The sequence below is a fragment of the Carassius gibelio genome, chromosome A15, assembly GCF_023724105.1.
Source record: "Carassius gibelio isolate Cgi1373 ecotype wild population from Czech Republic chromosome A15, carGib1.2-hapl.c, whole genome shotgun sequence".
Lineage (NCBI taxonomy): Eukaryota > Metazoa > Chordata > Actinopteri > Cypriniformes > Cyprinidae > Carassius > Carassius gibelio.
The window spans coordinates 6,698,781-6,759,728 of NC_068385.1; the positions used below are offsets into that span (position 1 = coordinate 6,698,781).

General features: G+C 36.4%; 2 protein-coding genes across 5 annotated transcripts in view; both read left to right on the forward strand.

Annotated features, from left to right (window-relative positions):
• The window catches only part of LOC128029021 (protocadherin Fat 3-like), a 144,305-nt gene extending 135,133 nt beyond the window's left edge, over positions 1–9,172 (forward strand). For 2 of the 4 annotated variants that reach the window (XM_052616463.1, XM_052616466.1), the window contains exons 27-30: positions 1,013–1,123; positions 1,686–1,745; positions 4,239–4,274; positions 6,187–9,172. In XM_052616463.1, the coding sequence (XP_052472423.1) occupies positions 1,013–1,123; positions 1,686–1,745; positions 4,239–4,274; positions 6,187–6,695 (716 nt within the window). In that variant the 3' untranslated portion in view covers positions 6,696–9,172. The remainder of the gene's footprint in view (positions 1–1,012; positions 1,124–1,685; positions 1,746–4,238; positions 4,275–6,186) is intronic. The other 2 variants (XM_052616464.1, XM_052616465.1) reach the window with 2 other exon arrangements.
• Positions 9,173–28,133: 18,961 nt separating this feature from the next.
• LOC128028580 (melatonin receptor type 1B-A-like) lies at positions 28,134–41,213 on the forward strand. Its single transcript, XM_052615844.1, has 2 exons — positions 28,134–29,227; positions 38,307–41,213. The coding sequence occupies exons 1-2, from the start codon at positions 29,029–29,031 to the stop codon at positions 39,173–39,175; spliced, it is 1,068 nt and encodes a 355-aa protein (XP_052471804.1). The 5' UTR covers positions 28,134–29,028; the 3' UTR covers positions 39,176–41,213.
• The last annotated feature ends 19,735 nt before the right edge of the window (positions 41,214–60,948 follow it).

Below are 60,948 nucleotides of genomic sequence, written 5' to 3' on the forward strand. Positions count from 1 at the left end.
CTTTTATCTTCGATCAAAGCCATTATTAAAGTCGGGGTTGGTGATTTGGTAAAAAAAAAATTAGTTATTCTGGTTCAAAGTCTCTTGTCATCCTGATAGAAATCACTAAGTTAAGAGGTCTAAATATAGTTTATAGCATTTATATAAATGTAAAGGTGTAGGGCAATAAAATGTTTGTCCAATCAGAATGTCCTGCATGCATGTCCTGCGTATGAATTTGCATATCTCTGTGCACCCGGTTTAATTTATTCCTGTGATGCAATGCTGAATTTTTTAGCAGCCATCACTCCAGTTTTCTCTGATTTTTCTTCAGGATTTATTAAAATAGAATCCTTTGGTAAAAAAAAAAATCATGTATGTCCTTGCACTTTTCATCAGTTGTGTCTTAGATAAAATTATTAATTTAAAAAAAAAAGTTTTTTTTACTGAACTCAACCCTTTGCATTGACTCTCATTGTAGCAGCCTGGGATCTTAAACGTGACTTTATTTACACAATGACCAATAATCTGATTGTAACTGGCGTTTTTATACATCTGTTGCTGTTTTTGTGTGCATGCATCAGGCGATCTGAGACCGGCCCACCAAAAACATTTCCCTTAAGACTCAATATACTGTAAATCCTCACATCAATACATACTGAGAGGAGAGCAGTTATGAAAGTATGAATATGGGTCCATTTACTGGAGAAGCTGAAGGAAAAAGCAATTTTTACTCTGGTATTAAACTCTCCTTCATCTGAATCCTCCAAGGCTTTTTACCAGCTATAATTTCTTCATTTTTCACTTTCTTGTGGTTTGTGGTGTCCTCTGTTCAAACCCTCTTAGGTCTTAAACATCTCCACCTGCGAGAAGGTTACATGCAGCTGTTCTGTGACAACATTAGAGGAAAGATCAAAGGAAAAATTAAAAGGCAAACATCAGAGAGAGCGCTTCTCAGATACAGAATGGTGTGGAGATTGTGTTTACTGTAAGTTCGGCTGTGATTGGTTGACGTCCTGATCTTTGTGTTTAGGTAAAGTGGATTTGCTGGAAGAAGTCACATGTTTCTCTGGCAGTAACAAGGGCAGCAACTCCGAGGTCCAGTCGCTGAGCTCCTTTCAGTCTGATTCCTGTGATGATAACGGTAAGCCCAGTGTGTGTGTGTGTGTGTGTGTGTGTGTGTGTGTTTACTGTTGCTCCTGCTCATCATGAAAGGATAAAACAACCTGCATCTTTCCTCAGGATTCTTCATTCACTCATCCTCATCGGCAATTACAAAATTCCGTCGGTTTGTCTCTACTAATCATTCAGCAAATTATTCTTTAATTGATATATTTACATTTTTAAATGTGACTTTAATTTACTCTCATCTAGTTATTTTGTGAAAAGACTTGAATGCTGCGTGTGTGTGTGTGTGTGTGTGTGTGTATGTGTGTGTGTGTGTGGGTGTGTTGATCACATCATTACCATCTCTTCTCGGATTGGCTGGAATGATGTCACGCTTGCCTTTCATTGGTCACAGCTAAATTCATCAACAGCCAATCAGGCCACAGAAGCTTCTGCAGTGGACCACCAGTGTTACGGATATTGTGGAGTTGATTTCTCTGTTTGATTGGTCTGCGGCTCAGTTTGGTTCTTGTGCGTGCGTGTGTGTGTGAGCGTGTGTGAACGTTTCTGACTGGTCTTCATTGCTTTCTCTTTCCAAGCTTCCATAGTGACGGTAATTCGGCTGGTCAATGATGCAGTCGACACGATTGAGAATGAAGGTACTCTTTCCCACCGCTGGACTCTGAAGCATCTTCCTTAAAAGAGCTTGAAGACTCATGCACAAACCTTTTAACACACAGCTGAAAAACAGCTCTTTCTTTCTTTCTCTCTCTCTTTTTTTCTTATGTTTACACACATACACATTTACTTAGAAGTGTACATATGGACCATAGACTTTAATTAGTCTCTCAATTAAATAATTAATCAAATTGTATGCAAATTATATATTTGAAGTTTTCATTATTTATTGCATATCAACATTTCATACAAAAAGCCCTCAAGTAAAGGTACTTAAAATTAAATTTTATGTCCATTTCACTTTTCACTAATATGTATTTATATATATATGGAATAAAAATTTAAGATTACATTTTTTTTTTTAATTTTTAATACAAAGATTATTATGATTGCAAACCCTGTCCCTTAAAATAAGACTTTTTGTACTTTTAGTCTGCAGTCATTATAATTGTATTTTTTATTGCTATATTGTTTTTTTCCATCGAGTGCATTCTCAAAGGATTTTGTCAGATTTAGCTTTGTTCTTCTCATTTTTTCACCAAACTATAGTTAAGTACACTACAAAGTAACTTTACATTATTAAAAACTAAGTGCGTGCGTGCGTGCGTGCGACAGCATTACTCGTGAGAAGAAACATCACCCCAGTCAGAAAGATGATCCAGCAAACACACACGAGTCCCTTCTCAAATAATTCAGCTGACAAACACACACCCCAGATCATGTTTTACCCAGAACGGAAAGAGCACAAATCTTGCAAACACGTTTGAAGCTGTTAAAAAAAAGCTTTTCAAGTGTATCTTCAAAGCTAGACATGCTAAAGTAATGTAGGCTGATGAGCTTGTCTGAGCTTTTCCACTTTGATTTAGAGATTGTAAATATCACAAACTTCTGAATCTTGAAACTAGCTCATGCTGAGACGTCTCAAAACTAGTTCATATTTACATATCATTCTTTCATGTTGTCAGACTGCTCTTGCATATTCATTAAGGTTTTTCTTTTATTATTGGTGGACACAAAGATCTGTTAGCATTAGCATTCTCATACTGCTCATTTCCTGAGGAGTAATTTGCAGTATTATTTAGTATATACTGTTATAGTATTGATTAATATTTTTTATTCTTTATTTACTTAATTTATTGATTGGTTTTAATTGTAGTTTTTGTAATTGTATGTGCTTTTATTTTTATTATTATTATTATTACATTTGTATATTCAGTTTTTATAATTTTAGTACTTTAAAAGGGTTTTTTTTATTATTTGACATGTAATATTTATTGTATATTTATTTTATATCATTTTATGAGTTTTTACATTTTCTTATAGTTTTAGTTCACAGTAACAACACTGCTTTAAAGTGGACAAAAATACTAATGGCACCTTTAAAACCAGTTTACAATGACATATTATACACTGATGAAACTATTTTTAGCATAAACTATTTTTATGCATAAGCTTATGCAGTAATTTTCATAATTTCCCTAATAAACTAGTTACTGCAGTTATTGCTACTTAAAAAAAGAAGATTTTATTTAATAGTAACAATAAACCGCATAAGCAGCATTTTTATATATTTCTGTGTAGCTTTATATTTATTTTAGTTTAGGTAATTCAAGCTAATGAGAAACTTTTTAATTTTTAGTTTTAGTAGTTTTGTGTGTTGTGCTTTTGTTGTTATTTGTTTTATTATTTCCTCATAGCTTTAATTTATATTTATTTTATTTTTTAGTAATTTAAGCAAAAATAAATCATGTTTATTTTTTAGTTTAAGTAATTTGATGTGTTTTTGTCATTGTAGGTTGCAATTTTTTTGTATTTCTATGTAGCTATAAATTTAGCTATCATTTATATTTTAGATTTAGTAAATTTTAGCAATTCAAGCTAAAAAGAAATCGTTTAAATTTTAGCTTTAGTAATTTTTTAGTTTGGTGTTTTTGCGGTTATTTTATTTATTATTCTTTATTATATTGCTTTATTATTTGTGTAATTTATATTTATAAAATCTTTAGTAATTTAAACTGAAATATTTTTTTATGTGTGCTTTTGTCATTGTAGTTTGCTATTTCCATTTAACTTTAATTTATATTTTAGATTTAGTAATTTTAGTCAGTTCAAACCGCAACTAATTTTAAGCTTAAGTTTTAGTAATTTTGTTATGTGCTTTTGTAATTGTTAGTTACTTTAATATTTCTGTATAGCTTTAATGACTTATTCATTAAAAAAAGGAAGCATGTTACATTTTTGTAAGGGATGCATCAGTATATCACAAAGCACATAGAAAATACAAATGCTAGTGTTTTTTCACTGAGATAAATGTCAAGTTTGATTTCAAAAACATATCTACATGCATGATTGAGTGCATTTGAATATGGCATCTGTACACAAACACGCGGTTAGGATGGGTTTACTGCTGACCCACAAATCTTTCTCTTTCTCTTTCTCTTTCCCTGTCTTCCTGCTTCTTTTCTGCCTGCCAGTGTCCGTTATGGATCAAGGTCAAAACTTCAACAGAGGTGATTCACGTTCTCTCTCCTGCTTTGTTCAGCTAATTCTCCCAGAGTTCTTGCCCTCCTTCCTATTCAGACTCTGTTCTCTGTCTATTCCTCCCTCTCTCGCTCTCCCTTTCCGTATTGCTGACAAACTGAGCTGTTGCATTCTGGGAAATGTCACATCATCCAGCAGCTAGATGCTCTTCGTCGACACACACACACACACACACACATCAGAGTACCTGCAGTCCTCCGTCACCCTTTTCCTCTCTTTCTCGTCTGTCTCTTCCCCCGCAGTGCTTCCATTGCTGACTTTGTGTTATTCTTTTGTTTGATATTGATGTTTTCTGATAGCGGGGTTTAGGCCGTGTGTGTACAGTGTGTGTGTTTGTGTGTGTGTGCGTCCCTGCGCTTCTGTGTTTTCATGCATCGCTGCATGCAATCCTCACTCTCATTTATTTTGCTTTGTGTTTATTTGCTGAATGCGTTTCGCTTCTGTCAACAATGCGTCACTGACCTCTGAACCTTGACCTCTTGTCCTGGCTGTGTCTTCGGTCACCTCACAGGCATGTCCACTCACTACAGCAAGACCTGCATGTGGAGATGTTCACTGTAATGTTTATGCCCAAAATACCCAAATGGATCACGAATGAGCAACCAAGACTCGTTTGAAAAACGTGCCTGTGGCGACTTTTCTGAAAATTAAATTAGTTGCTTCCTGCAGTTTCCAAAACATTTTTAAAGTGAAATATCCAGGGAGTGACACTAAAATCATGTTCACTTTCATCCAAAACACATGTGACATGGTAAACACATGAATATGGTAATGTTTTATTATGTTGGTTGTTGGATGAAATGCTTGGTTATATTAGAATCAAGTTACTTTTATAGTTTTTATAAATATTTAGAAATTATTTTCAGTAATTAAATTTTATATTTAAATTTTATTAAGTTTTATTCATTTTGCTTTGTGTTTATTTTGTATTCATTGATTAAGTTTTATTTCAGTTTTAGTTATATTAGCATAGAATTTCATTTCAAACTAAATGATATATAAATATATATATATATTTGCCAAGGCAAAATTTGTAATCTTCATTTAGTTTCAAATGTATAAAGTATATAAAAAAATCCTTATTAGTGGCATAAACATAACCAATAGTGTTTACAAAACCAAACATGAGATAAAAATGCATTTACATCACAACAGTGCCATTTTAGCTTACTTTACTCAGAAGCACAATGATTTACCAGGTGTGCTACTGAGCAAGTTTACTACATCAGAAATACCATACCATATGTAGCTATTTATGTTATGCATGAAACATGAAAATAAATTGCACTGGAAAACAGTGGTGTGGAATTTACTTTGAAACCATTTTCACTCCGAAATATCTAGTCAATTTCACAAATAATTTAAAAGAAACTGCAATTAACATTGGATAAAACATAAAAAATGTAAGTAGAAAGACTAAAAAAACAAATATAATACAATATATATATATATATAGTAGCTTGCACATTGTGGCTGCATTGGATCGAAATATAATATAAGCTAGAAAAATTCAAGTTTGCATAATCACAAAAAAAATCATAATGTAATCATAATTTTTGTGTTAATTTAAAAAGTTGTTGGTGTTTTACCAGCACTAGTGCTCATTTCTGCTGGAAACAGTATAAGTACATATAATTTATTTTTTGGAGTTTCGGAAAGCTTTAATTAGAGGCACGTTTTTCCCATGAGCTTAGGTTGCGAAAGGGACGCACTACAGTCTCAACAAATGCACCATTTGGGACAGGGCTGATGTCTAACCTGTTAAACCTCCCTTCAGAATGACCAGGCATGCATCCCTACATGATTGCGTACCTACTGAAGGATCCCCTTAGTTGTTTGCCCACTCGATGTTTACTAACTTCCTGTTTCCTGTTTCTCCAGCATACCACTGGGACACTTCCGATTGGCTGCCGAGTACACGCCTGCCTGACATCCAGGAAGTCCCCACCTATGAGACAGGCGAAGTGGGCGTGGCCTTAGAATCCGACTATTACCTTGGTGGATTCGATATTGACAGTGACTACTCACCGCCTCAGGAGGAGGAGTTTATGTCCCATGACCAGCTGCCCCCGCCCCTTCCCACAGAGGAATATGACACCTCACCCGCTAATCAACCCGTGTCCAGAGAGAGCACTCTGAGCGGGGACCGCAAGCCCCGCCCACACTTCCACCCCAGCCAATACCTGCCTCCCCATCAGCTGCCACTCGGCTGTACGGGGGAGGAGTTTAGCACTTTTACAGGCAGGGAGGAGCGCCTGTCCGTCAACGCCTCCTCTGCCTCTGATGTTTCCTCCGTGCCCTGCGGGTTCGAAGACTCTGAGACAGGAGGAAGTTTGGATAGTTTGGAAGACGCGCATATACACCCACATACACTGCAAACTGAGGTCTGATATGCCACCTGGAACTAAAGACGCAGTTAGTGATGTTAAAAGGATGTGTTGTCCCACGTAAAAAAGACACTAAACTCTTGCGTCTGTAAGATGCAGCAGATTCAGTCTGAGCATTGCTGATGCCGCAGACAGACTCTTAGCGCTGCCCTGCATGAGCAGCTGAAATATAAAAGCACAGGAAGTGTCTGGAAGTGATGTCATGGGTGGAGCCCATACAATTAAAGCAACAAGAAGCGTCATAGCGAACGGAGACCAATGATCTGTAGACGTGTTTTCAGAAATCACCTGGTGCATTTCATTGTTCCTTCCAGTTCCTGGTTTGATGGCGCTCCGCTTTGAGTGTTTGAAATCTGGATCTGTTCTAAAACCTAGTGAGCTGCCTACCTAGACGGTATCATGCTGCCTTCTAAGATACAAATTGTAAGTGTAATTGTATTTTTATTTGGAATTTCACTAAATAAAATCCTTTCCAATTACATTTTTTTAAATGATTAATGCAAAAACAAAACTTGTAATTACATAAAGTACAATAAACAAAATCCTAATAGTAATAGCCAACCAAAATTAAACTTGGAAATGAATGAAAATATTTATTATTAAAACATTTTTAATACAAAACCATAGTTTTGTTCAAATACACAAATTTTTCATGCAAAAACAAAACTTATAATTACATACAATAAAGAATGAAAATAAATAATATACTAAAAGTAATACCAAACCTATATTAAAATTTGGTAATTAATAAAAAATACAGGGTAAAAGAGGTAGCATCGCATATATACATCCTTGAATTCATTGTAAAAAAAATGATTCTATAAATAGATTTCATTCAATTCTGGAAAATATCAATACAAGTTGTTAAATATAATTTACAAATTACTAAATAACGCAATATTTGTGTGTTTTGACATTTGTATTTGTGGTTAGCATCAAACTCTACTGTCAAGAGTCAACTGTGCCTCAAGACTCACATGAAGAAAATAATACAACTAAACAAAGCTTTAGCGGGTTTGCTGGTCTTAGCTGGTTTAAACTGGTTTAACTGTTCTCCCAGCAAGCATATGTTTTGCTAATGTTTCCAAAATGTCCAAACCCCCTCTATAACCATCAAAAAGATCCAGCTTGGCCACCTTGGCTAGTTTCAGCAGGGGTGCGCTTTGCATCAAACTGGGCAGCTGAGGTGATTTCTTTGTAGATTGTTCCAAATCACTCACTTCAGTTTGGATGCCACCTTAGAAGGCAGCTCATTAGGTTTTGGAACAGATCTGGTCTGTGTGCACAGGTGGATATGAATATGAAACTGTTTTCTATAAACAGTCAAAAAAGCACATGAGTTTGCTGTATCTTCCCAAAATTTAGTTTTAGTGTTTATATATATGTTTAAATGCATTGATTTTTTTTTTGCACTAAAACAATAATGTTCAGATCTACAATGGCCCTGTCTAAAATAATCCTGTCATGTCACATTTAAGGCCTTGGATTGGCAGTCGAGTTATCTTCTGTGTGAAGCATTAGTCGGATCCTGAATAGCACTATGTTTCAAGCCAATCATTTTAGATGAGTGTTTTAAAGGAACGTAACTTCTGTAACTTATGTCTCCCCTTTTTTGTCTCGTGAAAAAATCACGATTACATATCAGAAAGCCATAAGCAGAAGATCGTCTATTACGCTTGTGTGTTCACAGGTACTTACAATGCAAGAATGACACATGCCTGTAGCATGCAGTCCAAAAACCTCCTTCGGTTCTGAACCGACCCAAACCAGAGAAAGGAGCGGAGCGAGAGAGCGAAGCAATAACGGCGAGTCAGAAAGAGGGAAACGCTGAGAAGTCCTGAAACAGAATACTGAATACAAGAAATGTAAAGAAAGTGAAAAATCAATAAAACATAAATCAAAATGAGAACAAGGGAGAAGGAAAGAGAGAGAGGCGTGGGACTGTGGACCAACTTCAGCTCGGAAAGGCGTTTCGGCCTGAAGGGAGCAGGATTGAGATGTTTGGCAGAGTTTGCACTGTCATTTTGAATGCCATTGGGCAGATTGTTTTTTGTAAAAGCTGTAATTTTGACGTCAGTTGTTGTACAGTGTATATAAGTCGTTCAGATGCAGATTTTGTAGATATTGAACTGCAATCATGGAAGGGTTTGTGCATCCTGTGAGCATTTGGAGAGGGTGAAATGGACAAACACAAACTCATGTACTTTTCCTGACATTTTTAACCGATGTGCGCATCTTTTTTTGCAACTGTTTTTCACCACTTTTTACTTTTTCACAATATCAGTTTCTCCACCCATCTTTTTAAATTGTGTTTTTATTTCTATTTCACAGTGTTTATATTATAGAAAAGGGAATTACTCTGCTCCTGATGGATTCCTGCAGGGGTTTTATTTTTATTAATGATTTAATTTCGCCTTTGATTCATATTGTTCTTTTGACTGTGTAAAACAGTATTAAAACATGCTTGTTATACGTGTAAACATGCTTTCTTCACTCCTGTTCAGTGGTGTCAAAAGTACTGGCATTCATTACTCAAGTAGAAGTATAGATACTAGGGTTTAAAAAGACTTTTGTAGAAGTTGAAGTATCAACTCAAGCTTTTTACTCAAGTAAAAGTGTAAAAGTACTGGTTTAAAAAACTACTTAAAGTATCAAAGTAAAAGTAATGTAAGGGGGAAAAAAATGCCATTAAGAACAAAAGCTTAGGCCGCACCACAGGGGCCTATTGTACACTACCCCACCGCCTCAAAAAACATTTTTCTAAAGGCCATAGGCCATAATGACTATAATGTTCATGTTGAAAAATTTGGGATGCACTAGGCTTCCTGTTTCAGCCGCATATATGAAAATAAAAAAATGGTGCGCACATCCCAAACATCCAATTAGGACGCAGGTGCAAGACAACTAAATGATATAGACAAATAAAGAAGTGAAGTCTGAACACTGAAAACTACTGCTCCAGAGGAATTTAATCAATCAACGTTTCGACCTTCAGGTCTTCATCAGCCGCATATATGCCCATTTAAAATGAACGCACTTTAGTACAATGCAAATACATTAAAGGACTAGAGATATGATGACTAGTTGCCAATAAGTATTGTTATAGTGCAAAAAGTCAAACTTCAGAGGCTTGTCATCAATAACTTGTGATTAATCAAAAACTAAAACTGAAAAAGAAATCATAATCCTGATACTTTCTTGATTGATAGCTTCTTGTATTTGGTACATACGGCTGCTATGTCCAGTGTTCGGGGGGGAACGAGTTACAAAGTTGGTATAGCCTACTTATCACAACATTGTCAATCACATCGTCAATCGAAAACGCTAATTTATTAAAACGTCTCGCAACCGAACTACCTACAGTAGCTTAAATTTGTGGAGGACGAAGAAAAAGCACTCATTTGGTAAATGAGCCAGTTAGAAATAATAAGTTTTAAGTAGGGTCCAGTGCCTTTTCAATACTTTTAAAACGGTACCGGCTCCTAAACGGTGCATGAACCGATACTTAAAAAAAAAGAACCAAAAAAAAACTATGGATAACTTTAAAGAACATTACAAATATTTAAAATAAATCCATAGCTTGTTGTGCAAGTTGTGCTTCCCTTAATCTAAGGCTAATAAATGTATTTCACAATCTGGGTCATTATTTAATACAAAACCACACATAATGTTTCTACTGTATCTCTGTCAATCACTCTGATATTTAGTTAAGATGAGTGCTGTCTGTCACTGTCTTAAATCAGTTCTGTGAAATACTGTATGGTCATTCTTTATGAAGTAGCAACAATGTCGTTTTTAAAATACAGTACTGTGCAAAAGTCTTATGGAAAAATTAGTATTTTCTCCCCAAAAAGGGTTTTAAGCCAGTTATTTATATCTTTTGCTGTAGTGTGTCAGTAGGAAATATCAGTTTGCCATTAATTTTAATAATAATCTAGTGCGATTTTGAATGCACAAGCAGTTTGACAACGGCAAAATGAATGTTTGGAAATGTAAACTGATATTTCATACTGACACACTACAGCAAAATATATAAATAACTGTCCGAACACCATTCTTTTAAGTGAAAATACTAACGTGTCTAAGACTTTTGCACAGTAGTGTATGTATAAAGTACGTATGATTAAATTAAGTATATTTAAATAAGTGTAATTAAAGTATGTGTTCGTTCATATGTGTTATGGGCTAGATTTTCGCTGGAGGAAACGGCTGTGGTGTGATGAGCGAAAACTTTACAGATGAGAAACCGACTGCTACCTCGTGACTTTTTGTAAACTGTATTTATGACAAAGAACTGCACAGATATGGATATTCTAACAATCTACCAATAAACACATACCTTGTGTCCTCTGTTTGTTTAAGTGCGCATGCGCTGCTCCGTTCGCGGTCTGCGCCTCTGCGGATTGAAGAGCGCGCTGAAAGACGGGAGGAGACCGGTCTGACGCTGGTTTCATGTGAAATTTAAGCGGACTGACTCTGAGGCGATCGGATACCGGTTCCATACCCAACCCTACTTTTAAGAAATATATTTTTTTGACAAACGTACCCAAAACTGTCTATGTCCTGGCTGGACTGTGATGTGATGTGTGTCACGTGCAAGTGCGATGGATCGCGTACAGACCAATAGGGTGTGGGAATGGTATACGTTTATACTTCTCATCCAACCACAATCAAATTCACTCCATCCGGATGGCGCGATTTATCTGGATAGGTTTTTTTTTGAATGATGACAAGCCGGAATGAAAACAAGCCGAAATGAAACAGCAGTAACGAAGTTATTTTTAAAATGTAAGGAGTAGAAAGTACAGATACTTGCCTGAAAATGTAAGGAGTAGAAGTAAAAAGTCGGCTGAAAAATAATCACTCAAGTAAAGTATAGATACCCCAAATTTTTACTTAAGTACAGTAACGAAGTATTTGTACTTCGTTACTTGACACCTCTGCTCCTGTTTTATTTATTATTATTATTATTATTAGTGTGTTTGGTTTTTTATTAATGCCAAGAATTGATCAAAGAAAAAACTAATATTGATCAAACTCATTATCACTTCAAAGTTTGTGAGTGATTTTGTTGAAAGGCAACATGAAATGAAATTTGTTCATCTTCGTTATCATTACTTTATAAAAGTAGAACTGTTTGTGTTAGCTCAAGTCCATTAAATAATATAAACAGGTACAAGGTTTGATTAGTTGAGATTAATAAATACTTTACAATTATTTTTCGTAGTTTAATTGTTAACTAATGGAAGATTTCTTTGAAGTATTACCAAAATTATTCTTAAAAATTATAAATTACATAAACAGTAATACTTTGCAATAAGGTCCTATTAGTTAACTTTAGTTAACTAACAGTTATCATTACATTTATTAATTGTAAAAGATTTTATAATATTAATTAATGCTTCAGAAGTATGATTCATTGTTCCTGTTAACAAACGTAATTAATGTTAACAAGTAGAAACTTATGATCTAGTCTAATTCTATAAAATTAAATCCTGCCTTACGTTATTTTCAACTGAATATGGAAATGCTTCCTGTTATGGACGATATAAATGTTTCATGTTGTCTTAACACCTAAACGCATTACAAATGCCATACGTTGTGTAATAATTTCTATGTTTGACCCGAACACACATTAAAAAATCTTGTTTTGAAGATTAACACTTAGCTGGTGAGCGCAATAACTCCACATCAGATGTTTACAATCGGTGTGTGTATAATAAGAGTTCGGGATCGATAGTTACTCATCAGAGTCTTTGCAGAAGCGAGGAGAACGTATGCGGTTTGCTGTTTAATCAGGTCTGTGTAAGTGTGTGTGTGTGTGTGTGGTTGCAGTGTAATCAGACTCTCACTTTCAGAGCTTCAGAGGCTCATTATCTTCTCCAGGACTGTGGCTTTTGGACTGGACATGGTGCTTAGATTTCTTGTCCTCAATCAATTTTGTATTTTATTTTTTTTTTACTTTAAGGGCCTATCCAGCTGAACTGATGTGCATGTCCTCTCTGATCACGATGGGCTTCTACTGAGAAAACCTCCAGATTAAACATGATGGACGGCGGACATAGATCGGTGCACAACTTCATGATTACTGCTATATTTTGATGACAAGAGAGGTTCAATTCTGTTCCAAAATTAGCAGCTAAGAAAACTGAAATGTATTAAGCATTGTTGGGTCATGAAGCAAGCAGAGTCATGGAAAGTCATGGAAAATGTAATAATAATTATAAATACTGTAGTTCATCAGATGGCCAGATTTGCTCACAAGCAATAGCGAAGATCAATTAGTAAGTGAATAGTTAATTTACTAAGGACAGAAAAGATGTAGATGAGTTTATTGCACAGAAATGGATGCTCTGCAGTGAAGGGGTGCCGTCAGAATTAGAGTCCAAACAGCTGATAAAAATATCCTAGTAATCCACACCAGTCCATCAATTAACATCCTGTAAAATAAAATCCTGCCTGTTTGTAAGAAACAAATTCATCATTAGGGGTTTTGACTTTAACCATCATTTCTGGCCAAAATTTGGAGTTCATAATCCATAATAACACTTCCTCCAGTGAAAACATCCTTCCCTTGTTGTTTTCTCACATCATATCCACTCACATATTTGTTTAGTGCTGCTTTTGACTGTTTTTGTTCATAAATGGTGCTAGATCTGTGCATATTTCTAAAGCTAAACATAAAAAAATAAAAAAAACTAATAAAATAAATAAACCTTAAATTAAATAATTGTTATATAAAGCATGAAATTACTAAACTTTAAAAAGAAAATAAAAGTTAACTAAATTTTAAAGGGCTCATATGATGCTTTTTTAAATATAATTATTTTTTGTATTTGGTGTAACAGAATATATTGACATGCTTTAATTTTCAAAAAACATATTATTTTTCAAATATTGTACATTATTGTAGGTCCTCTGTGCCCCGCCTCTCTCACAAACGGTTGTTTTCTAAAAAGTCCCTCCTTTCGACAAGTGCAGTCTGCATTGTGATTGGCCGAACACCGCAAGCTCTCGTCGGAAATGTAACTCCTCTTTCTATAATCGCGAGCTTCATCTTTCAAAATAAATGTAAAGACAGTTAATAATGTCTTCGTTTTACCTTCAGTTCAAGCTCGAGAGAGGAACAGAGTCACGTGACAGACTCAGTGATGAAGCTCGTATGTGTTTGTAGACAGTACACAAGCCACAGACGGTTAAGACAACTGACTCCACTGTGTGACACTGTCTCTCTCTCTCTCTCTCTCTCTCTCTCTCTCACATGCACACACACATACACCCACACGGAACGCAAAACTCTGCATTTGATCAATAGCAAATACTTAAACTAATAACGAAACATACTTACAGTAGCTGATTCAGAAGTGCCAGATTGTCGTAGCAAAGTCAGAATTACCTCCTCTCCTAGGTTCATGAAAAAGTTGTCCATAAAATGCGTCGTTGTTCTGTTGTGAATAATCTTAAAGATTCCTAAATGCATCTCCTTTCGGAAGGCCAAATAAAGTGCATTTCTTTCACCTAGATACACACAGTGGTGGACAAAGTACACAAATCAAGTACTTGAGTAAAAGTACAGATACGTATAATAAAATATTACTCCAGTAAAAGTAAAAGTACTCCTTTTTCAATTTTACTCAAGTGAAAGTACAAAAGAACTCACTTTTTTATGTACTTAAGTAAAAAAGTACTGATATATAGATGTTTGCAATTTTATATAGGCTAATTTAATTTTATATCAGCACATTTTTTTTATTTTTATAATCTTACTGCTCAAAATACCTGAGATTTTTTCCAAAATAACCACTATATGGAGTCAAGATATATTTTTGTTGTTGATATGGACTACGCTGATGAGAGTAATGTTCACTGTGAAGCTTACACTGTGATAAAACAGAGATGACCATCTGATTTTCACCAGTAAGAACAAAATATTTTAAAGTTTGTTGTTTTACAGAACATCAAAGTTATATATGACATGATAATAAGGCCTGAAGATTTTAAGGAAATATATAATTATATTTTCATAATGATTTTTTCCTTCTCAAACCTTGTCTGGGGTGTAAAAACACCCCTGGCCAAACGGGGTGCATCTCTTCTCCTCTTTGATAATTACTGTAGTCACCATGTTCTGAACATCACATCCTTTCTTTTCTCCCCAGATCTAATCTATATCTATATATATCGAATAAAATATATATCTAAAATAATATATATATATATATATATATATATATATATATATATATATATATATATAGGTGGTTGAATAAAAATATTTGGACATTATTTATAAAAATGACCTCAAGTTAGCACCAGCAAGCTTGTTAGCTAGACAGTTAGCATCAGCTACAATATTTACTTATTTTCAGTAGGCCTACGATGTCCAGATCTGAATTAAAAAAAATCTCAAACATGCTCCGATGTCCCAATCTGAATCAACCGAGTCGCGAAAATGCTCCGAAGTGCCGATCTGAATCAACCGAGTCGCGAACAGGCTCCGAAGTGCCGATCTGAATCAACCGAGTCGCGAACAGACTCCGAAGTGCCGATCTGAATCAACCGAGTCGCGAACATGCTCCGAAGTGCCGATCTGAATCAACCGAGTCGCGAACAGGCTCCGAAGTCCCGATCTGAATCAACCGAGTCGCGAACAGGCTCCGAAGTGCCGATCTGAATCAACCGAGTCGCGAACAGGCTCCGAAGTCCCGATCTGAATCAACCGAGTCGCGAACAGGCTCCGAAGTGCCGATCTGAATCAACCGAGTCGCGAACAGGCTCCGAAGACCCGATCTGAATCAACCGAGTCGCGAACAGGCTCCGAAGTGCCGATCTGAATAAACCGAGTCGCGAACAGGCTCCGAAGTGCCGATCTGAATCAACCGAGTCGCGAACATGCTCCGAAGTGCCGATCTGAATCAACCGAGTCGCGAACATGCTCCGAAGTGCCGATCTGAATCAACCGAGTCGCGAACATGCTCCGAAGTGCCGATCTGAATCAACCGAGTCGCAAACAGGCTCAGAAGTGCCGATCTGAATCAAAGGAGTCGCGAACAGGCTCCGAAGTCCCGATCTGAATAAACAGAGTCGAGAACAGGCTCCGAAGTGCCGATCTGAAAACTTCGACCAAAGAATGTAAAAAATAAATCAATTTCTCTAATAACTCTACAAATCTATGAAAGACTCAGATCATGTATCTAAAAATAAATCGCTATAGTAAAAGAGAAATAATAAGAGGAGTGAAGTTTTCTACAATTCTGCTGTGTATGGTCCTCACGCGCGTCTGACGCTCCATAGCGCGTCTCCGCCCCTCACACGCGCGTTTACAGCAATAAAATAATCATCTTTGCTAATTATTATACATTTACTTCATTGTCAGCTTCAGGTACTTCATTTATTATTGTTCAATGAATTGCCTGAAACAAAAAAAAGGTTGTATTTCAGTAATAATTCTAAATTATCAAAATAAAATATATAAAATAAAAGTTTCTATTTTAATATCCTTTAAAATATAATCTATTTTTTTGTATTTTCAGCATCATTCCTCCAGTCTTCAGTGTCACATGATCTTTAGAAATCATGAAAATATGATGATTTATTATTAGAACTATTAATAGTTGTGCTACCAAATATTATTTTGGAATCTGTGATACTTTTTTCAGGATTCTTTGATGAATAAAAAGTTAAAATTAAATAAATAAACTTGAGTAAAAGTACAGATATGTATAATAAAATTAAATATTACTCCAGTAAAAGTCAATTTTATTCAAATGAAAGTACAAAAGTACTCAATTTGTTATGTACTTAAGTAAAAAAGTACTGAATAATAGATGTTTGCAATTTTATATTGGCTAATTTAATTTTATATTAGCACTTTTTTATATATATATATATAATCCTACTGCTCAAAATACCTGGGATTTTTTCCAAAACCACTATATGGAGTCAAGATATATTTTTGTTGCTGATATGGACTGGTGTTTTAAAGTGTTTTAAAGTTTGTGGTTTTACAGAACATCACAGTTATATATGACATGATAATAAGGCCTGGAGTTAGGAAGAACATTTTAAGGAAAATATAATTATATTTTCATAATGATTTTTTCCTTCTCAAACTTTGTCTGTGGTGTAAAAACACCCCTGGCCAAACGGGGTGCATCTCTTCCCCTCTTTGATAATTACTGTAGTTACCATGTTCTGAACATCACATCCTTTCTTTTCTCCCCAGATGTAATCTATATACATATATATAGGTGGTTGAATAAAAATATTTGGACATTATTTATAAAAATTACCTCAAGTTAGCACCAGCAAGCTTGTTAGCTAGACATTTAGCATCAGCTACAATATTTACTTATTTTCAGTACAGTTATGAATAAAAATTCATGTCTGTCTAACGTATATATATATATATAAGTGCTAATATAAAATTAAATTAACCTATATAAAATTGCAAACATCTATCGTTCAGTACTTTTTTACTTAAGTACATAACAAATTGAGTACTTTTGTACTTTCACTTAAGTAAAATTGAAAAAGGAGTACTTTTACTTTTACTGGAGTAATATTTTATTATACGTATCTGTACTTTTACTCAAGTTTATTTATTTAATTTAAAATTTTTATTCATCAAAGAATCCTGAAAAAAGTATCACAGTTTCCAAAATAATATTTAGTAGCACAACTATTAATAGTTATAATAATAAATCATCATATTTTCATTATTTCTAAAGATCACGTGACACAGAAGACTGGAGGAATGATGCTGAAAATACAGCAAATAGATTATATTTTAAAGGATATTAAAATAAAAACCATTATTTTATATATTTTATTTTGATAATTTAGAATTATTACTGAAATACAACCTTTTTTTTTTTGTTTCAGGCAATTCATTGAACAATAATAAATGAAGTACCTGAAGCTGACAATGAAGTAAATGTACAATAATTACCAAAGATGATTCATTTAGCGCTGTAAAAGCGCTTGTGAGGGGCGGAGACGCGCCGTGGAGCGTCAGAGGCGTGTGAGGACCAAACACAGCAGAGGTAGGAAACTTCACTCCTCTTATTATTTCTCTTTTACTATAGCGATTTATTTTTAGATACGTGATCTGAGACTTTCATAGATTTGTAGAGTTATTAGAGTATAGAGTTATTAGAGAAATTGAGTTATTTTTTACATTCTTTGGTCGAAGTTTTCAGATCGGGACTTCGGAGACTGTTCGCGACTCGGTTGATTCAGATCGGGACTTCGGAGCATGTTCGCGACTCGGTTGATTCAGATCGGGACTTCGGAGCCTTTTCGCGACTCGGTTGATTCAGATCGGCACTTCGGAGCATGTTCGCGACTCGGTTGATTCAGATCGGCACTTCGGAGCCTGTTCGCGACTCGGTTGATTCAGATCGGCACTTCGGAGCATGTTCGCGACTCAGTTGATTCAGATCGCCACTTCGGAGCATGTTCGCGACTCAGTTGATTCAGATCGCCACTTCGGAGCATGTTCGCGACTCGGTTGATTCAGATCGGCACTTCGGAGCCTGTTCGCGACTCGGTTGATTCAGATCGGCACTTCGGAGCATGTTCGCGACTCAGTTGATTCAGATCGCCACTTCGGAGCATGTTCGCGACTCGGTTGATTCAGATCGGGACATCGGAACATGTTTGAGATTTTTTTAAATTCAGATCTGGACATCGAAGCAGGAAGTGTTTGTCAAACAGTTAATTGGTGATAAATGAATATTTTTTTTACCTATCGATTCAGCAGGTACATGGACCCACACACAAAGGTGGACACACTCTAGACTTAATCATCAGTAGAGCTCTAAACTTTTCATCCATTGTTATTAAAGGGGGGGGTGAAATGCTATTTCATGCATACTGAGTTTTTTACACTGTTAAAGAGTTGGATTCCCATGCTAAACATGGACAAAGTTTCACAAATTAAGTTGTAAGTTTGAAGGAGTATTTTTGTTCCCAAAATACTCCTTCCGGTTTGTTGTGTTTTTGTTTGTTCCCTGCATTTCGAAGATACTTGTTTTACAAACAAGGCCCAGTTTGACGATGGATTTGCACATCGTTTATTTCTTAAGGATGATGCAATCCCAACGAAAAAGGGTCACGATCGTGTGTTGGAACCGCAGGCGGTGAGTAAAACTGCTTCAAATATCTCTGCCTCCTTGTTAGTTCGTCCGCCTCACATGCCGGAGACCAGGGTTCGAGCCCCGCTCGGAGCGAGTTGTTGCTGCTGCTGCTCTCGTTTAGTTTTAGCATCGGGATCTGATTATGGATCATAAATAAACGGCTGAATCTGAGTGTAAACCATGGTTTGTTTTGGAAGAAGGTTTTTCCCTCACGGTAATGTCACAGTTTCTAGCGCTCTCAACACAAAAGCCTACTGGCGCTCGTGATTCTTTAGCTCCGCCCACACGTCACGCCTCCAGTCGGTCGTGTTTTTCCGGGAAAAATCGGTACAGACTATCTTTCTCTTATGAATATAATAAAACTAAAGACTTTTTGGAGTTATGAAGGATGCAGTACTACTCTATAGGTACTCAAGATTAACAGGATATTGGGTGAAAACGAGCATTTCACCCCCCCAACCCCCCCCCCGCCCCCCCTTTAAGGACATTATTCATAACCGTACTGAAAATAAGTAAATAATGTAGCTGATGCTAACTGTCTAGCTAACAAGCTTGCTGGTGCTAACTTGAGGTAATTTTTATAAATAATGTCCAAATATTTTTATTCGATATATATAGATATAGATTAGATCTGGGGAGAAAAGAAAGGATGTGATGTCCAGAAAATGGTTACTACAGTAATTATCAAAGACGGGAAGAGATGCACCCCGTTTGGCCAGGGGTGAACGAGAGCAGCAGCAGCAACGACTCTCTCTCTGTTGTGCTCTCAGTGCTCTGCTATACGGGAACGCGCGCTCTTCCAGCAGAAGTGCCCTCAGGACCCATATAAGGAAATTCCGCTCCATCTAACATCACACAGAGCCATACTCGAAAAAAACTTTCCGAAACTTTTGACAAACCGGAAGATGTATTTTGGGAACAAATATACTCCTTCAAACGTACAACTTAATTTGTGAAACTTTGTCCATGTTTAGCATGGGAATCCAACTCTTTAACAGTGTAAAAAACTCAGTATGCATGAAATAGCATTTCACCCCCCCTTTAATAAATACTATATTAGAAAACATTGCTAACATAAAGCTGCTTGAAAGCTCAAGTACTGATGATCTTTTTTTTTTCTTTTGTAAAATTAACATTTTCAATTTGCCACATAGCAAGCACTTATTGTTAAGAACGCAACATCTGGAAAGTACTGCATATTTGCATGCAAAAATCAGATAAACACCTCAAGAGTCAATTCACGTACAGTGAAAACATGGATGCCTTGAAAACAGAAGGTTGGTCTCACATCCAACCGGGAACTTTTTATGAAGTTTTACAGGCTAAAAGTTATAAATACAACATATACTGAGTACTTTCAGTGTGGATTCAGACCTTCTGCGTTTGCCTGAGAAGATATTTTCATTGAATTATCATAAACACCTAGAAATGGGTACAGGGCCCTTGGGGAACAACTGGAGATTATAATATCGCTCTCTAACATGTTCACTGTTCTGTTACATTCATGCATAATTGCTTTTTTTTTAAATTGACTAGCATCTTCCTTGCTGTCCTTCTGCAGTCTGTTTTGTTTTTTTACAATAGCATCTGCATTTTCTTCATGCTGTCTATTTAGATCATTTGTCCTCACTCGAATGTATTTAAAAATGCAACAAGCGTAGTTGTAGTTTCGGCCCTTGATGGTATTATTCATTACCTCTGCTGAGATATTCATGAGCTGGATCTAATCGAGCACACAAGGCAGATGAGGACACGTTTGCTAATGTGTGGAGATGTGTTGTGGCGTGACACCGTGTCAGAGTTTGCAGGTGGTCTTCTCCATTGGATCTATCTTTATCTCCTCTGTTTGCTGCAGTAATTGTGTGTGTTTTTGTCGTTTATGTCACTGGCTGTCGAAGAACTCGCTGCTGTTTGGTTGCTGGGGATTTTGAGCTTCATGAAGGGTTTAAATTGCAAGGCTCAGGTGTGACAAACAATTAAATGAAGACAATCCTTAAAGGTTGTCATTACGATCACTAATGGTTTTGTTAACTGAAGGGGTTTGTTGTATCTGGCTGCAGACTGACGGTCTGATGGGTTCAGGTTTTGTCAGCCAGGCTCTGTTCGATCAGATTGAGTTGGTTCATGTTGTGTCCTACACTACTGCTGTAAGAAAGTCCTGTTAAAAACCAGCACTTGTGGTTGCCAGATATTCACTTACATTTCAATTAGATACTTTATTATTAATATATAATTATATACGGTACAACAGCAACACTTGTAAAGTGAGGAAATCAATTTAATCAGGAAATGAAACTTTTTTTTAAGTAAAATAAACTTGTAATAAAATTAAATTGTAAACATTTAATTGAATTAAAAATTAAATTAAAAAGTAAATTAAAATGAAAAGAATATTTTATAAAGAAAAACTGCCATGTAATTACCAAAGCAACATTTATCAACTTTTTTTTTTTAATCTGAAGTGCGCTTATAACTATAACTAAAAAGAAAAAATAATCAAAATGTAAAGAGTTAACTGAAATTAATATATACAATTAATTTATATTCATATAATATAATTAATATGTATATTAATGCTTTGAAACGATGCTGTCATCCAAAATAAAAGATTTTGTTTACATAATATATAAGTGTATGTATTGTGTATATTTATTATGTATAGAAAAATACACAACATATATTTGAAAAATATTTATTTGTATTTACATGCATATATATATATATATATATATATATATATATATATATATATATATATATATATATATATATATGCAGGCGTTAATCATGATTAATCATTTGACCGCAGCATATATATATATATATATATATATATATATATATATATATATATATATATATATATATATATATATATATATATGCAGGCGTTAATCATGATTAATCATTTGACCGCAGCATATATATATATATATATATATATATATATATATATATATATATATATATATATATATATATATGTGTGTATGTATATATACACATAAGTATATTGTGTGTGTGTTTTATGTTTAATTTTTATTCATAAAATTAATTATGTATAATTAACTTATATAAGGTAATGTGTCACAAATTCATTTGTCAAAATAAAATACATTTGTAAATAAATAAATAAAAATATATACGTTGGTATAACATTAATGTTATATAAGTTTATTTTGCTGGTGTATTGACTATTAATCCTGAAAAAGAAAAAAATATATATATATGTATATACTTTCAAAATGATAATAATTAATGTTTCTTGATCAGCAAATAAGCATATTAGAATTATTTCTGAAGAATCATGTAATGGCGTCTATTCTTTACAATATAATAATGCACGCCAGTGAACAGTATATATATGTATATATAATTTTGTTGTTGCTTTTCAATGTGGCCTTATAATATTTTATTTAAAAACACAAATATATAAATCTAAATAAATGTCCATGCTTGAAATGTACTGAATTAATTTTTTTTTAAACAGGGTGAGTTTTTGATTTGATAGGGGCCGTGTGGATGAGCTGCCGGCCGTGTCCCAGAATTCCTTTGGAGCATAAGGTAGCTGATGAAATTAATCACACACATTGATTTGACCTTGCGAACACTCACGCGCATATAGTGCTGTCATTAGGAAGAATGATGGAGATGAAGTGAGATGAGATCTGAAGAGATGCAGGTGTGTGTGCGTGCGTGCGTGTGTGAGTGTGTGTGTAACCACAGCAGATCTGCTTCTGTTTGACTTTCTGTGTGTTTGTTTGTGTCTCTTAAGATTTAAAAGTTAGTTTAGAAGTGTGAGTGTGGAGTGTTTTTTTGATTCTCTCTCTCTCATCTTCTTTAAGAGAGTCTTTAAGCTTCTCTGCAAATGTTTTTGGCTTTTGGCAGAAAAACTGAGGAAAATCAAAACAAAAGCCTGTTGAAGAGGAAGGTGAGAGGGGTATTTAGGAGGAGAACAAAGCAGCGGTGCCTCGTGTGAAGGGCTGTTGTATTATTAAGCAGATGAATCCAGCCCTGAGCTTTGAAACAGCTCAATAGCTTTATTTCCATGCCTGGATGGGTGTCCCAAAGCGTTCTGCTCCTTGTTCCTCTGCCAGGCCTTTTTTGTTCAAGCAGGTGACAGGTCAGTTTTAGTAGCACTCCTCAGTTTCTTTGTCTTTGTCTCTAGAGCAAGCTTTTACTGTAGTCCTTGCAGCTTTTTTATCCTTCTGTCAGAGAAAGCACAGGTATATATCTATATACGCTTCTCAAGTGGTTTTGCTTCATGTCCTAGATTTTATGTTGGTGTTATTTCAGTATTGTTCAGACATATATAAATTTTTTTTTTTTACATTTTTAATTACTTTTTATTTTTTACTTTTATTTAAGTTTTAATAATTTTATTGTCTTTTTTATTTTTAGTAATTAGATTTTTTTAAATATATCTAAATGTTTTTCATTTATTTCAGTTGAAGTTATCTTAATACATCCTTTTTACAAACCTTTTTATTTATTTTATGTTTCATAATTTTATTTCAAGTAGCAGAAATGTGTTCATGGTTTTAGTAAACCATGTTGGACATGGTGTGCGTATGTGTATATATGTGTGTGTGTGTGTGTGTGTGTGTGTGTGTGTGTGTGTGTGTGTGTGTGTGTGTGTGTCCATTTTGACATATATCACACTGAACCTGATCATAAACCTGACAGTAAAAAAAAAAGATGTTAAGAATATGAAAAGTAATAGCAAATTTGACAAGGAATTGCATTAGAAAATATTTTAAATTCTACTCTATTTTTAAATAATATTCTAAAAAGAGATTTTATCACATTTTGCTGGCATAATACAGTTGGTTTTATCTCCACTTTAGTTTTCATATGTGATTTTTTTTATTAAAAAAATGTTATGAACTTTTAGAAAGCGTTAGTTTGATTGAATGCATGACCTTTGACAAAACATTCAGGAAGTGTCTTTCTTCATGTTTTAAAATGCTACAGTTTATTAGCATTGTTTCTCTCTGTTGTCTGTGCTTCACCACTGTTATTGTGTGCCGCTTGCGTCCTCATTTTCTTAAAGACTGAATTGGCACCCGGATGTTCTTTAGTTCACCGTTTGTGTGTGTATGTACAGAAAAGCTATATTCTGTCCTGGTTATGTCGAATTGTGTGTGCATGTTCTCCCTCTCGCTCTTTGTAAATCGTGAATGAAGCAATAGATCACAGTTGTGTTTTCCAGGATTGCGAGTAGAAAGCGCATTACTTTACCTTTCTCGTTCTCTTCCCCGCAAACCACAATTTTCACTTTCTTTTTCCTTATTTTCTGTGCTTTTATACTTTTTAATATTTGTTTTTGTTCTTTCTCTTGCCTTTATCTCATCCCCTGATTAACACAGAGACAGACAGATAGACGGGAAGAAAACTGAAGCATGAACTGACTTCAGATCAGCTCCAGCTCAGCTTTATTAGATGCTTGGACTGACTGTAGATTAATAGAGATAAACATAATCAGTATAAAGAGAAGAAAAAACTCTGCATGATATGAGGATAAAGACAGAAGGGCATTTGTCATTTAAACAAGACTTACAGTAACTGTCCTAAGTTTCCTTCCATCGTTCTTTAGTGAATTCATCTTGGGAAACAGATTGGACCCTTGTGCTGACTTATGTGATGTTAACATCAAAATCAGTGGAGCGTCTCAGAGAGACTGATGTAACATGAAAGATTGATGTGAGACAGTTAAACCTGATAATGGAGACAACATGTCAGCAGGGAGTAAAGCCGAGCGATGACAGATCAGTGGACATGTTGTTGTGAACCGGTGATGCATGAAGACATGATCAGGACGAAGCTTCCAGACCCAGTGACCTCAAAATGTATTTGCACAATAAAGTCACACTTCAAATGTCTGTTGTTATGTTAAATACAAAATATCAATATCAGCTAGTTTAAACAAATTATTTGAGACTATCTTCATCTTCACCTAGCTGATGATAAAATTATAAAACACTTATGCACACCAAAAGCAAATTCAATTATTTGGGCAAGTAGATAACACACAAAGTCAATGCAAAGTAAGATAGATGCAAATTTAGACACGGTGATGTAAATGACGTGAACTGGGCGACGCGATTCCCACGTGATATTCACCTCAGTCGTAACTTTTGCGCAAGTTGAGTGGGAAATCTGTATGATGTGTTGTCGCACAAGCCAATCAGGGAAGAGCTTATTGACACATCAGTTTGAGACGACCCAATGTATCAGAAAATGGATTGATAGCATTATTACGTTTTTATTTACGAAAAATATCCCAAGAGTTATCTAAAGCGAATAATGTGATGCTTCACTTTTGGTATGTACACAACACAAGGCCGTGTGTCCCCTAAAGTGTTTTTAGCCAGCTGAAAACTTAATTATATTTCCTTATTTTGAGAAGCTTTTACTGTTATAATACAGAATAACTGTGGAAGTGCAACTAGTTTCTGCTTTCGCAGATCATTTATTTCTGAATATAAAAATGTTGACACAATATGAAGTAGTTCTACTTGTTCTTGCCCTTTTATTCTGTTTTTATCGTTTTGTACTGTTCTCTGAGATCCACTTATAATGTTATTTAAAAACTTGCATCATAATTTAGAAATTTTTCTTCAAAATATGCACCACACTGGTAGGCTATTTGATAATAAGCACAACATAAACTGATAGTAATAGAGAAACAAGCACACAGCCATCTTTAGAATTGTGTCTTTGAACATCTTTTGTGTGTGTGTGTGTGTGTGTGTGTGTGTGTGTAGCTCTAGCATCACTTGCTAATTAGCTGGTGAAGTGGATTTACTAACTGTAGAGTTTACAGAAGTTATCATGCGCATTGTAATGTTCGAAGTGGATGTCATAACAAATGTCACTAGACAGTTTTTTTGCGATTCTGTGTGATATAGGCTACAGTTTACACTCATGTGACTTTTGAAGTGGCTGTACGTTGTTCTTCCAATGTGAGGAACGGTAGAGAGGGTAAAACATTTTTTAAAAAATGAACTCATTAACCAGTCTCAGAACTGCACAAACCCTTTAACTCACCCACACACACCACTCTAGCACAGACACGCATGTCAAATCTTTCACATGCCCTGCAAATGAAATAAAACACATAGAAAGTGACAAGCACCGCCGGACTCGAGAGGGTTTCCTGTAGTTTCACATCTTAGAAAGAGAGGCCTCTCTCTCTCTCTTTCTCTATCTATCTCTCTTTGTCCCGGAGAAACTTACCCGCTTACATAACCTGATTTTCCTAACGATACAGACGCACACACTCAACCGAAGAGTCGCAGCCAGCAGTGCTTTCTAAACGGTAAACACCCCCTTTATTCAGAGCGGTGGTGTCGTGGGTGTTCAAAAAATAATCATTCAAACAGCTGGCACTGGACTGATTTGAGTAGGCACATTTCTCTGCCATATCTGTATTTGTAAACAGAAACAAAATATGTGTGTGTACCTGTATGTAAATCTGTCCCTATTTCTCCTTTAACTTTTAAACATACACAAATACATAAAATATGTGATTATGGCAATCCATACATCGCTCTTTCATCATGAGCGTAAAGTTTTGATGTATTTCTATCATTGTGGAAAGATTTATTCAAACCTCACAGGGCTAAATTTATTTCAGTGTCTCCATGATTTATCCATATCCTTGGTTTAATTTAGTCATAGTTAATGATATGCTGGAACCCTTTTTTCCCATGCTGCAAGGAAATTCACATGGTGAAGCTGTGTTAAACTTGGATAATTTTCATTTCTGACTCAGGTGGTGGCATCCTCAGGGGTGGCACGGACCCCCGCCCCGTCACACTGCTGTCAGACATGCTCTCTCTGCAGTGGTTGTGCCCTTAAATGAATTGTGACAGAGCGGGTAACTTTTCTTTGGAGTGGCTCCCTGTGTCATACTTCTCCACCCTCTCTCATTTCAGCTGCTATTCGTCTGCACCATAGAAATAGGACAGACTTGATGAAAAAAAAACACACTTTTATCTGCTAGAAGCCAGGAAAAGTTCAGGTTAATCAAATCCAGTGGCATAGGTTTCAATTGATCACTTGCAAGGACACATCTACTCTTAAAAACTTATTTTAAACCATAGTAAATAAGTAAACATTGTAGTTTTGAAAATTGGATTTTTTAGCCGTGTTTATGAGCTCTTCAAGAGCCATAGCTCATTTTTAGCAGGCACGACTCCAGCGCTAGGTCATGGGGACTCTCAGGATGGGCCGACTGTTGGGAGAAGTGAGTGGTGAGGTGGTTGCCAGGCTGCTTCATGAATTTATTATATTCAGTGTTGTTTAAAAGTATGTGTAGTCTCAGTTTTAAACAATGCTTCAGGCGGTATGCCCACGGACCACCTACAGTCCGTTCACACACCATGTATTGTGTGTTGCAAACAAAACTGGATGGCACTTTCTCGACCTAAACTCTAATCTGATTGGCTGACTTCTACTCCATCTTGGAACAAAGTTTACAATATATGAGGAAGAGATAAGAACTGAGCAGAACTGAATATTTTGAATAATGTCTCAATTTACTGTATTTTCTGTCACTCAACATTTTCTGCCTGTGTTTTTTAACAATCTGAGATTGCTATACTAGGTTATTTATTTTCCCCCACACATGTCTATTATTAACATATGAATTAATTTTAGATGAACCCACCCCTATGGCACAAATAAATGTGACAGATCATTTTGCATGTCACTTAGATTCTTCACCCTGTCAAAGTGAATGATTTATGGATAGAAAAACTGCAAAAATGTCTAAAGCACTGGGGGCAGGGCTTTAACTCCCAGCATGCATTGCTGTTTGGGAATATTGGAACAACATATTCTTATATTTAATTCGCTAATACTAAGTTTAGTTAGATGTTTTTGTATTTTATTTTTTTTTCTCATTACATTGCATACAGGTATTTATATATTTTAAGCAAGTTAGACCCATCATCCACCAGTTATGGTAATAAATGGCGTTCTTGTAAATTAATTTTGTCTTTTTAACAGCTTGAGTTCACTGCTCCTTACAATGGCTTTTAATTATTTAAAAGAGGCGATATGTTAAAGAGACATCTTTATTTGCTCTGTGGTAATTTTACTACAGATTTATCTGATATAATGTATTAAGATAAATTCTTGGTGTTTGGTGATGGTTGTGGAAGCTGATCAGCAAGCAATCAGTGAGAAAACGCTGCAAGGCCTTTTAATTCAAACCCGTTGTGGCAGGACGCCCTCACGTGCACCTGCGCGCTCTCAGTTCAAGTTCAGACGCACGCGGAGGCTCCCTGAGCGAGTGAACGGAGCAGCTGTAAACAGCGGTGGCGCGCGCTCGCGGATTTCGGTCCTCAATGAGGAGAGCGCGAGAGACCGGTCGTGCGGAGCGGGTCGAAGGAGACGACTCTCCGGCTGGACTTAACCGAGAACTGGACCGGAAACCGCTCGCTGAGGGACGTCGCTTTTGAAGCGGCAAAGCACGGAATTACTGCTCAGAAATGCTCGTTTTCTAAGTTGGATTCTTTCATTTAACGACAGTCTTGCCCCCTCAAACACGAAGACCATCGTAGACAAAAAAAAAATAAGCGTTTTTTAACCACACACACTTGTGCCAAAACCAGTCACACATTGCACTTTATGGTTTGACACTCCCCAGACGGGAATTCGACAGAAACGGGAGCCCATCATCTGATCTCACGCATCGGATTCCGTCGCCACCGAGTGAGTGAATTAATGAATAAATAAAGTCTGACTGACTGGACAGAGCGGCGAGCCGACGCGTCACACGTTTAACAGCCTTTTGACGCCTCTTAGCTCAAGCCTCGATGTAAGGCAAAAGGATGAAGAATTGGACGAGGAGGAAGAGGGTTGAATTCACGCCAGCGTGATTCTTCAGTCATCAATGGGAATACCGGAGACTTTCTCGTGCGTCTCTGCGCTCTCACCGTGAGCGAGTTTTAAAAGAGCGCGCGGCGAGGGAGAACGAGCACTGTGAAGTTGAACATATTTAATAATCAAGTGGAAAAAATGTTTTTATGTGGCTCATGAATGAGAAAACAATGCGCGTCACCGAGCTCCCCAAGGCTCGCTGAGAATGTGGGAATGTTTAATTGTTGACGAGAATGAAGATGGCAGAGGCTTCGTGAGAAAGATACCGAGCGTGTTTTTGTGAGAGAGGGTGAAGTTCATTCGACATGCCCGAGAATGTCTCCCTCATCAGGAACCGGACGGAAGTCGGGCAGGGTCGCGCTTGGGGTGGCGGAGCGGGCGCGCGGCCAGCATGGGTCGTCATGGTGCTCGCCGGGGTGCTGATCTTCACGAGCGTGGTGGATGTGCTCGGTAACGTGCTGGTGATCATCTCGGTGCTCAGAAATAGGAAACTGAGAAACGCGGGTGAGTGAGTGAGTGCGCGCGCTCATCCAACATTAATTAACGGAGACATGAGGGGATGCTCGCACATGACCCGTTCTTGCATTCAAAACAGCTGAACGCAAGGTAACGGAAACGCATTCCTAGACTCCGTTTCCAAAGTTAAACTACAATGCAAAACGATTTAAAAATCGTCCCTGGTGAACGACCCTTAAAAGTAGACTATCATTCACTGGCTCATGTCCTCATGACAATAAGTTATTAGGATAATACGCGTATGACTCATTTGCAGGTTCAGATGAGGGTTATTAATACTGTCATCAGCTGGCGTGCATGTGTTCCCGTGAGAAATTCAAGAATAAACCTAGTGCTTCATTCACAGGGTTACCAGCCATTCACGTGTACACTCTGCCCTGAGCATGAATGACAATACAAATCTCATACTAAAAGATGACAATTGGTCTTAAATCATTTCCAGTGATTTCCATCAACCGTCCTGCATGCATACAGCATTTGAGTCTCTGTATTTGATCCTTTAATTCCTTTCATTGCCTTTAAATCAGAAAATGTGGAAATTATTTCATTTATTTGTTTTTGACACATCTGTCATTCATTGCTGGTGAACCCATTCATTATTTAGTTTGTTCATTCATTCAGTGTTCATTGAACAATATGTTTCATGGACACTATAGGGATGTTACATAACACACAGATATGGAAGACTGTTAGAGCCAGAGAATAACACTGTGCACTCAAGGCTGATACTTTAACGTACATTTGAAGAGAGTTGTGGTATGCTTATGAAGATGACAAATGTATGTTAGGATATTTAATTTAAAAGGCAGTCCTTTGGTGTACATCAATAATTTACACACACACATACACACACACACATACATATGTGTGTACCTGAGATTGAATGCTGGGGTGTGAATTGAATGTCTGAAACAGCAATAGCTCAGATTTACCACCAGCATTTATCACTTGTGTGCTTGCTGTGTTGGTGTGAGTGAGTGTGAGAGAAAATGCAAAGCAATTACAGTTAATTTCACTCAGAAAAAACATTTTATTGGAGTACCTCATTCATTAATGTGAAGTACCATATGGTTTCAACTGATAGATTTTCATTTGCATTGTTTTCATTATAATCTGGCAGTGCTTTCCCAGTCTCAAGCTTCACGTAGCTCTGATCTCTTCATATTGTGAAGTGTACAAAACTTTAAAAAGCATGTTCATTCTCTAAAAGAAAGAATCTAGTATGTATTTAGAAAAAAGGGGACAAATTGAGATGTGAGAGAGTGAATGCATAAGCAAAGGACAATGTAAAAATAAAATGTTTTTTTTTTTTAATTACAGGGTTGTTTTAAAATATGATTTTGTTCTGTCTATAATTAGCTTGATCTGACCTCAGAATGCTGAAGTTCTTGCCCTGTTGCCTCTGTGATGTCTTAAAGGTCAGTATGGTTTTAAAATGCATTATTTTAGATTACACAGGAAAAATAAAACTGTCAATGGCAACATAAAAAAGACTGAAAAAGAGAGAATAGGTAAACAGATTTTAACTGCAGTATCTCCAAACATGCAGTCCGTCTCAAACCATTCACTAGTGCTGTGTTATTAGGTCAGGGTTTATATGTCGGCTGTGTTCTTTAATAGTCATCTGTAATATGGAGAGTGTGAGAGTGAGAACAGAGAGCATGCAGCAAGGGAAGAGACATCTTTTCTATGCATGTCATTGTGTCTTTGGAGATTTTTGACATTTTCTTATCTTGAAATGTGCAGGTGGTATCATCCGATCACTGTTTTAACAAATGTACCCGTTCACCAGCACGACCCTGCACTCCAGCTTTCAAATAAAACTTGTTGTCTACATAAGGATGTAGAGAGAGACCGAAATGACAGAAATGCTGCAGTCATTCCCCTCTAAACACTTCCTTTCACTCTTATTCTTCATCTCTATCATGCTTTCAGTCCAGTCAGCTGTTAAAGTCGTAAGTGTTGAGCTGGTGTTTATTCAGACAAATAGATTTGGTCCGTGACCTCTCATGTTATGGGCATCTGCTTGTGTTTGGTAGAGTATATTTGTGTACCACAAGGTGACATTCAGTGTCTCATTAGCATAGAGTTGATGAGCTTGCTGGTGCTCTATATAGATACTCAAAGGGCATGCAATAAATGTTGCCCTTGACTTTGACCTGTGATGATTAAGGAAACACTTGTATCTGAGCTCTCAAATGATGGCACGAGTGCCTTTTTGTTCTTTTACATGGCCAGCTTTGGGCTGTGTCCAGTTGAACTGCAGGAGAAGTGAAGTATTGATTAATGCATCAAATCTGTTTAGTTTTTTCTAAAGGTTCCTATTGCTGTGCAGTTCCGGAAAGAATGGCATCCTGTTGGGTCTGGGTAAACCTTATGCAAATGAGATGACAAAACCACGCCCCTTCTGTCCAGCTGTGTTCCATCACACCCTGGCGGCCTTGCAAGAGGAAAAGAAAGTGATGTGTTTAAGACATTTTTCTTGTAAAGTTGAGGGTCATATCCCTGAAGAGCAGTACAGGCCATTCAGATGATTGATGACAATGTTTCCCGAAGCATTGAACTATGTGGAGTGAAGCATTAATCGGATAGTTTTAAATGGAAAACTTTCTTCTTCAGAGGATCTTTTGGGAAAAAAGTGTGGGTTTTTTGTAGATACAATGAATGTACAACACTTGTCAAAAGTCATTCGGCAAGTCATTTCTTTTTGCAGTAATTGTAAGGACTTTTCTGTTAGCTTAAAAGCCATGACACACAAATCAACAACAAATAAGGGTTTTTCCAGGGTAAAAATGGTCTTTGATGGTAGCTGATGAACATAGTTATTCATGCACACAGTATAAAGTACTCCACTATGTGAACTGTGTCCCAATAAATCCAAAATAAATGCAAAATATACAGTTTGTCATATCCTGTTAACATGCATTGGGACACATATGACCCTAAGTTTTGTTTTAAATGTCTTACAGTGACAGTAATTTCTTCATTTTTGTCAAGAGGAATGCAAAATCCAAAATTCTGTCCATGCATTTACATATGAGCTTCTTATGCTTTCACTGAGAAAACAAATATTTTAACTAAACCAAAAAAAAAGTCCTTTTAACTAAACAATGTCTTTCAGGGCTCATAGTCCAAACGTGCTTAGTTAAAGAAAATGTATGGATTATCATGTTTACTCAAAATTTCTTGAGAGAGGAGTATTATTTATTCTATTTTTACCAAAAAATGGGGCATTATGGAGTGCTAAACACTCTCAGTAATGTCTGTTTGGTTTTGGCATTGATACTCGTAGCTGCAGGGTGCCTTTGCACAGAAGGTCCACAAGTGAGACTCATAGAAGTCATAGTCTGCGTCCAAAATTGCACACTCTTGAGTAGGTACTTTTTTGAATAAGTAATAACTTCAAGACTGCAAAAAGAGTACATTGTATATAGTATGAATGTGTGTAGTATGATTGTAATGTGGACGTACTTTATTTGCCATGTTCTCATTATCATGTGACCTTTTACTGTATGGTCTCATTGGATGGTAAAGTGTCCATCATATGCACACTTCAGAATCTCTCTGGACATTGTAGGTCATCTGGGTACTTTTTGCTGTGAATTTGGACACATTTGTCACATACTGTTTTTCACCTACTCTATAGAAGGGAAGTATGCGATTTTGGATGCAGTCATAAAGTTGCAGGAAATACCAAATATGGACTAAGACATTCATCTATTGCTGTAGTTGAATAAAATGCAGATAGAGATGTTTTGAATGATGAAACATGATGGCAATAAACATGATTGCCTAAGAATACGGCCTAAGAATACGGTATATTTATAATTAAGTGCTAATCAACATCCTCTGGATCACAGTATAGAATTCTATCAAATAATATACTTTGTCTCATTCAATTATAAAATTGGATCGGAGAAAGAGGTTATTTTAAACACTTGACTGATGTTGTAGTTAATTTTGGAGCAAACAAGTTGTGATTTAATGCTATGCTAAGCTAATATGCTAGCCTAGCCCCATGGTTGCCAGAATGTGATTTATATTTTATGATTCATTTGAAAATCGAATCAGCATAATATTTCTTTTTTAAGAAGGTCATTTCATACAGAGGCAAAAAAGGTGAAGTGAGAAGTCTGATCAAATTAATGAGGAATAAAACAGCGTGACTAGACGAAGGCATTCACTCCTGCAGTCATCAACATGCGCTCCACATTGCCATCACAAGCACAGCAGTCATCTACATCACCCAGTAATCACATTAAATGATCAAATAAACCTTTGGCAGCTGCCAAAATATTAGGGTCTTGAAGCAGCTGCCACTGATGAAACGGCATTCAGACGTCATATTGCGCATGCGCAGCTTCAGCTACTACTTTTTGAAGTTCTGCTGTAACGTCTACTACAGGAGAACAGAAGGTTTGCCGTAGTCATTACAATGTGACAGATTAGTTAAGTAAATGTTACATTTTATGGTATATAACAGTGCAATTGCTTCAGTTTATGAATCTCCATCGTACAATAGATAATAATTTAATGGTAAAATTAATCTTGGGTTTCTTAATGATTTTTATGTTCTGGACTTCGGCTGTGTAACCACTTACTTCCAGTAGGCATAGCCATTCCATTCACAGCTGTTGCTTAAAGCCCTTATTATCAATGCAGGAAAACCCGTGTGTTGCATCTGGGCTAAAAAGTTGCACTTTTATACATATCAACTATCATATATGTTTGAGTGGTAATAGTCTAAATTTGTCATTCAAAAAGCGAAACCGAAACCAGGACTGCTGATATACAAACCGTTACCAAAGCAGCACTGCCTTACCATTTTGAATATCTGAATTTTGTGCATCCTCTTAACTTTTTCATTTGCACACTTTCATCACTTTTCACTTTTCTTCCCATGCACTGGTTCACTGACCTGAACAGCTAATCTGAGTAATCTGTCTCCCCAATTGTCCGATGCCGATTCAACACGCTCATTGGCCAAAGATGCAGATGCTCGACCACAGCCTGGTGTTTGCTGCCAGCTGCCAGTCAACTTGGTGTGTCATGGCCTCTTGTAACTTTTTGCTGTGCACACTTGAGATAACCCAGCGATCTTGTAAAATCACAGCGAGAGGAGGCTCTTTGTCATTTCTGCAAAGAAGCATAAGCGGTCAGAGTTTAGGAGCTGTAAAAGTGATTGGTGCGTTTGGAAATGTAGAGGTCGAAGTGTAAAAGTTTGGAATGGAACACAGGCTGCAGAGGTCAGTCAAAAACAGCATCAGTGTCAACGGAGACCGGCCACGTCAGCGACGCGCAGTGAAACGTGATCCGTAGCTGACAAAGAAAAATGTTGCGTTTTCTACATGAATGTGTGTGTGAGTGTGTGGCTATTTTATTCAAAACACTTTGATCATCCAACAAAGCCGTTCTATTATACACACACCCACTAAAATTTCCTCAGATACAGGGTTATTGGTGCCAAGTGAGATTACAAAGTCCCTGGGGACATTGCCACGCACTTTAGACCCACATTCATTTATCTTATGCACACACACACACACACACACACAGTTAGGTAAAAGAGATGTAGTACTGTGCTAGAACCCTTCATATGTGTTTTTACCTAAAGTGATTGAGTTAGTGAAGTCCTCGTTAGTTTGGGGTCATTAGAGATTTAATTAATATTCATGTTGACTAAGCAGCACTACTCTTGGTTGCTGTCATTAATGGTTGTGTGTGTGTGTGTGTGTGTGTGTGAGCATTCTCTGTTATGCTGTTTTTAATTAAAGCCTTTGTGTGTGCTTATGTGTGGAAGAGAGAAACCCGCAGGAAACTTTAAATGCTCAGAGGTATGTGGCTCAAAAAAAAAAAACCTAATGGAGTTTTTATGTGTGTCTCATTTCAATATCCCCTTCCTCCTAGAATTTTCTGCATGATGCTAAATTAATTTAGCTGTTACTCGAGCAAATCTGACCACAGTTTTTTTCTGACCACAAGACATTGTTGAGCTCTTTTCTGAAACGAGATGTGATTTTTTAATGTCAGTGGTGCCTAGGAGAAAGCATTAATGAGTTCCATTGGTGTGGATTGACATTTAGGCAATTGGTGGCCAAGACCATGATACTGAGTTTCTAGATTTAATATTAACCTGTTTTAATCATAGGCTTGAACACTCATGCCATACATTGTATTATGCTTTAATCAGCAAGAAAATACATGATTATTCGTTCAATTCTCAGCCTATTTTTTCACATGTATAAATGATTCAGAAGACATTTCCACCTTTTCCAATCCTTTGCCAATTGTAAGTTACTGTATTCAACTGCTTTTGTTATTTTGAATATGAATTTGAATGCTATTTGAATTCAGCATCTTCAAATGAGGTAATATTGGGTAAATCGGCAGAATTAATTTTTCAAGATGCGTGATGTAAACGTGTTGACTATCGACATGACACATGACAGTCTTCTGTTTCTTCTAGATTATGGATGAATGGTTGCATTCGTTTTGAAGTACCAACTTTGAGGGTACCCGTCCAATTGTATGAATGAGTTGGATTATTGTAAAATGTAAAAAAAAAAAAAAAAAACATATATATATATATATATATATATATATATATGTATCTATGTGTCATTGATATCATAGGAGCTTCTGCTGTAACAGCTTTAGCTGCATTCTGGGACCACAGTAAAAAAATAATAATAATAATTCCATGAATTTTTTCCATACTCTCATTTCTCTTACAGATTCACATGCATCTCTCTCTGTGTTTTGTGGGATGCTTTTAAAACTTTATATTCTCTCCTTGTCTTCACTTCTAATCCCTATTAGCGTTCTTGTTTCTAAAGTAGGGAAATGTTCTCTCAAATCATGGCAAGCATTTTACATTTTTATACAAAGTGACTTTGCATTGAAGATATACAGTTCATTTGTTCACAGAGAACTGAATTCTGAAATATACTGAGTATGATGGTTTTGGTAAACAACATCGATGTAATAAGTAAGTGGTACAATCATTTAAAAGCAGGGGCCAATGTGTTTTTGAGTGTGAAGGCAGCAGTTCAAAAATTCATCTGTTTAGCAAACAGACTTAATGTTTTTCCAAATGTCAAAGCCCAGAATCCCACAGGAAGCATCTGTGTATCTGGCACACTATTCATCTCCTGAACACTTATTCCTCACACCAGTATGCAGCAGGATCACAGAGGTAATGAGCGCAAGTGTGTGTGTGTGTGTGGTGCTCTACTAAAGCCGATTTTTATTTGTTTCTTTGCTCAGGCATCTCTGTCGAGCTAAACTCTGTTTTCAGGTTCAAGAGCATGCATTCTGGCCCAGTTTCTGAATGAGAGATTAGACCAAATTTCTCTCTCAGAAAGCCTTTCGACGTTCCAATTAAAACATTTAAAAGTCCAGCTGATTTTTTTCCTCTTGCCTGTTAATCTTCTTGTGAGAAAGGTCGAACGAGAGGGAAGGCAAATTGAGTTGTAATAAATGAGAGGAAAAGAGATGGATCAGAAATCAGAAATGGTGAGAGATATTGACACGGAGCGAGAGAACGATAGCAGACACTGATGGATCCAAATGAGAAAGATAAAAAAATTAAAAAGAAGAGAGCGCGTTAGATAAGGGGAAATGGGCGGCTGTGAAAGTTGACAGCAATTTGTGTTGAGCTTAAATCATTCCATTTCTGGCGACATAAGCGACCATGCAATGCAGTGTGGGCTTGTGCTATGATGCAACAATTTGAAAAGGTTTACATTTATGCAAATGAGCATCAATGGAATTTAAACAGTGTCAGAAAGTGCCATTGTAAGGGTGTTTGAATGAATCGAGCATCAGTCATTTGCATGAGGAAGAGATTATTAATTCTTTCTATATGAACTCTCTTTTGCAGATGCATTCAATTGATATTAACTGAATGCATGTATCCATTACAAAAACTATTTCAGTTCTGTAACGCATTGGTTTAGGCATAAAAGTGTGTGTGTGTGTGTGTGTGTGTGTGTGTGTGTGTGAGAGAGAGAGAGAGAGTGTACAGTACTATGTTGGATTCAATATGAACTCCATCTTTTCTTTAAATGCTTATACAACCTGATCTGTGGAGAAAACCTCAACTCCCAACAAACCAGTACACAACACATGCATCAACTGGTAAACCAAGCAAACGTGTGGTGTCGGTGACACTGGGTGTAGAGGAGAACTCCGTGTCACAGACAACGCACTTAATCTAATGGAGCTGAACTTTGTGTGACCCAAACAGGCAAGATACTACAGTGTCTGAGCCTGTCCTACACACACACACACACAAATGCTCCCACACTCCCAGACATGCAGTATGTCAACAACAGTTCAGGTGCTGTTATCAAGTTACCCTTCTTGTGTCTTTGTGTTCTACGTTTGTAAAAATGTATATAAAAAATACATTCATTTTATCTCTAGTGGCAAAAAATGCTGCATCAGTGTCATGATTTCATGAAAAAACAAATGTCGAAATCTGAAGCACCTCATGTATTTTTATTGGAATCAGTTTTTAACAGTTGTACTTAACATGAAATTGCTGTTCTGACACTGAAAAGCCCTGTCATTGGTTTAAATCTAATTCCACACAGTTATATATTAAACACATATTTTTTAATCTAGATGTTAGTAGCTACACTACTGTCCATTACATGTCAGGAAGTGGTTTTTTTATATATAAATCAAAACCTTTATTCAGCAAGTATGAAATGTTTCTTGAGCATCAAATCAAAATGATTTCTGAAGGACCATGTGATGCTGAAGACTAAAGTAACAATGCTGAAAATTCAGCTGTGCATCATAGCAATATATTTTTATGTGTATTTTAATCAGTAGTGTAGTTACAGTACTTGACTATGTCTTACTGTTGTTGCCATTTCCAATTAGCTTGTTTTTATATAATGTAATAGTCAAGTCTTTGAAGCTGTTTTAATGTCATTTTGAGTTTTTACAACTTAGAAACTGGTAATTATAGTAATTTTGACATGATCTGAATGTAACAAAACAGTTCACCTTACTCTAATGCCATAACTTGGGTCTTTTTTTTCTGTGTGTGTATTAGGTAATGCATTTGTAGTGAGCCTGGCTTTCGCCGATCTCCTGGTGGTTTGCTATCCCTACCCTCTAGTCTTGCATGGCATGCTGCACGCGGGCTGGTTGCCTGGGGAGTTGGAGTGTAAGGTCAGCGGCTTCCTGATGGGTGCGAGCGTCATCGGCTCCATCTTCAACATCACCGCCATCGCCATCAACCGCTACTGTTTCATCTGCCAGGCCAACACCTACGAGAAAATCTACGGCCGCGCAGGAACCCTGGCGCTACTGATGTTAGTCTGGGTGCTCACCGCCATCGCCATTCTTCCAAACCTGGCACTGGGGTCGTTGACGTACGACCCTCGCGTTTATTCATGCACCTTTAGCCAGACAACAAGTGCAGGCTACACCATTGCTGTAGTGACCGTGCATTTCCTGCTTCCTATCACGGTAGTAACGTTCTGCTATCTGAGGATTTGGGTGCTGGTGCTCCGTGTGAGGAGGCGGGTCACAACTGACGTCAGGCCACGCCCCCGTCCGGGTGAGTTGCGCCACTTCTTGACCATGTTTGTCGTCTTTGTGCTGTTTGCCGTCTGCTGGGCGCCGCTGAATCTGATTGGCTTGGCTGTAGCGGTGGACCCGCCCCGTGTAGCACCCTTGGTCCCCGATTGGCTGTTTGTGGTGAGTTATTTCATGGCATACTTTAACTCCTGCCTGAACGCCGTAGTGTACGGACTGCTCAATCAGAACTTCCGCAGAGAATATCGAAGAATACTTCTGTCACTTTGTAAGCCACGCCTCTTCCTGCAGGAGACATCAAGGGGCGGGACTGAGCGCAGCAACAAACATTCACCTGGCAACAACAATAACGATGATCAGCCCAAAGCGAACACAATATAACTTACCAACTATACATTTAATTGTTCAAAGATATCAAAGAAAGAATGCTGCAAAAATATTATAAATTGTGTCCTCTAATATTTTGAAAATGTCGTTTTTATGTCTCACTTTAGATACCACCCCAATACCTCATTTGTTAGAAACCATACAATTATAATAATCCTCAGTATTAGAATAGTTAATTACATCGCACAAGTATTACAATCACATTCAATTAATGCATGCTAATGATTGAGAACAGTGCAATAAATCATTACCACACAAAAGGTGCGAGCTTGAGAAAGACAAAGACCGCAGAACATGTTCATCTTCTCCAAACAAGCGCCCCTAGAAAATAACTTATTTCTCACTATTAGTTGGAGGCTGTTTTTTCCATCCATCCATAAATTCTCACATAACAGATCTCTCACAAGAAGACAGCACCAGGAGGACTCACAGTTTCACAAGTGCTTCCCTAATGATATAACAATATTAAAGAAACGCTCCCTGAATGCTTACACATTTGTGACCGTTCAGCACCTTGACATACGTTTTCCCAGCACTCCAATAGTGTTAGCGCTTTTGGCACTGTAGAACCTCCCCTAGTGCTATGCAACCAATTAATTTTAAACTCAACGGAGAAAGTGTAAGACTAGGACTCCCTTAGGTTTGCAGCAAAGTTTATCCAAATGTTCCCCAAAACACTGCAGCATCATTCTTGTAAAACTCCCCTATTGCTATGCAAACTCAACTTGAGCAACTCCCACCGCTGCATTCATACGAACACTGTTGAATTCTCCCTATAATCTTCCCACAAAATTCCTCTTCTAGGTCTGTGGATGCAGTCCTATGGGAATATGCCAAACTGCTGCATGAACATGTTTTTATATTCTCTATAGGTTTAAAAACATTATACGCTCCCTATGTCTTCATGTGCACCAGAACACATCTGCACATTCTGCACGTTATGCCACACTTACATCGAATCCATTAACAGGGTTTAAATGGGTTCAAAAACACAATCTAAAAATATAAAAAATAATGAGCATAGGGCTTCATATTTATTTAACACCATGAATAGACTATTTGTCAGGATCTTTAATTTCTTAACAGTCTGATTTATAAAAATATTAATAAGACAAAAGTTGAAATAATCTTTATTAATATACCTGCTTTAATATACTAGCATGTGTCAATTTATATTTTATATATACACACTTCAAGATGCCAGTCAATCAAACCACAAAATTAAAGAAGGACCAATTCTTCATGAAATACATTTGATAGCTTAGATATACTGTATGATCAATTCATACAGATACAATCATTTATAGATAGTTAGAAAGTTAAAACTCAGTCATATTAGTGACTAAAATTACATTTTAGTATTTAGTAGTTTCACTTAACAAATAATGTAAGTTTTACTTTGCTTGCCCAGTACTAGTTGTCTGTCTGTCTGTGATGATAAGCAATGGGCTCTGGATGTTACCATTTCACGAAGAATGCACTTTGTGTTCCACTGCGCCGCTTTTGAATAATTTTTGAAAACCGAAATCTTTGATTCTACCTTCTGAGTGTCTTGCACATGCGCTCCCTGTTTTTAAATTGGTGTGTATGATTAACTTTTAAAGCACAAGTCGAGATCCTGCAATATTTTCCACGTCACTGAGCTGTGTTTTGCGCATTTAAAAGCAAAAAAGCGTTCTGTGTTAATGGCCTCTTGTGGCATCTTATGTCAGCTCTCCGCAGTTTTAAAGCCCGCCGACTAGGGGTGGAACGGTTCAACTTTTTCACGGTTCGGTTTGTTTCACGGTTTTAGAGTCACGGTTTCGGTATGGTTCAGTATTTGCTATGTTTTATGGAGAAACTATACTTTAAAAGAAAATCTATCCAACTATGACCAACAGCACAAATAAATACAATAGAGTAAAGATACAAATAAAACAAACAGTGATTTTCAGGGTTTTTTTTTTAGGGAGGTCTAGCATTATTTTTTTACGTACAGAAATTGAATAAACTAATCAAATGTAAAACAGCATCACATATTTGACTGTATAAATTAAAGCAGATTTAAGTTGAACCGTGGTCCCAGCGCGTGCCGAACCGTGTGTGGTGAACCGAGCTGTTTGGTTTTTTTCAGCGAACCGTGCGATCCCTACTGCCGACATTTATATAGCCATCTGTTTGGCTGTAAGTTTTAAAGAAACATCATTTACTGAAGAGCTGGACGAGGAAATAATAAAACTGTTCAGCGAAATTGAGTACTTTTAACTTCTTCGCTTTCTAGAGAATGGAATGTTAATATTAGTTTTAATAACACCTTACTAATTAGTCCTCATTTATTCCTGACATCCGTTTAAAGAAAAGTTGTAAGTTACTGATTTTTAATGCCTTTTCTTCTGGTGTAATTAATTTTTCGTAATTAATGGGGTCATTTGATATATTTTCATGTTTTTCTTTTTCTTTAGTGTGCTAAGATCTGCAAAGTCACAAAGCTCAAAGTCTCCCACAAAAGGATTTTTTTTTTTTCTTTCGATTAGCGATTTTGGCCAAGATTTGGTCGTCTGAGACAAATTTTGAGAATCCTAAAAGATTCCTATAATCCTAGGCTATTATCAGCCGATGAAATCAACACGTTAATGTACAGTATGTGTAGAAAATGTGTTTTTTGAACATTAAAGCATGCTAATATGATCTTTAAAAATAGCATCAAATGACCCCTTTAATTTCCACAACTGTGCTCGCTTTTTTCATTATTTTGGAAATGATGTTGCTAAAATATTTTTTTGTCTTTAAAGATTCCACTACAGTGTCAGACTGTGTGTGTATATTCTTTGTGTGTATGTGAACTCTTTAAGCCTCAAAAATGCAAAAACTAGAATCTGCCAAAAAAGACAAACTGACGTGAATTCACTAAAACTTTTAATTTACATTAAAACATTTAACAATCAAGCTCAAAATCCCTCGCTTTAAGCTCCCGTATTTCAGCACTCAAAACCAATTGACATGACCAGACATTGCATTGAGAAAACTCCATTCATCACACATTTTGTGTCTGTTTTTGCATAATTCATTTAGTGTCCCAGGTGCTTAAACAATGTAAAGTTTGCAAATAAACAAGTCACAGACATGGGTTTACTTTTACTCAGTAATCAGTGGATCTTCCAGTTCAGGGTCAGATTTAAGCCTCAAATTTTAAGTACTTCAAAATATGAATACCAGTATCAGTAAAGTTTTAATAGTTTATTCCGAAGAGCTTTTGGCTCCTTTTCAAATGGAGCTTTAATTCTGATTCCAGTGAGTAATAATAAAGCTTTATAAAAGGCAGCAATGCACTTATTTAAATCTTAAGTATACTGCAATCTTTAAAAATCGTATTTTATAATCTTTTGAACCATGGTGCATTTTGGCAGTCTGTAATATTTTTATTCTGTGTGATTAAAAATATATTTCATTTTTGAGTCTTAGTAAATTAGGAAAAATGTTACTCAAACCCAAACACCACATGGTCCGAGAGTGCTAAGGGTGGTAAAAAAAATACTCCTACAAAGAGTTCAAGTTTACCTGGCTGCATTTCAAGTTCTTAGTAAAAAAATGATCAGCTGTGAGTTCATATCAGACCATGTGAAGTGAGGGTTTCGACATATTTAACTGAGGTATTACTACACAATAGGCTGCAGTCACCCATGATTCGAAAGCACAACGAAGATGTTTTTAGAAAGAGAGTGGCGTATTTGTTCTGTTTACAGTTCCAGTATTATCTTAGTAATGGAGTTTATCGCAGGACAGTGAATGACTCCATGTGTCTCTATGCATTTACAACATGTCACACCATCAGTCACCAATATCTTAGTACTCCAACCGAGCGCCCAAGCACTCACATATCGTACTGTTTATATGGGTATCCCTTCTTTTGATTCTGAGTATTTTATATCAGTTTGTCTCATGGGTAACCTGATCTTAGTATTTATGATGAGAGTAGAGTAATCTTAGTAACTTCATTGAGTATCTCACACTTCTTACTGTGGCGAGATCTCATGCTCATTTCTTAGTACCTCTGATGACTACGATGAATAATCTCTGTATTTACGACAAATGGTCATTTAGTAATCTCTTTGTCTTGGTAAACCTGATGAGTGCTGGCATCTTTGTGTCTGCAGTTAGTATTCTTGTCTTGAAATTTCTGATGAGTACTTAAAAATCGAAGAAAAGCTTTTACCCTGTAAAGTGATATTCGCATTGGTGGAATAATTATGATGTGCTTTGCTGAGAACGAAGAAATATATTTATTTGTTATTTATATGAATTATTTTTAAAATAGTTTTTCTTTGTTATTGCTAACCTTATGTACTTTGATACCATTTCCCAGTTTGTGAGCATTCATTTTGATCACTGTAATTGTACTGTATTTAGCTATTTTTGTTTTTTTAGGAAATGAAGACTGAGTACTTCTCTTCGTTTCCACTACATGTACTGAACTGTCTTAAATGAGTTTGCTTAAATGGTTTATGTAAAATGACTATCTAATTTACTTCCAATTTTATTTAAATCTGAATAACCAGAAAGAAAGAAGAAAAAAAAAAACACTGTGCAGATTGTGTTACCTCAAATTAAGTTGAAGCCAATAAATGAAGTAATCTTATCCAACAGGTGCATCTTCTCAGTGTGTCTTAGTACTCGGGTAAGTTCTCTCATCTTAGTAATGCTGCTGTAGTGGTGAACATGAACTGATGTACTACGTTTGTAAAACTTAACTTAGTAAATCAAAGCATTAATCGGGTCAAACTGTTACAGCTCCAGACACTTGTGATATTTCATACCGCAAAATGAATGTGCATGAATGTTGACTGTTTTATTTGAAGTTTTTCAATTTGTGCGCTTAAGGAACAAGGTACCGAGTGATTACTTTTGGACAAATCACGGAGTGATAAATTGCTAAGAAAAAAAACAGACTGATGGGAAAGAAGAGCCAAGAGGCTTTAAAAAATAATGTGACATGGTCTAAAATGAGACTATGATGAGTGCTGGTGTAAGATTTTACATGTTAATAAAACTTATTTTTAAGAAGTGTCCAATTGTGTTTGACTCTTTGTTCATCCGATGGATTTGTGTGTATTCTTAAATAAAGGGCTTTCACGTTTTCTTTTTCCTTTCCCCTCCAACGTCCTTTTCTTGTCAAACGCCTTTTTCCATCATCACTCAATCATGACCTCCCCTTATCACTCACATCACTCTATTTCACCGTTTTCTTTGTCTCCTCATGCATTTTTCTCTTTCTTTGTCAGATCCTATACTTATTTAAGAGTGCTTGCTAAATCAAACATCAGTGTAACTTGGGTAGTGATTTAAACTCCTAAAGGCACACCAAGAACGAAAACTTTAAAGAAAATGACACAGCAACAGCATCACAATAATAAGTACGCACTCCAATTACATCGTTTGTCACTTTAAATGTTCAAGCTCTTTAAAACTAGAAGCTATATCTTTATCGTTATCATTATAGTTTTCATCCTTGTTGTAAACTTCATTAAATAGTGGAGCGTAACTTATCCCAGGGCATTTGTGCTACAGACAGATAAAATTGTGTTTTGTTGAGGAGAGGTGTGCTATTACTTTTCACAGTAATCAGATTTTCATTTGGTAGATTATAAACTGCCAAAAAAAGTCACCAAGGTGAAGGACGATCTAGAATATCAAAGAAGCTTTAGATTTGGGAAACCTATTTTAAAACTATTGAAACCGATAAAATATATTTTATACTTAAAATCTAAAAACTAAAACAAACTAACTAAAATAAAAACATTTAGGATACACCATAATTTGTCTAACGATGATAATAAATGATGGACGGATTTAAATATTCTTCTGCAAAATAAGGATAAACGCTAAATCCCTTCTCAGATATGAAGGTACTAGAATCAGTGAATCATAGTTTGAATCTTTTAATTTATATGAACTGTCTGAGCGAGCCAATTCACTAGAATGAATCAGATTTCCCAACACAATAAGCAGCGAGCTGTTCGAACGAACTGATTCATTAGAATGATTCAGTTGTTTCAATGTTACATTTGAAACCGAGGATCCAATTAAAACAAATCAAATCTCTACGATGAATTGAGTTCCTCTTTAGGAACTTGAGCTGCTTCAGAGATGCTTTGGGAATGCCTCCAGCGTGACAAGCTCTGAATCACGCGTGTAATCTGTCGAATGGATGGGCGAGACGTCATAGGCGGGTGATGTCAGAGACCAGGAAGCTTAAAAGCACATGTGGTTAAGCTTCCTGATCTCTGACGTCATCCTCCTATGACGTCTCGCCCATCCATTCGACGGATTACACATGTGTTTCAGAGCTGGTTACACTGGAGGAATTCGCTGCAGGAATTAATTGCTGTTAAGCTATTGTATGTAGTTTATAGTTGTGGGTATAAGCTTAAAGAAAAAAAAAGCAAATGCATAGCAACTCACCTTAGCAAACGCTTAGCAAAACCCTGGCATTCACATCACAATGCCAGAATGCCGATGTTTTTCTTAAGAAAATGTAAAAATTAAGCTTTCTTTTTCTTGTTATTTTTTTATTCTCATTATCCTTGTATAAATGAGTCTGTCGTATGTGAGCAGCTAATCTGATTGGCCTCCTGCCTGCATAATAACTATCCAAAGTTTCTTCCGAATTCAATCCATTTTCTATGTGGGAGAGAAAGCCACATTCAATCATATCGAGGCAGTGGGAGAAAAAGAGGCGGCATGTGATAACCGAGGTGTACTGACAGTCAGACAGACATAAAAAATAAAGCTCTTGATTTTCCTCGCTCTGATTTATATGCAAATGAAATCTGTCAACAGTTGATATCTTCCAATTGAGAACCGTGGATGTTTGTGTGATTATGCATGAAAGAGTGAACGTGACTGAGAGGGACTCGCCACAATTATATGAAAAATGAATCTCAGATCTGTTAATGAAAGGATAAAGCTCTTTATTTCCCCGAGGGCATTCCTGTAGGACACCTTCAAAAGTTTTAGAAGCTGCACAAACTTCCTGAGTCAGGCTGACTTTCTTAAAGCAGGCACTGACAGGAACTGATTCTGTTAAGCTCAAATTATTACTTTTAAATTATAGCTCATACTTAAGGTTAGGGATTTAAACAAACCCCTTAATCCTAAATATTAAACTTAGGTGTGTAACTCATTTCACACCATTTTATGCTACAGATATGAATGATATTCTACTTTTGTCATGGAGAGGTCTCTGTGTGATCAGACATACAATTTTTGTATGTAAAATAAGTGAAAAAAACCTCACTTTGTCCAAATAAGCAACGACATTCTAACCCAGTTAACAGGGAACATTCTCAGAACTTTGGCTACCGATATGGTAAAGGTTGTCTCAAAGGTATTAACAAACATTCTTCAAGTAACATTAATAGAATGGCTATTCAAAGCTATTTGGTATTTATTACAGTTTTTCAAAACTTTAGCACAAAAGCATTATTTATGCTTAGTTCATGGAACCTTTTTAACCAAGAAAAAACACTCCTTTTATGTCTGCAAAATGATAAAATTGTCCCTTAACATGAAGAAACGATGAAAAAAAAAGAAACAGCAGTTCTTAAAACATATTTTTGTTAGCTGGGAAAATACTCCAAACACTTACTTGAGCAATGCCTTAGAAATGACTCACAAATTACATTTAACACACACACAAAAAAATTGTGGTTTTAATTATTTATTTATTTATTTATTATATATATATATATATATATATATATATATACACACACACACACGTATGCAAGTATGAAAGCTGATTAACAGAACTGTTATATGTGATTAATCATCAACAACATAATTTACAGTAATGAACTTACATTTGCACAGACAGTAAAAAATATGTCCAGGTGAACTAGACGTTACATGCTAGTCTGATTTTTTTAACTTACCTTAAAGTGCACTAAACTTAATGCAATTACCTGTAACTCTAAAACATGGAAAAATTCTGTATAATAAGAGTAACAGTAGTTACACTTTAAAGACAGTTGCATATTATGTGTTTTATATTAATGCGATTTTACTCGCATTAAAACATTCTTTTTATCTGCAGTGTTTAACTGTTAAACATTCCAGTTGAATTTTCCCGCCTGTAGAATATTGAGGCGTGTCATCTTCCGAAATCATAATTTAAGCTCCATCTCTTCACATGTGACCGTTTGTTGTACGTCAGGCGAATGAGTTATGAGCGTTTGTCTCAGTCTCTGTGCCACACTGAACTTCAGCTCTTACTCCAGACCATTACGAGGGTGAAAAATGACAGTCTTCCAGACTTCTATCTGCTGAACCTGCCCCAGGTCTCGTTTCAGACTTCTTGCGTGTGTGTGTGCTTAAAGGACCAATCCACGGTGACCTCTGTATCATCATCAGTAGTGACGCGGTTATTATGGGCTGTCTGCCATGTGTGCTGTGAATGATGACGCCTTTGCTGCGAAAGCAAAAATGTCTCATCCGGTCATATATTCTGATGGAATGTTTCAGCAGGGTCGTGCTCGGCCTCATCTAACAATTTGGCAATGTTTGCAAGTGGCCTATTTTATTTCTGGCTCTAGCGCCGCATCCTAACCAGATGTGATAGAGCGATAACACACTCTCTCTCTCATGTAAATCTGCTTTTGTCCTAAACAGCCGCAACAAATTTAATTTTGTTGCTTGGTTTACATCTGTTTTATCTCTAAATCTCATTGGTCAACAATAATGTTCCACATAACTATACTTCAAACATCATCTGAAGTCTTACTGATCCAGTTTAACTCAATGGTATTTTGTTTCCAGCGGTTCTTTGGTGAGTAAACATAAGTGTAATTTAAATTATTTAATTATTGAATCTATATGTATGTATGGATTGTAAATCAGAAACCTAAATAACGTTTTTAGGATTTTCCAGAACCAATTGTGCGGCTTTGAAATTGCCCCATCCATTCTCTAATGAGTTTTCTCAAGGTAACAAACCTCCTGTGAAATTCTGAGAAATTGTTGAACATGTGCTTTATCAACAAAACGCCTCGGGAAAGAAGGTGAATATTGCCTTCAAGTAGAAAAATGCATAAAACATCAGTTCTTCTGTTGTTGCTCTTCAAAGCTTTGAAGGTTTGAATAGAAGCTCAGGTGAAGTGATTAGCTGAACACACAATGGCTGGGCTTTCAAAGGGCTCGATGTGCTCTACTCAATTCACTGCCAAGGTCCCTACAACAGGGCTGCTGGGATTTTATCCTCTGATTGACTTTTGACTTAAGAGCTTGGAATTTACCTTCCTGGTAAGCTAACACTCAATAATCAATGACAAAACAATCACATTCTCATGCACACACATGCATGAGCATCTTTGTTTTGTTTCTGCTAGTTTTTTTTCAGTAGAGTCCCTATGAAATAGTCACTATCAACAATGTTTAAGAACTCAACTTGGGCTCAGTTCTGTTCGATTAGTTTAAATGTCCTAATCTAGTGCTTGAAAATAGTAAAGACAAACAGATTAGAAAGTGTGAACAAATGTACCTTGTTGTCCATAAAGGAGGATCTCGAACATTAGATTCAACCCAAGCTTCCCTCCAGATTATGTAATTAAAAATAAAGATTAAAAATGAAGGCAGTTTGTCGGAATGCTAAAAGAATTGTCACAGGAGTAAGTAGTGCGTGCTGCGTGCATGCATTTGCATTGTGATTGACACATACTAAATTTATAATCTCCTCATGAGCTTTCATTTTGAACTTCATTATGATTTATTACAGATAAGGGGAGTGTTAATTATATGCAAAACTTGCCACCACGATGCTAGACAGTTCTGGTGGTTGCAAAGTGGGGTGAAGGGAAGTTTAAGGGGGTGTTTACATGACACCATCTTCAACTAAAAATTGGAAATTTCTTCATGCATTTTGGTGGTTAATCGCTTTTGTGGATCCGTGCAGAGTAAAACTTTTCAGTTTTATCCTAATAAATAATAAAACCTCAAGGATTATTATTAAAGGTACATGATATTTAAGGTACGTGCAATGTGTAATGAATAGTTGAGCAGTGGTTTCACTGGGAAAATCTTCCTTAAAGTGCCCTGAATGATCTCTGGCGGTGTGGTGTGATTACAAACTGGTCCTGACTGTGGAGAAGTCTCTGACCCGTCTGATTAAAACAGCGATTGTGATCAGCCTTATGTTTAACCAAAGCTCTGACCTCTGTGACAGATGCCATTGTTGGCACGATAAAGGTCTGCAAATGGCACAGCCGTGATCAAAGCCCTAATGAAAAAGTGGTCAAAAGAAAGTCATATTAGAAGTTCTTACCTGAGTCGCAGTAACTTTGAGAAACGTGATGACATTGCATATCTTCAGTTTAGCTCCCTGCAGGCAGCCTTTGGGAAAACCTGACACTTAACCTGAATAACACTGGTGTGTTTGAGAAGAAAATAAAGTGTATATGTATTATTATAGAATGCACATATAAGCATATGCATGTGCTAGAAATAGAGCTGTGTATGCATTTCACTCTCTTTCTTTCTCTGTCCTTTGAGAAACCAGTTATAAAAGTGCATTTATACCAGTAAATAAGACTCAAACAGAGATACAAGAGCAAGGATGTTAGCGCTTTCAAATATCATATCTTGTAATTTTACCATTTTTGTTTTTTTAGGTTATAAAGAATAAGATGCATCATCTTGGACATAAATTACATAGCTATATTAAGTCATATTATGGCTGCGTTCAGTGTGCATAATGTTTGTACTATTTATTCCAGCATTCGAGATCAGGATTAGTTTAACAAATCATAGTGTGTTGGAAACAATGGCTGGGTGTGAAATCAAATAGATTGTTGCAGAGTAAATTGTAAATATAATGTCAGTATGTTTTAATATCCTGCATATTTTAATGCATATTTTAATCTTTATTTAATCCATATTTTATTTCAACATGCTGACAGTTGCAAATTAACGCAAACAGTGTTAAAGGTGTCAGTCTCCCAAAACTGGCATACTTTCTTACTACACACTCAAAAGAACATACTTTCCAATCATGCACAAAATAAGAAAGTGTGAAAAAGAACAGTGGAATCCAAAAATCTGAAACCACTTGTGCATTTTTTCAATCAACTTGTACAAAGAGTCACATGATCAATGACAGTTGTTTACTTTTTAAATTTGATTAGTGAAACAGAAATAGTATTGTTTTAAAGTATCACTTTACATCATGTCTTTTATTTTTATTATAGAAAAAAAAAACTGTTTAGGTCAGCAGCTGTGGTTGCCAATGTAAAATGTAAATGTAAAAAAAAAAATTATTTTGCAGAATACCATGTAAATTATCCAGTTTAAAACTGTAATTTACACATCAATACAACAAGCAATGATAATAAGCCTTTAACATATATAAAAACTGTTGAAAAATAAAACAAACAAAGAAAAAGCCGATCGCTATAAGTTCCGCCTCCATCAGCTGACAGGTGCGTCAGAGCACGTCACCAGGGAGCGCCAAATTCAAATAAACTACTTTCGCCTGTCTGTTATTCATTATTTTTTGCCGGTGGATCATCTCATTCTGTTTGTGACACTGAAAGCTGCTAAACCGTGTTGTTTTTTTACTACCAAGACGCAGTTTCCGACCATAACGGACGCAAACAGTCTTGTCGCTGGAGAACTGAAACGTAAACAAAGGAATTATGATCCATATTACAAGGTTATTGCTTCGTTGGACTAAACGTGCTCCAAGAGATGTCGTTCAGTGGACCCTTACCTTCCTAACTTTACAGCTGTGGATGTGTTTATGACTCGTTATTACGACGGATCTGGTATGTACAGCGTTTCTAATGTTCATGTTTGTATGTGTACAGCTTACACAAATGTAGCAAATACAGTCTTTATAAGCTTTCCATTGGAAAACCGCGATCGGTCGTCGATGCTTGAGGCTTAGATGTTTATAATGATACATAGTTTGTCAAGATTCAATTTGTCCCGTTTCATTTAATCTATTCATAAACACTGACACGTGCGAGTTGAGAGGCTTTCAGGTCGAGGGGGTCGGGGTGCAGGGGTGCAGGCTAAGAGGTTTTAACAACCACGACAAATCAAAAATCAAAAAGTCCATCACCGCTTTTCCACAAACTGATGTAAATACTAGAAGGTGCACAGGGTTAGATACATAAATACAGAACCCCATAGTAACACACATGATATGAAAATAATTCAGTAAACAATAATTAAACCTCATAAGTACCGGTAACATAACACCGACCATATTATACATATCTGATAAAAATAAAATAAAAAAACTATTAAGAAACACTGAATTCTGGGACTGTCAGTCTAAAGTTTTTTACTGTAAATTATAAGATGATTTGTATGGTAAGAATGGTAAATTTATTGGTATTTTACTGTGGACTTATGAAATCTGAGGTTTGAGGTTGGATCTGATGGAGAGAGACTTTATGTATATGAATATTTATGTAGTGCAACATGAGCATGATCAGTGCCAACAAAAATAGGGGCAGGGCTATGTGCAAAAGTAAATGTTCAAATATATTTAGCAAATAAATGAGTTAATTTTATGTGTGGCAATGTGGAGAAAAAATTTTTACTGTATAAATAAAATAAAAAAATGTCATATTAACCTATACTACATCAAAACATTTTTAGTTTTTTCATTACTCATTTTCTGGTTTTATGTCAGGGGTGATAATTTTTGAGCAAGGCATAAATGTGTGGATGATACTGTGATAGATTCAGTACTTGAGTTCCCATTAATGTCCTTTGGCATGAATAAATGGTTTAATTTATTGTGTTAAAAGTAAAGATGAACTAAAAATTACCACATGATGAATCAGTAACGCAATGTCTGTGTCCCACAATATTGTGGTTTGTGTGTTAAATGTTGAGGCTAATTTGAGCGGTATCTAATGATGCCAGACATTCAGATTGGACCAGTTGCTGAAATAATGAGTTAGCTTGAGTTTCATTGCAACACGCTGCTTTCTGTCAGTTATGATCGGATGAGAAGCATCCTGGTGGTGGATCATGACTTGATCTTTTATTATGGACTGCTTGTGTCTCGCGTGGGCCGTCTGGTACATGAGGGTGCAGGTGGATGTTGAAATTATGAGAACAAGAGCAGCAGCATCATCAATGGGCATTTGTATCCTGATTTCTATTGTATTGTGTGTGTATGAGTATTTTACTGATGTCAGTAACAGACATAAAAGCATCTCCACAGCGCAGGGAGACATTAGGTAGCACACAGATTAATAATGTAGTGAAGACATTCACTGGGTTATTCATAGTTACAGGAAGCAAGGTGTTTGTGTGTGTGTATAAAAGTAAAGTTTCTTCTATGGGTTTTAGCATAGATTTCTTGGGTTATACTAAAACCCTTCACCTTCAGAGTTCTTTGTTGTTTTCTTTAGCTCAGTATGCTGTTGGTTTCATGTGTTATAATAAAGTACAAACAATGCTGGCCATACTAGCTTCATACTATTTTTCTTTAAGAAAAGTCAGTATAACATTTTAAAAACCAATACAAGTTTGTGCTGTTGATTGCCACAGAAAATTATTCACCCTTCAGTTCACAAAGAGCATTATGCTTTTATTCAGCAAGGAGGCGTGAAATTGATCAAAAATGCAATTTAAAGACATTTTGTAAAAAAAAAAAAAAAAAAAAAGTTTGTGTTTGACAAATTTGACATTTTGTTTTCTACAAAAATATGGAAGAGCACAAGAAATATTTCTTGCACTGCAAATTAATCATCATATTAGAAAGATTTCTGAAGGATCATGTGACACTGAAGACTGGAGTAATGATGCTAAAAGCTCAGCTCATATATAATACAATAGAAAACCTTTCTTTTAAGTTCTAATAATATTTCATAATATTAAAATTTTTACTGTACATTTGACCAAATAAATACAGCCTTTTAGTGAATGAGACTTCTTTGAATATGTAATATAATATAATGCATTATAAAATAGTATAAATATAATATTTCTATTATATATGTACACATTTTAATTACATTTTTAAGTGCATTAATTTTAATGATTTTTGTTTAAATTTATTTACTGAGGGATGAGTATCCTATGCAATCAGCCTCATTTTTCTTTATTTTGCATTTCTATCCCTGGGAGACAGCAATTAGTGACAGTAAGAAACCGAAACATGCACAAAAAAGCACCAGATCTGATGTTTTGTGTATTTACAGCTTATTAACCAAATACCCTTTGCAATCTGAAATCTACAACGTTGGCAGTGTGTGTGTGTGTGTGTGTGTGTGTGTGTGTGCAGTGGGCACTCTCTAATTGGTTAGAAGTAGCGATGATTTAAACAATGCAATGTGTGAGTGTGCAGGTGCACCAGGCTCACTTTACAGGGTAACAACACCCGATTTTTGCCAGAAAATCACAAATAATGTCTGTGTCCAAAATCACATATTCTTTTGAGGTAGGTGCTGAGCAGGTCATTTAAAATTACATACTTCCCTACCATATTGTATGAAAAGCTCTATGTGAATGGAGTTTATATGTGTAAATAGTATTCATAAACTAAGTTTATGAATAAGTATTCATTAACTAAGTAATAACTTGTTCAGAAGAAATAGGCATATTACTACTAGAAATAGAAATATACCTACTCAGAGAATATGCAATTTTGGACACAGCCATAGTAGGCTATTCATAAAATAGCAGAAGAAAAATCTTAAAATGAGTGGTTCATTCATAAAATTAGGAAGTCAATGAGTATAGTGCTGAAAAGGGGCGGGGCTTCAGAAGGTCTATATAGAATGTTCTTTTTTGCGCTCGTGAAGCAAGTTTCAAAACAAATACAGACCTACTATACAGTATTAGATTTCAGACGCAAACTCATAGAAACCAGTCAAAACACCACTGCAACCACATAGCAATGTGTTAACCGCATAGCAACACCAAACTCATTTCAGCATCAAGCTATGCACGAGCAAACAGCGCTAAAACTCTAATTATGCAACATTTTCTATTTGCAAATGCCTTAGCAATACAAACGTACAGTAGTTTGTCATACCAATAAAGCGTATTAAATCTGACAGATACTGAGAGAGAGGGAGAAAGAGTTTTGCATTGCAAGAATGGTCAGATAATTAGAGGACATCATCTGTATGCGCGAAATAAATTATGATTTAGAGCATCTTTACAAACTGATATGATCCAAATGACATTCTAGAAGGACGAAGGGAACTGTTAATAACTTTTCAAAGGCTTTGCACCGCAATAATCAGAGAATAATTGTGTCTACAACAGAGACAGTCTGCTGTGATCAAGCTCCTGGTGTGTGTGTGTGTGTGTGTGTGTGAGCGTGAGTATCTGTTCAGAGCTCGTGGGCTGTGTTTTTATCCCACCCTCCTGTAGTTCCCCTGTCTCGTACTTAATTGAATATGTTTAATATTTTAGTTCAAAAGGTTCCGGCCGTCTGAAATATGTTGATATCAGTGTTGCAGAAGACGGTAATTACTCCAGCAGACGTGTGCTGTGCGCACGTGTGTTTGTGTATGACTTTGAAGTGGACCGTTTTAATTAATTTGCTAAATTATATTTCAAAGCTTCTAATGAAGTGCCGCAGATTAGCATACACAATAAATCCATCAGTGGAAACAGTGACAGCTCCTCACACATGCGCACACACACAGTGATATTAAAGCTGGACGTCCTCGCTCATCTCTGTTACGACCTCCTGCATGCGCTCTGTGTAATTAGCTTTTATCTGAAAGGACACCCTGGCTTCTGCAGTCACCCGTCGATGCCGATGCTGTCATGAAGCACTTATGAAGATCTGCACCCCCCTCGAGACACCCGGACCTTAGGAAGCTCCCCAGACACTGCGCGTGCATTTTCAGAGTTTGATGGCGGTGAACATTCTTGTGGGTTTAATTACCAATCCTAAAAATAACCAAATTAAAAGTGCACTAGAAGTTACATAAATGAAATGACATTTTAATTTATTAACAAATATATTACTGTAATTATATTAAACTATAGTGGTTTGAACATCATCCTATTAATTCTAAGAACTAGCAATCAGATTGATTTGATAAAACTGAAAAAAAAAAAAAAAAGGACATCATAAGCCCCTTTCACACTGCACGTTGGGCCTGGAAAATTGCCGGGTCGCCTTCTGTGTGAAAGCAAACCCGTCCCGGGATTGATTACGGGATTGATCCCGGGTCGGGGACCTAGTAACATTGCCGGGTTCAGTCCCGGAATGACTTCTGTGTGAACAAAAGTCAGAACATGTCATGTCTTTACAGGACCTTTATGGGTTGTGTGTGAGCGCACACACATATTCCAGGTAATTACTGGCAGTGTGAAAGTGCAAAATCTAGCGACCCGTGAACAATTGCCGGGACACTTTACCTGTGTATTTTCCGAAACTGCAGTGTGAAAGGGGCTATAGAGACATGGATCTGGGAGTCTTTCACTTGGGCCACTAAGAAACTGCCTAGAAAACTGACTGGAAATCATAGCAACCACCCAGTACATCCTAAGAGCCACTTATGACACATTTCCACTGCATAGTGCAGTACGGCTCAGTACGGTTCATTTTGGGGGGTTTTCCACTAGGAACAGTACCTGGTACATGGTACTGTTTTTTTAGTCATGCAAAAACGTGATATGTAAACTCTGCTGATCAAGGATTGGCCGGAGAGAATCATTACTACCTACATCACTTACGGCACAAACGCAACAGAATCGCTAGATTTAAACCAGCACAGCCAGCGAAGAATCGAACGCAACTGTTTTGAACGAGCGCACCTTTTTTCTTAACAACCAAAAATATTGTTGTCTGTTGAGGAAGTACAGACATTCCTCTCACTGATAGCAGAGGAGCAGTTCCAGTGTGAGCTTGATGGGGCAATGTGGAATGAAAACGTTTTTCAGGAGTCACGGCAGTAAAGACTGTGCAACCATGTGAACTAAGTGACATGTGAATAATCCTGCCCACTCCTAGGCGGTACTAAACTTTAGTGGAAACGCAAACTGAGCCGTGCAGAGCTGAATCATACCATGCATTGGAAAAGCGCCATTAACCACTCATAATACCATAATACGGGAACCACCCAGAACACCCTAGTAATCAATCAGAACAATGTAGTAACCACCCAGAACACCCAAGCAACTACCAAGTAACCACCTAGAGCACCCTAACAACCGCCTTCTTGTAACCACCAATAACTCTTTAGTAGAGGACAACTATTTTAGCAGAACTATACTAAAGTTTTTTTTATAATGAAAATGTTTACTTGTAGCCATCTGCCATTTGTCACCTGAAATATCTGAAAAGCACATGAATATCTTGAGTGTTGAGAGGATTTAGACAATGATGCTACAAACTGCAGTCTGCTTGATAAACAGCTAAACTAGCTAGCGTCTGGGCTCAGTCATGAATGTTTCAAAATACACTTCATCATGTGAAGCTATTAAATGCCATTAAGTAGCGACTGACATGCTAAACACAAGCTGGCACCATGAATATTTTAGGAGAGTGTGGAGCATCTAGAGAAATAAATGATCTGGTCTGGAAAGAGCTGATATGACTTTAGACTTAGCAGGTGATGTATGAAAGAGAACTGGGTGGAGAACAGGTGTAGCATACTGACTGAACGCTAGTTTGTTGGGTATTTCTTTTTGATGCGTGTAATTCAAGCGGAGCGGTACAGACATGAGTGTGGACTTTCATTGATGGGTCCTTGCAGCTCAGCGCTGAGGACTCCTGGGAGATAAGGACGCTTGTAATTGAGTGTTGTTTGTTGTTTTGTTCCGACGATGACTTTCCGCTGAATGTTGACAGCAGAAGATGAATCTCAAACACTTACAGTAAAGACCGACTCACTGAGGTACAGAACACAAAACACCGTAAAGCTACTCCTGGAACTCATCGACAAACAAATAACAAGAACACTAAAAAAAAAAGCTGTAAAAGCATTCAGATGTACAGAGATGTTTTTGTGTTTCTATTAGCCATGTGAAAGTGAAACAGAGCAAGACTGAGATGAACAGGAACATCTACAGAGATGAAAATCGGTAGATTTAAATGTGCAATAATATAATGCGTAAGACTTTACTGTTTTTGGCAGGCCCAAGTTCCCTGCATGGAAACAACTTCATGTGAAGAATTTTACGATGTCAAATATGATTGTCTCTGCCCATACTACATTTGTCCCCATCTTCTTAATGTCTTATTGCCAGTGTGTTGTCTTATTGCCTCCTTCAATGCTATTCAATGTCTATGCTATTTTTTTTTTTTTGCCTATTTTACCATTCAAGAGGTGTCCGAATCTGTTCTCTTAGAAAGTAATAGCCTTAACAAAGCCATCAATTATTTGTATAAACTAGGCGCCACAAAAGTGCTGGCAAATGATAAAAAAAACCACACACACACAAGCTAGCATACTTTTGTAAGCACATAGCAACCTCTCATCTACCACCTAGTAATGACTAACTACATCATATGTAATTGTTTTTGCCTGCTTAATCATCCAACAGGTGAAAATCCTAAATCTGATCACTTAGAAAGTAGCATCCTCGGCTACACCACACAATATTTTGTATTAATTTTCTTAGATGCCATAAAACTATCAAGCAGACTTCAGTTTATTTATATTTTCCTGGCAAATGATAAAACGGACAAAAAAAAAACCAGCAAAAAAAAAAAACGTACATTGGACGTCATAAAGACTAGAAGGTGAATGTTTTTGACCACCTACAGTAGTAACCACCTTCTGGAATTCTAGGTGGTTACAAATTGGTTGCTAATGTTTTCTGGGTGGTTACTATTGTAGGTGGTCAAAAACGTTCACCTTCAAGTCTTAACACCCTAGTAACCTCCTAGCAATCACCCAGAACAGAAACATACAAGTATGTGTTTTATTAATTTGTTCTTGAAATTTTAGTTCCACTATTTTAGTTAAATGGGTTGATGATTGATTGATGAAATGATTTACTTAATTGTTTCCATGTTTTGGGAATTTATTAATAGAACATAAAATTTAACTTAAATGGAGGAAATACGAATTAAAAACCATTAGCAGAGGCTACAGTTAAAAAGTGAAAGCATCATGCATTCTTGCCGTTCATTTTCACAACAGTGGAGTTTGAGGGAACTGAAAATTAAAAACGGGTTTCAAAGTGCACATTTTTGAAAATGATTCTGTTATTGTAAAAAATAAAATACAATGGTGAAAACAGTGTGTTCCGTCAGTATGTACTGTACATATTCGGTTGTTAAGTGATGACGTAAGAAGCGCTGTTTCCGGGTCCAAGCCTCAACTCGCTTCACTTGAGAATACGACCTCAGCAGCCATTTATAAGCACTGTTTAGTCATATTAATAATTTAAGCTAAACGCTTTCAAACTTACGGAATACACCACAGTCTCCGTGCTCACAGCGTCCCAAACACAATTTTTATATATATATTTTTTTATATTTATATTTTCATTGTCTGCCTATCTGGGACTTCGGTATGGAGTTAAAGGTTAAGATTATAACTTTTTCGCTAGTATTCTATCACATTGTGAGTTTATATTAGCACCTTTTGTTGTTTTCTCGTGGTAACTGATAGAGCGTTTGGACACGGAAGCGCTGCTATGTGACGTCAGACTTGACTTAAGCGAATAGGTGTATTGTGTTTCTTTACAAAGTGGCATCACCAACTACTGGCCAGGAATGCATAATACATAATTTCAGTTGTTTTTGCAGATCCTATGTGAACTATGCAAACTTTTCAAAAATGCAAAAAAAAAAAAATCGTTCTGTTTTTAGTGCAATCGTTGTTGTGTCAGTGCACCCTAAGATGCAAGAGTTTTGAGCAAATCCCTTACCCTAAATATGAACAGTAATAGCAATGCTAGCATTAGCAAACACAGTAATTAGCTTCACTGAAGAACAAAGTCAATTGAAAGTTCCCATCTAGAAGCGTACACTGCCCAAATACTGTACACTCATCTTTTCAGAGTGAGTGACTCCTTAGAGACGTGTTTGCTAATGAGGACACTCGATGAGCTCTCTGCACCGAATGACGTCAGGACTGCGGCCCACGCGCTGACCTGCTCGTGTCGATCTGTGAACGAGTGCGTGAGAACCAAAGGATGAGACAATGAGTTGGGTTGTGCAAATGACTCCTCAGCTTAAGGGACTTAAACAGGGAGAATGGCTCAACAATTGGGCTCTGTCAAGTGTTCCACAAACTTTTTTTGTGTGTTTATTAGTTCTAGTCTGTCAGCTGATGTGCAGATGTTACACAAAGGTCACACGTTCATGTAGTTATATATTATATTCACAGCTGACTGTACTCAGCTTTCTGTGTTTGTGTCTGTTATTTATACAATTGCTTTAGTTTCACATCACATGGATAAATTACAGTTTAAAATAGTTATTTTTGAATGGCAGTGTATGTTAAATCATCTTTTAATAATGTACTACAGTATATGGCTATGGTTCTTACATTTTGGACCTGAAGAAAATCTGTATTTTGAAATTATAAAAAAGGCTTTTTAAGCACACATGAGAAAGTTTTGTGAGATTGAGCCCCACACACACTAGTATGGTTCCTAGCTGTGCCTTGTGTCTGTCTCTAGCTATTATACCATACACACTTCTGTCGCTGCAGGCTATCAGTTCTACTTATTGGAGGTTTTTGACAAGGTCTGCCACATGCCTTTACCACTGTCCATCACTCCAGACCGCGATGGTGCAATAGCACACCCATAAAATGAAAACTCTGTCATCACGCTGTGCCAAACACACAGGACTTTTTATTTCTTCAGTGGAACAGAAATCGAATTCATGAATTTTCTTGTATATATGATGAAAGTAAAACGTTAAGCTCCAAAATGACACAAAAACCAGCATAAAAATTTCATAAAGGTCTCGTGTTCTATATATATATATAGAAGCTTGTTTTTATGTGATAAAAAAAATAAAAGTTGTGACATTTAATAGACAAAAACTTAAACTTAACATAAAAAAATACAATTGTGAGATACTGTAAAAAGTTGCAGTTGATTTCTTTTCGTAGCAGCCAAAAGAGTTAAATGTACACAAATTTTGACAGTAAAGTTAGAATTCTTCTCAGAACAGAGTTTATATCTCGCAATTCAGAAAAAAAATCTGAAAAAAATTCTGAATTGTGAAATAATAAGTCATAAAATACCTTTTCTATTATATTATTTTGTCTCAGAAAATGGGCTTCTATACATATGTTAAAACAATATGGTTTTAACTTCTTGAAATAAAGGGAGCATAACAGTGTGTAGATCCTTTTTCTATTTTTTGATTCATCCTTTGATCTTGCACCTTGTCAAGACTTTTTTGGAAATGCGTATTTAGATTTTTCTTTACTTCTATACATACTGTATGTGCAATAGTCTGTTTTTAACAAAGAACTGGAAATGTTTATCCACTGAAAATGCACCAGATTTGGATCATACATGTCTTCTGTTTGTTCCTCAGTGACTTGAAATCGTTTTTTGATCAAAGTGCAGAGTACATACTGTCTAATTTTCTGAAACGTTCATGTTACATTTTGTGTCTCATTGGAGAATTTTTGATTTTAATTTCAATTTGGAAATAGAAAGAGTAACCTGAATAGACCCCAAACATTCACCTCTTATGTCCTGCAGAAAAAAAATGGACATTTTGGGCCAAGCTATTCCTTTAACATTGATGTCCCAAAGTAAACGCCCTGCTTTCATTCTGCCATGTTCCAGCAGGATCTTTAACTTTTGGCTCTGGAAGGAAACCAGGTGTC

Coding starts and splice junctions, on each gene's coding strand:
- LOC128028580 (XM_052615844.1), top strand. CDS start 29,029: ATGCCCGAGAATGTCTCCCTCATCAGGAACCGGACGGAAGTCGGGCAG. Junction 29,228..38,306: donor TAGGAAACTGAGAAACGCGG/GTGAGTGAGTGA, acceptor TGTGTGTATTAG/GTAATGCATTTGTAGTGAGC.